The 72,089-nt window shown below is 33.7% G+C and overlaps 4 protein-coding genes and 1 pseudogene across 5 annotated transcripts; 3 read left to right on the top strand and 2 right to left on the bottom strand.

Moving 5' to 3' along the window:
• The first annotated feature begins 13,487 nt into the window (after positions 1-13,487).
• Positions 13,488-15,341, top strand: LOC143546541 (uncharacterized). The gene is made up of 3 exons (XM_077038194.1): positions 13,488-14,283; positions 14,510-14,645; positions 14,750-15,341. Exons 1-3 carry the CDS (start codon positions 13,488-13,490, stop codon positions 15,339-15,341), a joined length of 1,524 nt encoding a protein of 507 aa, XP_076894309.1.
• Positions 15,342-28,244: 12,903 nt separating this feature from the next.
• Positions 28,245-33,970, top strand: LOC143546546 (putative LRR receptor-like serine/threonine-protein kinase At5g48740). Its single transcript, XM_077038197.1, has 15 exons — positions 28,245-28,398; positions 28,484-29,030; positions 29,680-30,131; positions 30,511-30,628; positions 30,735-30,803; positions 30,884-30,952; positions 31,043-31,111; positions 31,205-31,276; positions 31,363-31,431; positions 32,110-32,563; positions 32,649-32,775; positions 32,862-32,930; positions 33,008-33,197; positions 33,277-33,409; positions 33,662-33,970. Exons 1-15 carry the CDS (start codon positions 28,323-28,325, stop codon positions 33,878-33,880), a joined length of 2,733 nt encoding a protein of 910 aa, XP_076894312.1. The 5' UTR covers positions 28,245-28,322; the 3' UTR covers positions 33,881-33,970.
• Positions 33,971-34,038: 68 nt separating this feature from the next.
• LOC143546532 (uncharacterized) lies at positions 34,039-37,186 on the bottom strand. The gene is made up of 10 exons (XM_077038186.1): positions 36,974-37,186; positions 35,644-35,979; positions 35,448-35,520; positions 35,252-35,364; positions 35,065-35,149; positions 34,898-34,970; positions 34,752-34,807; positions 34,559-34,624; positions 34,403-34,468; positions 34,039-34,325 (listed from the first exon to the last, which is right to left on the bottom strand). Exons 1-10 carry the CDS (start codon positions 37,147-37,149, stop codon positions 34,245-34,247), a joined length of 1,125 nt encoding a protein of 374 aa, XP_076894301.1. The 5' UTR covers positions 37,150-37,186; the 3' UTR covers positions 34,039-34,244.
• A 1,609-nt stretch (positions 37,187-38,795) lies between these two features.
• LOC143546540 (uncharacterized) lies at positions 38,796-40,439 on the top strand. The gene is made up of 2 exons (XM_077038193.1): positions 38,796-39,194; positions 39,255-40,439. The coding sequence occupies exons 1-2, from the start codon at positions 38,796-38,798 to the stop codon at positions 40,386-40,388; spliced, it is 1,533 nt and encodes a 510-aa protein (XP_076894308.1). The 3' UTR covers positions 40,389-40,439.
• A 1,315-nt stretch (positions 40,440-41,754) lies between these two features.
• On the bottom strand, positions 41,755-50,873 carry LOC143546545 (chromatin modification-related protein EAF1 A-like; annotated as a pseudogene). The gene is made up of 20 exons (XR_013137605.1): positions 50,655-50,873; positions 49,399-49,581; positions 49,265-49,319; positions 49,071-49,168; positions 48,017-48,962; positions 47,796-47,915; positions 47,560-47,715; positions 47,291-47,479; positions 46,908-46,988; positions 46,333-46,390; positions 45,737-46,254; positions 45,612-45,665; positions 45,462-45,519; positions 45,229-45,317; positions 45,110-45,163; positions 44,926-45,006; positions 44,694-44,831; positions 44,283-44,610; positions 43,660-44,191; positions 41,755-43,587 (listed from the first exon to the last, which is right to left on the bottom strand). The product of XR_013137605.1 is annotated as a chromatin modification-related protein EAF1 A-like (transcript).
• Between the last annotated feature and the right edge of the window lie 21,216 nt (positions 50,874-72,089).

The following is a 72,089-nucleotide window of genomic DNA, read 5'->3' as shown; positions in this document are numbered from 1 at the left end:
TACATTTATTTGAACACATTTATGTAAGCGGATCTTATAAAATGTGACGGCATTTATTCCAACGATGATCGAGCTTTTCTAACATGTTTCAAGACATGCTTTAAAGTTAGCCAAAAATAACATTAGACCTGTATTATGTGCCAAAACTGAATGCTTTACATACTTCCTTTTGCTTCTGCATAAAACTTCGTTGTTGGAATCCCGATGTGATTTTACACGTCTTTCTAAGGCAAATTTTTAATAGATAATCCAGAAAAATGAAAAACCAATTTCTTTAGTCCGAGAAAATTCGTTCGGTAAAGTGTTTGGGAACCACATGTTTGTCCGACAAAAGCTTACCGGACGAACCAATCTCTTTAGTATGTTTACTGCCCTATGCAGGGCCAAGGGTCGTTGGTTATACAGATGGCACACCGTCTAATTCTATTTGTAAATGACAATTGGGATATTTTACAGCATCATGTGTTGAAGCTTTAAACTCCCTGGAAGCTTGCTGAACAAGATCACGACTTGAACGAGATCTAACTCTGCGTTTATATACTTTTTTTGGGCAGTTCTAGAACAACAAAATCGCCTGATTCTTTCAACAATCTGCACTGTTTGGTCCACATACCTAAGGAGCCCCTAATCTACTACCACCACTTTCAACAAACAGAATCTTAATGAGGTAAATCAGTAATTGAAAATCATAATAAACACACAATAAAGATGGAAAATAAAAACCGTGATATTATTAGACCCAAACTTGTTACAAACTGATCAGGATGCATAATCTAAAACATTGAAACTATCAATTACAAATTATACAAGTTGATAATCAATCAATCAATCAATCATATCCAGTGAAGTCCCACCAATAGCATAACTATAAGTAGGGTCTGGGGAGGGTGGGATGTAGGCACACCGTACCTCTATCTACATGGATAAAGAGGTGACTTCCAGAGAGACCCTCAGCTCTAAAATACATATGTATTAAACAATACAAAGGAAATCAGAGTTCAACAGTAGTAGTAGTAGTAATAATAATAATAATAGTAATAATAATGATGATGATACTAATAGTAATAACAATAATAATATTATTAATACTATTTATGTAGAGAGGATATTATTATGGTGTGTGCCTAAAATAAGGTAAATAGAAGCCCTATGGTATTCCTTTCTCCCTAAAAATCCTTAACTTTAATTCCACTTCTCCAAGAATTCCTATCCTCAACCATGTCCTCGGAGAGGTTTAGGTCTATCAAATCCTGCTTAATCCTCTCATCCCAAGTCAATTTAGGTCGTCCTCTACCCCTTCTCCCCTCTATAGTAATGTTTTCTACTGATCTAACAGGATTCGTCGTTTGTCTTCTCTTCACATGTCCAAACCATCTCAATCTCCACTCTCTTATCTTGTCTGCTATGTTCGCTACCCCTAATCTCTCCCGAAACACGACGTTTCTTATACAAGTTGATAATATGATAATAATTAATAATGAAGTATTCATAATTTATATAATAGGCCAATATGGTTGCATTAAGTTAAACAGAATTTCAGAGGCAGATCGTGCATCGTTTCCACTTGGGAATTCAGTTTCGGTTTCACCTAATTAACAAGCGTAAGGGTCAAAGTGCGCCTACATGATTCGTCTTTATATATTATGTCTTAAATTCTGAGGTTTCTAAAAAAGACGTAAATGTTGAATGGTGTTTGAAACACATATATAAACGTTGTGATATGGCTAGGAAGGTATCAATTTAGGAACATCTGAAAGGTTACCATGGTATGATATAAACAAACAATTGTAATCCTTGTAAAAATTCAAAAATAATTACATTCCAAGAACTCTCATTTAAAACAATAAACAAATAAGCTAATGAAAAACAACCGACAATAGTAGCTAGCTTAGCTAGGTAGAATGAAGCATCAACATTCATGATGAGTACTTTTTCTTGCTAATTTGTTGTTGATGAACATCAAGCCGGTGATAAAGTGATATGCACTATCCAACCCAAAGGCCAGATATAACGTTGGATACAGAATCGAATTGACGTAGTCCATAGGGATGCTGGTCGAAAGGAAAACCAAGCAAAGCACGACAAAAGGTACCGATGGGTAGAAAGCATACGGTGTCTTGTCAAGTTGTTGATCATCAGGATAATACCAATCCAAATAGGAACATGCATGTAAGTATGATCCCAAGCATTAGACAGGCCACCAAATAGCCGATCCAGTTGAGCTCGGGGGGAAGAGCTAACACCATCAGAAGCGAGAAAGGAGCAAGGAATGTGGAGAAGCCATCGATAATTGTCAACATGGCGAAGAGGATCTCCGACGACGGTAGAGACAAGTACCGCTCCATCTTCCACAAAATAGCACAAAGGAGAGCAACGATAGTTGCTGCAACAAAGGCAATGGTTGCAAACACTATGTTATTTTCATAAGGAATCCGGAGGCCGCCAAATGCGCAAACCATGACAGTGCGAACTGCATATACAATGCGCCCTTGATAGTCCCTGAAACAAAAAGATATATCAATCAACAACATGCATGCAGTACGTACTTAGACGAAGAAGACGAAGTTAATTAACTTACGATAGCATCGCCGCCTCGCTGGAAAATAACGAAGATGGGGTGTCATCTCTCACGGTAATGGCAACCTCTTCTTCTTCATGATTCGGGATAGCCGAGTACTCCATGCCTTGATTAATTTCCAAACCTTTGCGTTCCTAATCGTTTGTAATTGAAGAGAATGAATACATGATATATATATCGAGGTTGATGGCCGATATTTATGGATGTGCAAATCCTTCTCCCTCTACAACTCAATTTTGGAATTTGACTTCATTAAGTAATTAAAGGATTGATGACATTTGGATGAATATTAATATATTCTTAACTAGTTTTTATCCTCATATTACGGGGGTTGTTTTATATTGTTTGTTCTTATAAATTGTTTTAAAAGCTATATAGTTTTGATGAGACCCAAGACCCGTTTATTTTTTTTACTATGAAATTTGTTTTTTTAATTATAAATAATATTTATGAAAGTTAATAATATACTTATGGTTTGATGAGACCCAAAACCCGTTTATTTTCTTACTATCAAATTGGTTTTTTAATTTAAATAATATATATATATATATATATATATATATGTTTAAGTTCAAGAAAGAAATAAAATTATTGCAAGAAATGAGAGAAATGAATATGAGCCACTAGTTTTATTTTAAGTTTTAAATATTTAAAAATAAATAAATAAGATGTAAATGCAACAATAAATGCACTCTCTCTCTCCAATTAATACAAATAATATAACCATAATAAATTTCTCTCTAATTAATATATCTAACTAATTTAACTATAATAATTAAAAAGATAAAAACACTACTTTAGTTTTATTTTTTATTTACACATTCTTCATTTTATTCAACATAAATACAATTTATTAATACAAATAATATAACCATAATAAATTTCTCTCTAATTAATATATCTAACTAATTTAACTATAATAATTAAAAAGATAAAAACACTACTTTAGTTTTATTTTTTATTTACACATTCTTCATTTTATTCAACATAAATACAATTTATTCATATAATACTATTCTTTATATTAAAAAAATAATTTCTACTCAATTTATTAGCATGTATCTTAACACTAAATATCAAAACATAATATATATATTTTTTTCAATTGGTATGCCTATAAAATTATTGTCATAAATAATAATAATAAAATATCATACAAATGTGTCCATTAAATGTAAACAATAAACATACAAGCTACACAAAGTTATATAACCTACATTTGTGTTGAGCGATAAAAACGTACAACATACAAAAAGCATACAACTTACATATGTAATTAGATATCAACAATTATATAAACTACACAAAGATACACATATCCTACACATGCGTAGGTTATATGTTTTTCGTATGTAGGTTATATGTTTTTTTATTCTTAGAACAAGTGTAAGTTATATGTTTTTGTGTAGGTTGTATATTTTATATTAAATTTAATGCAAACATTCTTAGAACATTTTTATTAAATTTAATACAAGTGTAAGTTATATGTTTTTCGTATGTAGGTTATATTTTTTGTATTATTCATCACAATGTAACTACGTGTTGATGGATATTTGATATGTTGAGTTTGAAGAAATTGGTTTTGTATAAAAAGAAATTAATGTATGAATAAATTGTATTTGTGTAAGATAAAATTTTCGTGTGTAGGTTATATGTTTTTCGTGTGTAGGTATGTTTTCGTGTGCATGTGTATTTCATTGATGATAAATTTTATGTGTAGGTTATATGTTTTTCGTGTGTAGGTTATATCTTCTCTTATTCTTAGAACAAGTGTAGATTATACGCTTTTGTGTAGGCTGTATGTTTCATTGTTGATTTTTAATGCAAACACATGTAAAATAGTTTTTTGTTATTATTCATTATAATGTATGTATGTTTTTATGGATATTAATATACTGAGTTGAAAGAAATTAGTTTTGGATAGAAAGAAATTTTAATGTATGAATAAATTATACTTGTGTAGGATAAAAATTCAAGACACAAAAATAAGTTATAAAAATAAATAAGTTCTTAATATTTTATAATTATAATAATTTAATTAGTTATATTAATTAAGTAGATAAGTATTATGGTTTATTAATTATATTAATTGAAGAAAGAGAATGATTAATACTTTCTTTATTTAGCTTTAAGCATGTAAAACTTAAAACAAAACTAGTGGTCCATATTCATTTCTTGTATTTCTTGCAATAATATCATTTCTCTCTTGAACGCCCTATATATATATATATATATATTTTTAAAATAAATAAGATATTATTTTTTTACATCCTATTTTTTAGGATTTTTACATAAATAATTTGGTAAGAATAATTTTTAATTTAATGAGATGTTATAACTCGTTTAAGGAATATCTAGGTTTGGAAGACCCATATCTATGAATTCGGGTCAAATGCATGAGAAACCTTCATTTAAAAATCAAGCAATTCTGGTGACTCCAAAAAAAGGGGGAACGACCACATCGCGACACGTAGGATTTTTATGTCTTCATTTTTATATATTATAGATTATTTAAATATTTTGGGTGTTCTTCACTCTTGAGTCGCCAATCTTTTTATGTTATAATTTGTTTGATTTAAATATATTTAGAATATATTAATTAATTGATAAAGATTGATATTTGAAATTTTATAACTTGATCATGTGGAGGTAAGGAAGGGCATCATAAGAATTGAAAAATCAAACTCAACTTTTCAAAATCGAAAAAATATTATAAAAGCTTCATCGTTACAGAACTACTATTACTATTACTATTACTATTACTATTACTACGCTGGTTTGAGATCGCAAACGGTAAGTTTTTTAATAGAACAAATACAGTATTATAATTCTTTTGATGTTATCACGAATGTGGTGCATAGCGTGACATGTTAGTTACTCACATATTATCAAACCGGGCTTTGACTTAATGAATTACAAGTTAGTGTTGACTATTTGACCAAGCCGATTGAGGTGTTCACAGAGATGCGTCGGGTCCTTAATCCAGATGGCAAGGCCATTTTTGAGTTGATAATTATTTTCATTTTAGTTGTTTAGTTATCATATTTTCAGCTAATAAGTAGCTTCAAATAAAAAAGTTCTAACAACAGCTTTTCTAATCAGTGTTTTTGGACAAAGGCGATATCAATATGGACATCAGAGTGATGAAAGTGGGGGCATATTTTCACTATGCTGGAGGATTTGAACCACCTAAGGTGAGTTATATTATGTAGAAAAGAAGTTGCAATTTTGACTTCGAAGGTCAATCCCACATTCCCACTGAATCTTGAATTTGACTTACAGTAATCATGCAGATTGTAGATATATCTCCTAATCCTGGTCGGTCGATCTGACCCGATGTAGATTAGGCATTCGAAAAAGCTGGCAACCGCATGAAACGGACACATATGGTTTACATCTTAACGTAATATTTGTAACATATTAAATGTAGTTATCTTTGATAGCATGGAATCAATAATCCAAAAATCAAAAGTAAAAAAATTTGCATATTCGTGTATTGTATTGTATATATGTATGCTCAAGTAAATTGCACAAAATAATACAAGAACTAATACTCTTGACATAATATATCATCTTGCTATGCCACTAATTTAACATAACCCCGTTACTTGTTTTGATGATTTTTTTATCAATTACGAGAATAATCACTTTTAGATATGTGTATGTGGCATATCAGATCAAATTTATCTTTACATTTTGTTAAGTGTGTGAACAAATGTCACGTATACATATTTTATATTCACCTGCCATCATAAATTATCACTGTGTTGTAATATACAAAATGACTCAAAGATTTACCTGCAAAGAGGAGATTCGGGTAGCAAAGAACTGAGGTGCAATGTACAGATCCCAAACCATTATCTAATTACAAACTGAAGACGGAGCCAAACGCGCCTTTATACTCTCCCAATTGTCAGGATCAGTAATGTGATCCCAAGACCCACAAACGGAACAATGCAGCCTCTAATTATGGTTGTCTCGTATAGCTTATTTGCTGAAACTTTAGGCTTTAAATTAGGAACTAGTTGTAGATTAGTGGTAGGCTTAAACTTTAGGTTTCTACACTCTAGTTATGGATTTGTGAGTTGGTCAATATGAGACTGGCAGTACAACACTCCTTCAAAGGAGCTTCAATTTCTCAACTGCAATTACGATGTATGAACCAAATAAACCAAACCAAACACTTGTTGGACTAGGCTCGATGCGGGTACATTCGATGATCATTTTATATATGGTTGCATTAATTTAAACAGAATCTTAGAGGCAGATCATGCATTGTTTCGGTTTCACCTAACAAGAATACGTATCAAAGCCTACATATTGATTTCGTCTTTATTCCGTCTTCATTTTAAGTTTTCTAAAAATAATGTATGTTCAACATTGAATGGTGTTTGAAACATAAACATAATATGAACAAACCATAATCCATGTAAAAAAAATCAAAAAAATATTACAATATTCCAAGAAGTCCCGTTTAAAACGCTAATAGTAACTGTTGAACAAATTATAAGCTAATGAAAAACGACAACATATCGTAGCTAGGCAGGTACAACGTTAAGCATCAAAATGTATGATCAAGTCCTAAACAGGTAGTAGCGCCTCGTGTGTGATGTCGAGTTGCTCGATGATCCGCGGTTTTCTTGCTAATTTCTTGTTGATGAACGTCAAGTAGGTGATCAAGTGATATGCATTTTCCAACCCAAAGGATAGATATAACACTGGATACAGAACCCAATCGTAGTTGTAAGGGATCATGCACACATAGACACTCGGGATACACACAGCAATAGGTAGGCGGTCGCGTTCGGAATTAGGATACCATCTCTTGTAATATTGTTGATCATCCAAATAGAAACACGTAAGTATGATCCCAAACATTAGGCAGGCCACCAAATAGCCGATCCAGTTGAGCTCGGGGGGAAGAGCTAACACCATCAGAAGCGAGAAAGGAGCGAGGAATGTGGAGAAGCAGTCGATGAATTTTGAAACGATGAAGCAGATATCCCACGATGGTATATTGAAGCACGGCTCCATAAGCACCCCAAGACAACCATTAAGGAAGAAAACGGCGAATATTGCAACAACGGCAATGTTTGTAAACACCGTGTTGTTTTCTAAAGGAATTTGGAGCATGGCACATCCACACATGATGACGGTGCGAACAGAAAACATAAAGTTTTCCATAACCCTGAAACAAAAAAGAAGGATGCATGTCAATTAATCAACAACAAACTACAGTAGTAAGTAAGTAAGTACCTAGACGAAAACAAACTTACGATTGCTGTGCCATGCTGGAATAGAATGGATCTACAAACTCTTCTTCATTCTGGATATTATGTCTCACGGTAATGGCAACCTCTTCTTCTTCTTCTTCTTCTTCTTCTTCTTCTTCTTCTTCTTCTTCTTCTTCTTCTTCTTCTTCTTCTTCTTCATTCTGGATATCATCTCTCACAGTAATGGCAACCTCTTCTTCTTCTTCTTCTTCATGATTCGGGATAGCCGAGTACTCCATGCCTTGATTAATTTCCAAACCTTTGTTTGTAATTGCAGAATGAATTTGTGAGAGAATGAATACACATACCACATACATATATATAGATGTTGATGGCCGATTTTTATGCAACTCAAAACTCAACTTTTGAATTTGACTTGAATGTTAAGCAATGTAAGGATTGATTACTTGTGGATGAATATTACTAATTGAGTAATCTTTATTTATTTATATATTTGAGTCGGTAATCTTTTTAGCTTGATGAGGCAATCTTTTTATGTTATAAAACTAGTTTTTATCCGGCGCAACGGAGGTCGGTAAAACTTAGACAGTGGTAAAACTCAAGCGTTGACCCAGTAAGTTGACACGAATTCGGTCGTTTTCGATGACGTGCGTTAATGTACCGGAATTAAAACCAAATATAAAACAAAAATATTATAAATTTGAGGTGGACCAATGTGGTGGTGTCTGTCGGTAAAACTCGATCCCTGATCAAACCCGACCGTTGTCGATCATGGGCATTGAGGCGGTGAGTCTACGAGTATTGGGTCGGTTTCCGTCAAGTTTTTATGATACCGGAACTAAAGAAAATTGACGTTTGGTAGGTTTCCGTTATATTCGTTATAGATAGTATATGGTAAAATAAATTAAACATTACACAATATTGAAATAAAAAGTTGTTGACAATTCGTAAATCTCTAAATATTTTTTTTGTATACAATATTTGTAATTTTATATGTAATTTTAACCTCAATATCAAAATTAGTAGTTTCACTTTGTTTCTTGTTTTCAACTTTAGATAATGAAACACATAACTTACCATGCATTAAAACATGTTGTCTCAAAAACAAATCAATCATCTATAGTGATTAACTTTGGCTTTTTATTAATCCCTATTGCAAAACAAACATCAAGTAACAATTTCCTTCTTTAAAATTAATTAATATACCTAAATCAACGTGAAAATCAATACTTATAAAGCTTAATATTAATAACTAATACAATATATTTATATAACACTAAATAATATATTTATGATGGTATTAATTTTTTTAAATAAAAATATAGTAACTATTAAAAAGAGAATAATAGATTAAAAAGAATAAAAATTAAATATAAAATTATTAATAATTATAAAGAAAAATGAATTTAATAAGAGAGATATGTGAGAACATTTTATAAGAATCTATTTTATGTGTTGTGATGGGGCATTGAGAAACATTTATTTATTATATAGTATAGATATAGATTATGTTTTTGTTGGTAAATTATAAAATTAATTTAGGATCTTGGTTTAAGGTGTGTATTTTGGGAATAAACGAATAACATTTATTTATAAAACGTGTGTAAAACTCAAACAAGCTTCTAAAATGTGTATTTTGAGAATTTTTCCTTTTTAGTTATTAAATTGGTGTGAACCTTTTTTTTTCTTTACTTTCAGTCTCGTATCCAGATAATGATCTAATTCGTGTCAGTTTAAAGTTGTATTTAGTTTCAACTTAATTGTCTACTGATATGATACAAGAGTAACAAAGACACCATTGTGACTTTTAGTTTTAGCATCTCCTTTGTTGTTACATATATACACCTTTGTGACTTTTAGTTTTCACATCTCTTTTGTTGTTAATTCTTGTTACATATAAATTACACCTTTGTGACTCTTTCCATGATCACTAAACACCTAATCGACAACTTTCTAAAACACACTTGATTCGTCAGTAGCCATCGAGAGAAAGATCACAACTTTTTGATCGTCACGTTTGGACAACTACAACGCTCAATATGTGCGACTAATCAGAATCAGTTCGTCACATTAAATCAACCAAACTGTTGCGAACCAATTCTTTCTATTTTACCTAAAACTCACCAAAGAAACACAAATTTGTTTCTGCAGCTTAAAAAACATTCCCAACATAGATAGATTGTATTAATGACTGTTAGTTGAATTTCTTAATATGTTTTATATAACACTTTAAACACTTAATTTTCGCCATACATAATGTATATATCATACAAATATCATATAATTTTATGAAACACTCGTTTTGTGGAGCGAAATCTACTTTAGATTGTTTTTATTGTTTTTTATAGGTGTGAAGTGGTTGAGAGACACAATGATAAATTGATAAGGGTCTAATTCTAAAGCTGATAGATGGAGATTTAATATTGGAGCAATTACATGTCATTTGTGAAGCTGTGAGTTTTGGTTAAAAAGAATAATGGGCTCATGAAATAAATATGTGGAATTAGCTTCTATAAATTACTTTGGGCTAGACGTACACCAGTAATTAAGCTATGGAATTATTATGGGTTCCAATTATATCTCTATCTCTACGGTATATAAAGAGGAAGTGAATGACCTCTTAAATTTTAAAAGGTCCAACTAATTATGCAAAATATACAACTTTGAATGCTTACGTTTTTAAAAATTTGAGGGCATTTATGTCTTTACTCAACACTTCACTAACCGTAGCTTTTCATTTTAATTCTATAGTTACACTAATTACCCTTCTATAGTTACAATAATTACCCTTAAACTTTAGATAACTTTTGTAATATTAATATATAAGAATAGTTCCAGATCTAACCCTTCATCTTTATCCAAGAACTTGACAAATTTATTTATTTTTTTTGTTTCTGTTTGTATATTTAAATATATTATGTTTTAAAAAAAAATTGAACATACCATGACGACGTGTTTATTTTTCCGACGTTTAGATATAAAAAAAAATTCAAACCGATGGGTAAATTATAATGTACAAGTCAATGAAGCATTAAAGTACAACATATATATGCAACTATAAACTTATAAATAAATTTTCATTCACATTCTATAGTTACAACAATTACCCTTAAATTTTGTAACTTTTGTAATATTTAGAAATTGTTACATATTTAACCCCTCATCTTTAACCAATAATTTGATAAATCTATATATTTATTTTTTCCTTCAATATCCTTAAATATATTATGTTTTTTAAAAAAACTAAAACCTATATTATGACGTGCATATTTTTGTCGACGCTTAGATATAAAAAATTTACAACATCAATGTGTAGATTATAATTTACAAGTCAATAAAGCATTAAAGTACAACTTAGATATGCATCATGAACCTATAAAATGTTTAAACGCATAAAGATGTCCTCAGTTTTACTTTTATCAAATCATAATTTATAAAACCAATCCTTCTATTTAAATAATTCAAATTACAAAATAAAACAAATAAAATTAACTCTAACTAATATTATTTTGGATATGAGTTGTAATTCTTTTGGTAAGATCTTATAGCTAAGTTCAAAATAATGAAAAAGCCAAAAACAAATAATAGAAAGGGTTCGAGCCATTTCGAGTGGACACGAGCTGACTCAATTTATGAATGAGCCAAGCTCAAGCTCCCTTGTACAACTCGCCTAAAGTTTTGAGCTCGAGCCGATTTAGCTCGACTTGTATTCGAGTCGAGCTCGAGCTTGGCCTAGCTCGGCTCGGCTCGTTGACAACCCTACATACATGTACCAACCAAACCAATTAAACAATTACCGCAATAAACTTTTGTAAAATATTACTCGATTAAGAAAACTAACATAAGTATAGGAAAAAAAGGTTAATATATAAATGAAGACAAAAATGAGAAGTGTGATTAGTATTTGTGACCTAAAAATAACCCTTAAAAAATTTGAAAAAAAAAATTAAAAAATCATAACTCATAATATAAATAAAAACAAAAAAAAACTAATATAACACAATGCCGAGCAAAATATAACACAATATTGGGTAGTATAACACAATATAAAAAAAAGACACAATAACAATAAAAAAATACACAATCAATGACGAAATAAATAAAAAAACACAATGATTTTTTTTCAGCAATTTTTTTAGAACGAGGAAAAGACAGGAGAAACAATTTTGTTTTCTTTTGTTTACTTTTTTTTATTTTTATTTAAATTTTGAATTATGAGTTTTTATTAATTTTTTGAGGGTTTTGTTTTATGGCGATAAATATGTTTCATTTTTCTCATTTTTATCTCTTTTTGTTGAATAACTTGACCATGTATGGATAAGTATTATACGCTATATCATGAGAGGATTGATAAACTAACATAAACAAGTATCCAGGGCCGGCCATTGACCAGGGCAGAGTGGTCGATAGACCTAGGCCCGACTCCGAGGTAGGCCCGAAAATTTTTTAAAAAATTGTATATATTTTATATATAAATTATATTTCAGTTTTCTTTTAACAAGACCCAATTACAATTTCCAATTGCCCAAAAATGAAAGACCATAAACCATTTATAATTTTCAGATTTTGTTACCTGGTGCTGGTTATGAATTAGGAGACCAAGAGGCACGATACGAACGACGATCATCAGAAACTAAGAAATTTAAAACCCTTACCGCCGTGACATCCGTCGGCGTCCACGGCCCACTCCGTCCAGTCACAGCGCCGCTACGCCGGCTTCTTTCAATCTTTGGTGTCACAGCGCCGCTCCGACTGTCCGTCTCCGAGGCTCTGACTGTTAGTGTTAGATTATGTTAGAATATTAATATATTATATATTGTACTAATATATATATATATAGAGAGAGTATATTATATATTTAGCAGACTAGTACAGTAGGTTTATTAGATTATATTATCAGATGATTATATATTTAACTAATATAATCTGTATATATTTTTCAGAAAAAATGCCTCCTAAATACAAGTGTCTATCGGTAGTCAAAAACTTAAAAAGAGGAAACGCGCGGAAGAATTAACAAAGTCTCAGGTTGGGGATATATTTAAATTTTTTTCAAAAGAACCTCAAACTTCAAAGGGTAAAGAAGAACAAGAATGCGTTTACGTTGATAAAGATAATGGGATTAATGTTGAAGCAAATGTTGATGGTAATGTCAATGTGGATGAAGATGATATTGATGCGGATGGTCATGTGAATGAAGACGATATTGATGTGGATGTTCAAGTGGATAAAGATGATGTTGATTTGGATGAAGATGATGTTGATGTTAATATGGAAGGTGTTAATTTGGATGAAGGTAATATGAATACAAATATTGATATTTTTGATCCTAGAAATTGGGATATCCTTAATCCGTACATGATCAATATCTTGGTTGAGAAAGGTCCAAAACGAGATTTGACTATTCATAAGGGTCCGGTGAATTCAATTGGAAGACGGTTTTCTTCAAGCATGTATACAAGACGTCTATCTAATGGGGAGACTTGTGAAAGAGTATGGCTAGTGTATTCGAAAGAGGTTGACAAGCTATTTTGTTTTTGTTGTAAACTTTTTAGAAAAGGGCAACCGAAACGTGGGTTGGATAGCGATGGTTTTGCGGATTGGTAACACTCTTCCATTAGACTTAAAGATCATGAATCTAGAATTGAACATTTGAAGAATATGAAACAATTGAAATGCGTAAAAGGTTGAAATGTAAGGAAACAATTGACAAAGTAGCATACGAGCAATTCAAGAAAGAAAGAGATTATTGGAGAGAAGTTATTTTTAGGATTCTTGCACTTGTGAAATTTCTTGCTAAAAATGGTTTAGCATTTCGGGGATCCTACGAGAAGTTGTATCAAAAAAGTAATGGAAACTTTTTGGGATTGATTGAGATGTTGGAAGAGTTTGACCCAATTATAAAAGAACATGTACGACGTATTATGAATGATGAACTAAATGTACATTATCTTGGGCACAACATCCAAAACGAGTTAATAGGTTTGCTAGCACATCGGATTAGATCAGAAATCATCGAGAAGATAAAGCAAGCAAAGTATTATTCTATAATCCTCAATTGCACTCCTGATATAAGTCACCAAGAACAAATGTCGATAATTGTGAGGTATGTCAATGTCAATTTAAACTCTAATACGGTTACTGTTGAGGAATCTTTTCTAGGTTTTCTAGTTGTTGATGATACCATCGGTAAGGGACTTTTTGATGTTACACTTGAAGCATTAAACTCTCTTGGTCTTGATGTCAATAATATGAGTGGCCAAGGCTATGATAATGGATCAAACATGAAAGGAAAACATCAAGGAGTTCAAAAGAGATTCTTAGATATAAATCCTAGAGCTTTTTATGCCGCGTGTGGTTATCATATTCTTAACTTGTATTATGTGACATGGATAATACTTGCACTAAATCTAGAGAATTCTTTTGTGTCATACAACGGATTTATTCCGTCTTTGCTAATTCTACTAAGAGGTGGGCGATTTTAAAAGACAATGTTAAAGTATTGAGTCTTAAGTCAATGTGTCCTACTCGTTGGGAAAGTCGTGTGGATAGTGTTAAACCGATTAGATTTCAACTTATTGATGTAAGAGAAGCTTTGCTTGAAGTTAGGGACCTCAATACCGATACCGATACTAAAACTCAAAGCGATGCTCGTTGCTATCAAAGAATGAAGCTTGTGAGTTTGAATTTTATTTAGCATCTGTCATATGGTATGAAATATTATCAACGGTGAATTTCGTGAGCAAAAGATTGCAATCCAAGAATATGATTCTCGATGTTGCTATTAAACAAGTGAAAAATTTGATTAAATTCTTCAAAAATTATAGAGAAGTGGGCTTCTCTAAGGCTATTGATGAAGCTACAAAAATTGCCATTGAAATGGGTGTAATCCGGTATTCTCTCAAAAGTGTCCGATTATTAGGAAAAAACAATTTGACGAGTCTCATGACCAAGAAGTCTTATTTTCACCAGAGGAGAACTTTAAAGTTAATTACTTTTTATGTATCGTCGACCAAGCGATTGCTTCTCTTGAAACAAGATTTGAACAATATGAAAAATATGAAAAACTATTTGGTTTTTTGTTTCCTAAAAACTTGAAGACGCTTGATGAAACAAAACTTAAGTCGTGTTGTTATACTCTTCAAGAATCATTAAAGCATGGAGACGAGTCCGATGTTGATGCCGATGAGCTTTATTTGGAGTTGAAGTTATTTGAGACATTTTTATCTAGTGATATTGTCACACCTTTGGATGCTTTAAACAATGTGGTGCAACATGGTTTTTTCCCTAATGTGGTAAATGTGTATCGAGTGTTATTGACTATTCCGGTAACCGTGACTTCGGCTGAAAGAAGTTTTTCAAAATTGAAGTTGTTGAAGACTTACATGCGGTACACAATGTCCCAAGAAAGACTTAACGGCTTGGCGTTGATATCTATTGAGAGCGATGTATTGGAAAACATAAATTATCAAGACTTAATCGAGAGTTTTGCTTCAAAAAATGCTAGGAGAGCATCACGTTCCGTTTAGGTATGTAAATTAGATTATTTTTGCTACAATATTTATGTTTTGTGTATTGAAATTACAATTATCATCGTATGATCTACTTTTATTTGAGTTATCGAATTTTATATTTTACTTAAGTCTTAAGGCCCGAATTTATACTAGCCTTCGGCTCAAATTTTTTTAACGGTTTTCGGAGCCGGGCCTGAAAGTATCGCATTGCAAATTGTTGCCGCCGCAGCATCACGCGGGTTTCATGCTAGTATATATTAAAACACAACTTGTAGTTATCTCACATTAATTCACTATTCATAATATTATCCAATAATGTTCCTCCATCTAGCAAGATTGATGCGAATTCCAATAATGACAGTTACAAGATATTTATTATAACATATACTAATTAATAAAATTAGTATCCTACCATTTTATTTCCTTTCTGACTTTCGTTTGATATTACTGTCACCACTTTCTTTGCAATTGAATCCAATTAATTTCTCCACTAATAGTAAGAGAGAGATACAATCTCCTATGGAAACCCTTGCCTGGCCTTGCTTATTTGCGATGATAGCGGCGACGGTGCTCGACGGATGCAAAGCTAGCCATGGTTCGACGAGGTGGATTTTTCGTCAACAAAGTCGAATCTGTGATATGCATAGTCTGCCAACAATAGTGTCCCATTGCGATTTTTGTATACTTTTAGCCTCTTTTTTTCGTTATTTTTGGTCAATTGTATATTCTCCTCTGACGGACAGTGGTATTTTAGGTTAGGGTTTGGTCGGTTGCGAACAACTATTCACAACATCCTGTCACACCCCGATCAAAGGCGAAACATGCTGGGGCGTAGCTTAAAAGACACTAATTAAAGCGACAATAATTATTTAATTTCATTAACATTAAAACAAGTACACAAATTCAATAAATAGAACAAGTATATCATACTTTTGTATTTTGAATAATATTCTAATGAGAAACTAACTTCTTCGATCTTGAACAATGTAAATTACTTTTACCTGTAGCATGTATAAAAATTGAGTTTTTCAACACGAATGTTGGTGACAATACATAATTTTAGTTGAGATATATATATAGATAAAAACCACAATTCATATGTTAATGTTGAGCATTACAATTCCTATGAAAATGTAAACAACTAAATAGACGTGGACCCGTTCCTATTGATACAAAATCAATGTACTTGGGTAATGTATGATCATACTAGATGAGAATGAGATACCAACCACCAAACATAAAATAAGCATTTAAGCACATAGAGCATAATCATAGAGCATGCAATAATCATACATAAACATATATTGAATTGCGTCTTGAATAGATGTGGTAATAAAACATGAGTAAAAGTGAATAAGGTATACATGTTACCCCCAAAAATATAAAAGATGAAAAAGGGGGGATATGTAAACTCACCTTAACGAGTGGAAATAAATGATTAGACGACGGTAAGAAAATAAGATAGAGTCATCGGAATACGTCGACAAAGGTTCGTAGTTAATATTGATATAATTAATTAAGATTAAAGAAATAATAATAAGGCATATATGACGGATATGGGATATGATAGGGTTTAGATACAACTTTTTAATATTATTAGTTTAATTATCATAAATTTGTAAATAATATAACTAAAGGGTAGAAATAGTTAAAAAAAACAATAATACGACACAACATAACGGTTACAAATCAGTTTAAAGAATTTTGGAGTCTTTTATAGTTTACGCTATTACTATTTTTATGATTAGTATTATTATTTTTATTGTTATAATAATTATTATTATTATTTACGTTAGATACTTAAATATATATATATATATATATATATATATTAGATTACTTACGAATCACAAGTTCAAAAATACAAATCATAGTTAAATCAATAAAAAAATTCAATAAAAGAATATACATATGTCTAATCGACGCGATAATTTTAGCATTGAACGTTCGAATAATTAATGAGACAAAAGAAAAAAATAATAATAAATGTGCCAGGTTTGAAAAATAACGAATGTTACACTTCCTGTCATGCTTCAAGTGACGGAAAACGGTGGTTCGAGTTTATAGCTAAGCTAATTTTCATGCCTTTTGGTTCAATTTTGCTAACTAAAGGTTTTTCCCACTATTATTGTCAGACCGGATTCAATTATTCGAGTAATTATTTTAAGCCCATCTTCAGACACTAACTTTATCAATCAATTTGTCTTAAGTTGTTAATAGATTTTCACACTTTCTTTAATAACATATAGATATTTCTTTCTGTAATTTTACAAAGAATATTAAACGAGTTTATGAGGAAGGATAGTATTTATGTTTATGCAGCTTTCTCTTGGTTAGTTTTATGTTCTTCTTATGTAATCGATTGCGTGCTTTTTATTTATTTGTTAAACATTATAATAAATTATGGGAAATTAAAGTCACAGGTGATTAATGCAAAATTATTTTTGTTCCTTTTCACTGTTAACCATCTAGGTTTTATCGACTCTTTTGAAATTTCTGCAAGTGAGGATCGAGAATTAGGTGAATTACAAATTGAGATCAAAATGCTACTGTTATATAAATGACTGAGAGAAAAAGCTGTTGAGGTGGTATTACTTAAAACTTTTTATATTCAGTATGTTTAGTTTGTTTTCTAAAGTTAGCAGTTTGTAAGGACTAACTAATTTCGTTTTCTTACTTTTAAGCAAGTAAAGGAGAATAGCAGGAAGAGTGAAACTGCATCTCCGAAAATGAATGTTTTTTACAAATGCCAAGCACGGTCATTCATCCATATAAAGGTGTTTTCTCGAGCATATTATTATATACGAACAAGTTCCATGTATTATATCTTACTTTCATACCAACAATTAAAATAGATGATGGAGATGGAAATGTATATCTGTATGTTTTCTTAATCTCTTAAAAGAAGTCATTTTCTAGGAGCTTGCCGCATCGCGCGGGTAATTTTACTAGTTAATTATTAAAAAATCTACACAAAAGAAAAGGAGGTCACGATAGTTGATATAAAAGAAATTATTCGGTAATTAAGGGGGGGAAACAATCTTGACGGCATCAAGGAGTTGACGGTGGAAAGCACGCAATTTGGATCTTGAGTTTTGGTTCTTGTTTAGTAAAATTTTAATGTTTTGTTTTGTGTGTTACTTCGATTGATTTATGTAAGGCCCCGAACCCGGTAGCCCTACTTTAGCGTCGGATTTACTCATAAACACGGTTCTACAAATCAGAGTTTATTAAAACTTTCACGGAAACGTTAACTTAAATCATTCATTACAAAACATTAAATCTTTTCTTTAAAACCATGATAATAAACATCATATTTAAAACACCATTTCTTTCATCTTCAGATGCCAGCCGTGCAATCCATGCCATGTGCCATCCTCATACATAACTCTTCAGTCTGATCACCTGCGTGCATACTAAAAATCAGCTATGCTGAGTGAGTTCTAGTTAATCAGACAACTTGTCATACAACCACTACACACAACATATGCGTATCCGAAGACACATAATTCACTGTCTAACCTGCTACTGCTTAACCACTTAATTACCCCTACATCTCAGCCTCTTAATTACCCCTACAACTTAGCCACTTATGCCACTTTATGCCACTTTAATAACGAATATCGTCATGCCACTTTGCCACTTTAATAACGAAGTCACACATAGGCTTACCCTACCACGTACTATCGTCATGCCGCTAACGCTCTTACTAGACCCTTGCCACTTCTATCACACCCTACTTCTACTTGTCCACAACACACTTTATATCATCACGTCATTCATATAATAATCAAGTGACATCACAACATTTATATACACACTAATAACCACTTGGGGATCATTCCCGAATGACGGTGCGCGCAATATCCGAAGATTGTTCACGCACCAACAAACATCCATTCATAACATACATAAATATTTCACATCAAACATTATAGTATACACTTACCACTTAAGGTAAGTGTATTCACACTTCATATCGAGTATGCACACAGCCCCGAAAACATAACAAGGAAAGGGGCTAGAAACTCACCTGAATTCAGTTACTTCTTCAGCTAATAGTTATTCCTTCTTGAGCTGTGCGCGTCTAACTGTTTAATAATTGGATATCAAATACCACTCTAGCCACTCTTATTGCTACTTAACTAGCCTTACGCGTCTAAGCCGGTTTTACTTCATTGAATCTTTACCCGGTTAGTTAATCTTTACTCGTTCACTCTTAAAGGTATCTTTCATAATTTATCAAAGTCTAAGGACTATTATGTAATTATCTCATTCTTTCTAAGTCCAACGACTTTTCTGTCATTCTGATAAAAGTCTGGTTCGTTACTTGATCCTTAACGAAATGGGATTCATTCGTTACTCCGGTCTCATGACGAATTGCTAGTTCGTTACTTCATAACGAATCGATCTTTATAACGAACTGAACCCTATAACGAATCGGACCTTATACCAAATTGAACCTTTCTAACGAACTAGTGTCCTTAGCGAACTGGACCCTTCTGTAACGAATTGAACCTTAACGAACTAGGGGTTCACTACTTAACGAATTGGCTTTAATTCGTTATCATTCCTTAACGAATCAGAGCTGGTTCGTCATACCCTTGTTAACGAATCGGTTCACGAATTAAGGCTAGTTCGTTGATCCTCCGTTAACGAATTACCTTTAATTCGTTAGCTTCTCATAGCGAATTAGGGTTAGGTTTTGTCAGAGAATGTTATAAACATTCTCTGACATCCTTAAATACCCGCGCTGCCTTTCCGACGCCGCCGTGCCGGAAAACCGTGCGGTGGCCGGAAAAACGTATTCCAGCACCGTTTTCACCGTTTTTCGTCCCGTTCGATCCAGATCTGAGCTAGGGTGAACCCTAAGCTCATCTTAGGTTCGGTTTATACCCGATTCCCCCCGGATCTCGTGACTTCAACGGTTTAACGGTGTCGGCTCGTTGTTTCGCGACTAGATCTAACGGTTTTGGACCTCTACATTATAATACTATCATTACCTCGGGTCGGAAACCGATTCTCCTTCTTCTTCTTGGTTTCGGCTTAGAGAGAGAGAGAGTAGGATGAGAGAGAGCTAAGTGTGTGTTTTGGGTGGTGTATGAATATGAGAAATGAAGGATTAAATGGTGATTTAAGGTTTATATAATTATGGATCATGGGCTTAGGGCCATGGTCCTTCCCTCTTTCCTTCATAACTCAAGTCCATAACCCATATCCATTACCCAACGCTAGCCCGTCTCATACCAACTCCTACTCTATTTAATTATTTCCCGTTAACCCGAGAAAACTTTCCTTCCAATATTAATTTTCGGGATGTTACAATTTAGCTACCATGCACGGCTAACACACTAGGGTATCTTTGATCTTATTCTAAACTTATGTGAAGCGGTTATGTGATTTGTTTGTTTGATTCTTGTGCTTAAACTCGATTCCACTCCGGTATATATTAGATTGTTAATAAACTTGATCACCTTATTATTTTTTCTGATAAAGTTCATCAATATTTAAAACCCAAAACAAATTTTAAGTTTTGATAAAAGGAACAAATAATATTTCTTGTTTGTCTATGAACTAGAGATTGATATAAAGTCACATGATCTAGTTAAGCATTCCAAACGACGTGAGTGTTTGATTATAATTGATACTTCTATCACGCAACCCGCACATTAAGATTCGAATTGCGTGAGCTTGGAGTAGCGGCTTGGCTCTAATTACCGAACGACGTGTGGTTAGACATCAGATAGAGTATATGTTCGAACGGTGTGACGTCTAGTATATATTGATACAAACCATTCAGATAAAAAAATTATTGTATCATAATTGTTAGTGATCATAAACTAGAATTGAATCAAGAAATTGTCTTAGTGTTGGAATTAGTTTTCAAATATTTGAATTCACGTTTTTATAATAATTTGATTTCATTAATTTTAACTTTAAATTACCCCCCCCCCCCTCTCTTTTAAAAACAAACGTATATGCACTTAAAACGTATTGGTATAACAGTAGTAAGAGTAGAGGTACAAAAAGAAACCCACTTATAGACTTCACAACATTATACCGCCATGAAAGATAAGCAGACGGTTACCATTTTTTCTAGTCCATATTTGATAACGTAGCTTTTGATCTGATCCCCTCACAAAATTACAAGCATTTAAAAATTAACACATCAAGTTATCTGATCATTCAATTTACCTAATTAGAAAGATCCAATTTACCTAATTAGAAAGATCCAAAAACGATAGGATTTGCATTATACTCATATTCTATACTAAAAGGGAAGTGTTAGTTTACTCACATAACTTAACTGTTCATAATTTTGTGGCTGTTATTAAGCCACGCTACCTACTTTTCCAAATTTAATATTTTAAGAGAAATGACAGTTATCTTGAAAAATGCACCATTCATCAAGGGTGTTGCTAAACATATTCAGTTTTACTAAACATACTCCCTCCCTAAAGTTTTACATTAATACGATTTAAATCTTTTTGTTTTTCATTTGTCATTTTGTTATCTTTTATAATCATTATTATTCAAAACTAGTTTTTTTATACTTTAAAGAGTTTTTTCTTTATTTATTATTATTATTATTATTATTATTATTATAAAACAGTTTTTTTAAGTTTTTAAAAATAACCAAAATAATTGTTTATGCAAAAAAAAACGTTTCTTTAATTAACAAGAATATTTTTTTATGTTTTAGTGTTTTTAAAAAATAGTTATTTCTTAAATAAAAATCACATTTTTTTAATCAATAAAAGAGATCAAACAGCATACGAATTGATCAACAAGTTGGTTCGTTTCTCATGTCATGTCACATTTATTTTATGCACCCAAACCTAACAAAAAAAAATATTCAAATGATTTTCTTTGTCCATGAAAGACATATGATAAGATAAAAATATACAAAACGTTTTATTGTTCTTATAAAGACGTTATATCATTATTCTTTAAATACGAAAGCATTTAATAATAAATATTATTATTATTATGATAATGAATAATAAACACAAAAACAGAGAAAATGAAAAAAAAAACAAGAATAATAAATTGTAAGGTTTTTTTATTTGATATTTTAAAGAGATACTTACAATAACATGCGACTCACGTGACAATATTTAACTGGTTTTTCTAACCCAGTTAGCGTAAAGGGCATAACGTGTAGAAAAAATGTTTAAAAGACAACGCCTATAAACAAACTAAAAAGGGGACACGATCCATAAATTGGCTTTGTTTAAAGGACAAAACTTGTAATTCTGTCTAAAGTTAAATTGAATTCAAAACCTCGAGTCGGTTCAAGAAGTTAGGTTTGGAATGTATGGAAGAAGAATGGATATTTTAACTTATATATATCAACATTTATAAAATTTAAACATTCAGATTACTGTAAAAAGTTATTGTAATTACAAAGTCTGATCATAATAATTCAGATTATTATAATTTTAAAATAATTCATCCAGATATTTAGTTTTAAATTTTTGAGTGATCACGTGGGTTAAGGATAGGCTAAATAAGTGAAACAAACCCTAGAGTCATTTAGTTTCACTATAAATATAAATCCCCATCAAAATATATTCACTAAGATCACAAATTCAATCATGGAGTACCAAAGTTTAAGTCTCATTCTCGTCTCTGCAAAGGCCTCAAGAAATCAAGATTCATTGGTAAAATGCACGTCTACGCCGTGGTTTTCATCTCTGGTACCATCAGCAAAGATCAAAAGCAAAGAACTAGCATGGACAAACACGATGATTCCAACCCACATAGAACTTTCCCATGCGGTTTCTTATCGATGAAGTCTCAGGGGTGACGCTGGTTGTGAAGATAAAGGTGGAGGGGATGTTCGGTGGGAAGATTTAGGAGAGGTTCATGTTCCAGTTAAGGAGATTCTTGAAGGGGTCAAGGGTAACGGAAAGGAGGTTTAGACTATTAGTTATCAAGTTAGAACGTCGTCCGATAAACCGAAAGGGGTTTTAAGTTTCAAGCAGTGTTGTAAAAGTCAGATTCCAAGGCCTTGGAATCGGCGATTCCAAGGTCCTCGGACATCAACCTTGTTGTCTTTACCCAACTCGGCCACCCTTACTCGCCAAGGTCCAACTCGGTCAAAAGTATGAGTACTCGGGATTACTTGGCCTCCAAGGTCAACTCGGCCACAATTTTGTTATTTTCATTAATTTTTTATTTTTAGTAAAAAAATTAAAAATAACAGCAAAACATGAATTTTTTGAATTATGTTTTTTTTTTCATATGAATTATGTTTATTTTGACATATATATATATATATATATATATATATATAATATCCAATAATTATTTTATGTTATATTTATCATGTCCGAGTACAAGCCGAGTACTCCCCGATTACTCCGAATACTCCCTACAAGGGGGTCGGTCGCCTAAGGACCGCCTAACGAGTTTTACAACATTGGTTTCAAGTATGAGTTTGGGGAGAAGTCTGCATATCCTCCTCATGGGATGGCGATGGGGATGGCTTCCGGGTATCCGACAACGGATGGCTCCAATGAAGAAACATGGAATGAATCCGGGTCGGATCCAAGTCAATGTTCTCCGGTCTTCGAGATGAACGAACCAACGCCTTGATCTTCTTCTCCGGTTCCTCGAGATCTGCCATGGAAAAATGGGGGAGTGGAGGTGACTGCTAACTGCTAAGAGTTTCCTCTTATTTACAGACACAAAAATATGTTGGAGGCCAAGGGTCTAAGAGAAGGTCTTTCAAATGAATGATGAAGGCTCCTTATATAGGAACCTCATGGCTACCACCATGAAACCCTAACCTTTATTAGGCCAGGCCTGGTTAAGGGTTACATCCACAAACCCCAGCCCAATTGGCCTAATAATAATAATAATAATAATGTAATAAACATAATAAATAAAAGGTCGTACCGGGTTTGAAGTACCCTACACCTACAGGGAGCAACCGGCTGGATATGGTTACCAGAACCAACACCCAGGGCACATTTATTATCCACACCACGGCCTGTTGTTCAACCTCGCAGATGCTCTAGTATGGGGTTTGGGTTCGGAACTTCTAGTATGGCTTTTGGGTTTGGAAGTGGCAGGTTTGCTTGGGGGGGGGGAGCACTCGGTGGGTTGTTGATCGGTGATTTGATGTCTGGCGGTGGCCGCGGTGGTGGTGTGCCGGCCGGGCAGTTGCATATAGAGGTTTTTGAGATTGATTTTAAGATTTGGTTGAGTACGTACTAACAAATGGTTTTGAATTTGTTGTTATTATGCTATTATCTTGATCTTCATCTGTTTGATATAATTTTGTTCTTAAGTAGTGTTTTGAGTACTAACAATTGTTTTTAAATGGGCAGTCAAAAAATTATCTCGATGTTCATGTGTTTTATATTTCTGTTTTATTCGGTCGAACAAGTTATTTAATACTTTGTTTAAACGGAACTCAAGCAACCCCCAAGATGCAAAGTAGTTGTTGCCATTGCATAAGTTTGAAGCTTTGTATATTTCCTTAATTAATACAAGCGGGCAACATATACTTTTTATTGAGATTTCTATCCTTTTATCAATTTTGTACTTAATTAATAACAAGTTTTTTTGACCCAAGCGTGCGGGCGTGCTTGTGTGTTTACATAATGTTAAATTTAGACCATGATGAAGAACAAAAATTGAAACTCCCAAATCCTTCGCTTTGACGGGACTACGTCACTTGGGTGCCACCACAGCCACCATGGCAATGGTTTCACCACCGAGTGCGAGTGCTTGTACCTATACAGCCCAGTTGTCTTCAACATGTAGAAGTAAATTCCAATTTTATTTACATGACATTAGAATGAAATATGCACTTTATTTCGAATTTTCCATATCATAATGTACTTCAATTTTTCTAAGCTATTAACAACGTGCTCGACTTTTGGTATAGTTATTTGTTGATACCTCGTTATATACAAAATAAAAATATTTAATTTGATAAATGTGATATATAAGAAGGGTAGTATCAATAAGGGCCCTCCTATATAGTTTACTCCTAACTCTTTTTTTATTTGCACCAAATGACACGACATTTGTTAAATTTGAAATTTTGTTTTTCTTTAAAAGGTTTTAACAAATTATGGTTCATAAAAAAATTAATATTACGTTACAATATAAATACTTTTTGCTACGTTTTAATATAAATTTTTTTAAAAACGAAGCCATGTCAACTATAAAGTTATATAACGAGTTATAAGACTTTATATTTATAATTTCAAAAAATAAATAAAAATAAACACATCATAACCTAATGTGTGTTTTTTTTATAAAACACAATATATCAAAACTTCTAAAAGGAAGCCAAAATATCTAAGTAAATTAGTATCACATCAATTGGTGCAAACAGCCAAAAAAAAGTTAGATGTAAACAAAATTACCCTATAAATAAGATATAAAATAACTTAAAGTGTCAATGAGCTTTAGCTTAATTAGTGTTATAGGGGAAATGAGGCTTTAGGCTTCTCTTAAGTTTGAATATGATCCCAAACGGGTTTTTATCGTAGTGGGCATTTGGTGACGTTTTCCGGAACAATAGATGATGGACTTGGATTATCCAGCGCTGTCTGCGATCGCGAATGTATGGGGCCGTTTTTTGCTATTAGGTTACCCCGGATAACCGTGCTTTATTCGTTGTCGTTGATCCTTAAAAGTAAATGAATATCTCAAAGTAGCTTTAGTAGCACTCTAATAATTAGTTATCCCCATGTTTTTTTGTGAATAATTTTAACGGATACATTGGACGCACTTATTTTGTATGATATGAGGGCATGATTGTAGCAAGTGATTGAGATGATAACATGTGGTTATATTATATGAGGTAAAGACATAATTATTGTATGGACCGAGTAATTATGAGAATGGAACAACCAAAAATGATTCAAGTTAATGAAAAGGTAAAATAACTTTTCGATTTTAAGAATTTAAGTTAACATAAAACATTAATATAAAGAGACTCATTATGATTTTTGAACTTTAAAATGCATTCATTGAATATTAGTCGACCTGTACCTATTGGTTCCGGCCTCATCTAGTGCAAACTCTGCACCCTATTATATTTTCGGTATTCCACAGTACACAATCTTAAAGTTTGTGAGTCACGCTTACGAAATAAGATATTGACTGCAATTCAAATGCGTTATTATAAGAAAAACAAACCTAACACCAAATTCACTTAAAAAAAATATTTGTTAATTTATCTAATGGGGCAATTAACTTATGTAATTGAGAATCCAATTGCAACTTTCATCCAAAAGGTAATGGTGGAAAAGTGAAACCACAATCATACACAAAGAAATTTGCTGGTGGTTTAAGCATCCCATCCCATTCATCAATGGTCAATCTTATCTGGATAGATCAATTTCAAAGATTACTCCCTAATCCAACTAAAGGTTATTAGTGAAAGTTATAACTTTATTAGCAATGATATACCATTTATTTTTTCAATTTTACATTTTAAATTACATTCTAAAAGAATAACTAAAACGACAACAGCAGCAAAATCAATGGATTTTAATACTTATTGCTTAATTAGGGTTTAAACTATTGTGATTTTCAATTTCAATATTTATTATGTAAACATTTATACATGTAGTTTTAAATTGGACTTATACAGTCCCAAGGCCCAAACCAAAGTGTACATCTAAAAGGCTAAAAGTGAAAGAATGTCAATGTGACTGTTCCCACTTTGGCGGGTGATAAGGTGGTTAAGGTGAAATAGGAGGTCTTGGATTCAAACCCTATAAAATACAAAATGTAGTCGTTCATAAAAAAGAAAGAATGTCAATACAAGATATAAAAAACGGACAAAATTAATGATTTCGAATGAAGGGAGCACAATCACATATAATCTGTTTGATTGCTAACAATATTTGCTGTTAATTATAGTAGATTATGTACACTATATATTCATGTTTCTAGGTCAATAGTAAAGAGAAGTAATGTTAATACTTGTGAATATTAATTAAATAAGTATGATGGTAGTATATTAGTAACAAGTTCATGTTGAAATCATTTTGCGGGTTATATAGGATCCACTACCGGAACTAGTGCAGAATGTGCAACTGTACATGGCTTATATATTGAGTCGGTTTTTTAATCGACGACTCACTAATTATCCTTCTCATATTTGTTTCAACCGCACCATTTCTTCAATACTTCTTCTCTAATTGTTGTTAGATTGCGTCTACATTGATTCTCAATATTGTTTAATAAACACTTTGTAGCTACTACAATGCTTTTTCTAACTCATCCTTTCTTTTCTTTCGTGTACATTACTAAACAAAAATCTATTGACGCCCTAAAAGTGTACGCGACTATATCTAGTTGTGGCTACAATGAGTATTTATTATTTACAATTCCGACTATTCTTTGTATCAGTATTTTATGGGATAAATTGAAAACTTTTTTTTGTAGATTATGTTGATTTTATTGTGTTAATTACACCAGATGTATTAAAAATTAAATATAGGTAAATCTAAAGTTTTAAGGTTAAAATGAAAATGAGCATACGAGACACCAAAATGATTCTTTTGTTGTGTCTAAACAATTTTTACTAGTCATACGAGACACCCGAAATCTCAGAGACGAGCCCAAGTGAACACTAATCAAATGCTAAAACTCGATTTTTTTTTCTAAAAAAAAAAAAAAAAAAAAAAGCGGAGCAGATGGCCTATTTTTATTTATTGATGATGAATTACATCATTCTTAATTTTTTATTAACATAAAGAAAAGGTGAGAGACGTTTCTTGTAATGATAAAGTGAACGTTAGATGATTGAAATAGTAAAATCACTAGCACGCTTTCATTATCACTCTCCCTTCTTTACTCTTCCAAAAAGAAAAATAAAACCAATAAAATATATATTTTTCTACCCAAAGTTATATGGTTATTCTATTTATTTGATAATAACATACACTAGTTTTTTAGCCCATTCATTTATTAACCTGTGTTGTTGTCTCCAACTCCTAAATCAAACCTTTGAATCTCATGGACCTCCATAGGTGTTTCTTCATTGCTTTCCTATTTCTAGTATACTCAAAACTCACTTCATGTGATCAAGAAGGTACACTAATGCTCACTTCATTTCAATTACACCTTATAATATTAACACTATTGTATATGTTCATAACCATGCAACTTTTAAACAGGTTTTTGGAGTTTATCATGCGGAGCAGCTACAAATTTTATTGATTCATCCAACATTTCGTGGGAACCCGACAACAATTACATCACCAAAGGCAACACAACAACGGTTAACCTCAACGACAGTGCCACCTCATCAACACCTCTTCGGTTTTTCCCTGATCAAGGAACCCGCAAGTGTTATAAGCTACCGATAAACTACAACTCCATATCGTCTTTGATCCTTATCCGGGTTAATTTCGTGTACAAAAACTATGATGGGCTTCAACAACCGCCAATGTTCTATGTTTCTTTAGGAACAGCCATTGGTGCTAATATTAACCTTGCGGTTAAAGATCCATGGGTTGAAGAGTTCATATGGCAACCTGACAACAAGGAGATTCTTTTGTTATGTCTAAACTCGGTCCCAAACGGTGGGTTTCCCGTCATTTCTTCCATTGAAATCCGGCCGGTCCCACAAGGAGGTTACTATAGTGGGATGGAGGGTTTTGAAAATAAGTTGCTTAGGAAACGCTACCGGCTTAATTGTGGTTGCACTAACGGCTCTATTCGGTATGATCTCTTTACTATGCTTATGATTAGAGGTGACAATATGAGCGGGTTGGACAGGTCATAACATGTTTGGGTTGAAACAGATCCACAAACAATTTTTGTTCAGTTTTTTGTATTTTAGATAACTTATATGTGATTACAGAAGTAAATAGTTGCACTAGTAGTTTAAATCTTTATATATAACAATTTAGGAGGTTTTATGTATTGAACATGGTTTTGGACAACTTGCACTCTATTTGAAGGGTACGACCGACCCATCTGGACCGCTCTTTTTGTAGTATTTTATTAGTATGGGTCAAAACAAGCCAAATTGCCAGATCAAATTGGGTAGTTTTGACCCACAAAAGAATTTGGTTCATTTTTAGTTTTTTACAGCAATTATAATGTTAAGCATGATTACAAAAACAAAATTATTAAAATGATGAGCTTTAAATATAAAAACTTAGAAGATTATATGTATCAAGAGAGTTAACATTTGGATTACTTTCACTTGATCTAAAGGGTTCAACCCATTTGATCTGTTCCTCTTTTAGCATATAATTTTTTTATATTTGGCCCATTTAATCCGGTCGTGATATTATACAACTGAATTGCCTTAATAACCAAATTTTCTTGATAATTTTCTAAAATGTGATCACCTTAATTTCAGGTACCCTTTGGATCAATATGACAGAATATGGGATGCTGATCAAGATTTTTCGCCTTTTCACACATCAACCGGATTTAAGAACATGGGTACTTTTAATACATGGGGTCTAAACGAGAGTCCTCCTCAACCCGTTCTTCAAACAGGCCGAGTTTTGGCTAGGAGAGAAGGGTTAAGTTACAACTTTGCCCTTGAGAATAATGGAGATTATTATCTAGTCCTATACTTTGCAGGGATTCTTCCGGTTTCTCCTACATTTGATGTGTTGATTAATGGGGAAGTTGTTGAATCAAACTATAGTGTAGAAAGCTGGCAAGTCAGGAGTTTGTATTTCTTAAAGAGAGGAATTGAGAACTTGAATATTACTTTCAAAGATATTAACTTCTACCCACTTGTAAATGCAATTGAGGTGTATGAAATTGTTAACATACCTCCAGAATCATCTACAACCGTAGGTTAGCCTCATCCTCCAATATTTTAAGTTTTTGAAAACCGTTGGTTTTGGATTCTTCAGTTTGGGTACGGTTCGGTTTTACCATTTGGGGTTCAAAATTTTGGGCCCAAGTTAATGGGTTGGGTCTAAATCTTTTTGTTAGTTAATGATCAGTTGATTATTATACATTTGGCCTAAAATATGTAGGTTGCACTATTTGTTAAATTCTTATTAAGTACTTAACACTTGAACCTAAAAATATTTTGGTTCAGTTTCTTCAGTTTTAATTACAACCGAGAATTCAGTTTTTACAAAAACAGAAAACCAGGCATTCGGTTATTGTTTGGTACAGCATTATGAAGCATGTCATAAAATTATTATAACATACTTTTATTTAACAGTTTCAGCTCTTCAAGTAATTCAACAGTCAACTAGGTTGGATCTAGAATGGGAAGATGACCCGTGTTCTCCAACGCCTTGGGAACACATACAATGTGAAGGAAGTTCAGTCACCTCATTGTATGAAATGATTGTGTTAAGATTAACATCAAAGTTAACTTTATTTAGATTTTCTTTTTCATTTTAATTTATAATTACCATTTTTTTTTCTTGACTTGTTTTGTAGGGAACTATTTGATATCAATTTGAGGTCAATCAGCCCTACATTTAGCGACCTATTCGATCTAAAAACACTGTGAGGAACTAGAAAACAGTGTACAAGTAAATAATTTGGTTTAGTTATATGTAAATTTTAACATTTCATTATATTGGCAGGGATCTGCATAATACGTCACTTACAGGAGAAATAGGAAACATTGGCAGCTTAAAGAGTCTTGAAAATCTGTAATGCTCGTAACTTAAGTTCTGATTCTTAATTGTTTCCTAAATCAAAGAACCATAATCAAGAAGTTTTTTTGCTAAAAAAAATTGCAGGAATCTGAGTTACAATAAGCTAACATCATTTGGCACTGATCTAGATGGCTTAATTAGCCTTCAAATTCTGTAAGTTTCATTATAAATTAACTAAAAGGATGGTTATAAAGCGTTCTTATATGATCATTTATTTAAAGTGTTAGTTTCACTATTTTTATGTAGGGATCTCAAAAATAACAGACTAGAAGGATTAGTTCCTGCAAGCCTTGGAGGCATGAAGAATCTCCACCTATTGTAAGTTAATCATTAGTATTGTTTTTTTTACTTAACTAACTGAGAGGCAACCTATCTTACTTCCACCAACTTTTATGGATTACTAGGGTTCTAGAAAACAACCAATTGCATGGCACGCTCCCGAAGGCATTAAATAAAGATAGTCTTGAAATAAGGTATGTCCTTTAATAGTAGAATCGGTTGATTCAGGTTATGTTTTAGCTTTAACGGGTTATTGTGTCAAACAAGTAAACATATTTTAGATAGAAACACTAAAAAGGTATGGAGCTTTAACACCTAAAACTAAGCTTGTTTAATAAGCGAGCCCAAGCTTGCGCTTCACCTATCGAGCTCAAGCCAACTCGTGAGCGTAAACGATGCTATTATTATATAATATTTAATTTGTTTAAATTATTATATATAAAATGATGATAAAAATGGCTAAATTATATATACTATGCTATAAATAAAATTATTTTAATAAATATATGTATATAAAATAATTATAAATGGATTTAATTCATTAGCAAATAACAAAAGAGCCAAGCTCGAGCTTTTGTAAATTAAACAGTGAGCCTAAGCATAGGCAAGCTCAGGCTCGACTCACTTATACCTCTAGTTAAACGGGTTGAAGGTCCCCCAAGATGCAAGTTTAATGGCTTAATGCATAAAACCTATCAAACTGTTTTATTCAAAAAAAAATTATATTTTGTATGTGTATGTCAGTAACCATTTATTACAGAAAGCTAAAACTTCTTAACAAGTTCAGGCCAACCTAAGCGACCCGTTAGACCCGGTTACACAATCCGCCTATTTTTTTTAGAAACTAGACCTAACACGAAGATATTGTGCAGAACCTCAGGGAATCTATGTCTTAGCTTCTCGATGTTAAAATGCCATAATGCTACAGCAAATTCTACAATTGATGCACCAAAAGTCTCTGTCTTTGACAAGAAGAAGCAAGATCTCCAGAGTCATTTAGTAGTTGTACTTAGTGCACTTGGAGGAGTACTTCTAGTTATTATTATTGTATTCATTTTAGTTTTCTTATACACAAGGAGGAATAAAAACAAAGCAGAATCAAAAAACAAAGAGAGTTTGCAAGCTGACCTGCAGATTATGACCTGTAATACAGCAAAAGTCTTCTCCTACAGAGAAATCAAAGTAGCCACTCGCAACTTTAAGCAGGCTTTAGGCCGTGGTAGCTTCGGGTCAGTTTACCTTGGAAAGCTTTCAGATGGCAAACTGATAGCTGTCAAAGTTAGATCTGATAAAACACAACTTGGCTCCGATTCTTTCATCAATGAGGTCTGTTAATTATCTAAACTTATTCAGGAATCTGTTAATTATCGACCTGTCCAGATTCTCACAAATTCTAGGACTGATGTTGTAGGTGTCCATATTGTCATCGATTCGTCACCAAAATCTTGTATCTTTGGAAGGTTATTGTAATGAATCAAAGCAGCAAATTCTGGTCTATGAATATCTACCTGGTGGATCCTTAACCGAGAATCTTTATGGTAAGCCATTCACTTATCAACTATTCAAGTTCTTCCTATAAAGTATAAGCCCTACACTCCTATCATTTATGTTGCTCTTTTTTCAGGAGCAAAAAGCAAAAGAGCAACATTAAGTTGGGCCCGTAGACTCAAGATTGCCATTGATGCTGCAAAAGGTACAAACTCGTTATCCATTATTACGACTGGTATGTCATGCAAAGTTCAAACTCATATTGTTGACTTCTATAAAAAGGTTTGGACTACCTGCACAATAGGAGTGAGCCACGGGTCATCCACCGTGATGTGAAGTCTAGCAATATATTGTTGGATGGAGATTTAAATGCTAAAGTTTGTGACTTTGGTCTATCGAAGCAAGTAACTCAGGCAGATGCAAGTCATGTGACCACTATGGTTAAAGGCACTACTGGCTATCTTGATCCCGAGTATGTTTTCTTTTTTGTTAAACTCCCTATCAACCAAGTCTATACGGTAACAAGAATATGACATTTTAAAGCTATGCAGATATTATTCAACCCAACAATTGACTGAGAAGAGTGACGTTTATAGTTTTGGAGTTGTTCTTTTGGAGCTCATTTGCGGTAGAGCACCATTAACACGAACCGGATCACCAGACTCATTCAACTTGGTTTTATGGGTATTCAAAATTCTTCTCAATACCTTCTACGGTTGGGTAGAAAAAAGAAAACAATAAAAATAATTAATGTGTAAACTATGGATCTGAAAACAATACCATTACAATAACAATCTAAGTTTTGAAGAATATGAATAGGACGTTGTATGCAATAAAAAATAAACATTTGAGAGACTATAGCCCCCTTGCTTGACCAGCTCACATTTTAGAAAACTTTTAATTTTGACCCGTTTGACTAAACTGAGAATTTGGCAGGCGAGGCCCTATCTGCAAGCGGGTGCATTTGAGATAGTAGACGAGAGCTTAAAAGGAACATATGATGAGGAAAGTATGAGAAAAACAGCTACTATTGCATCCAGGTCTGTAGATAGAGATGCATCACAGAGACCAAATATTTCTGAAGTAGTTGCTGTGCTTAAAGAATCCTACAGCATCCAGCTTTCATATCTTGCAACTGCTGGACTTCCCACTTGAGAGAGAATACTTTACGAGAAGCATTAACTTTGTAGAGAATCATGTGTATTATTTATTGGATATATATCTTACTAAGCATCGGCACAATATATAAAATAAAAACAGAGAAATTTAATCAGCGTTATAAAATAACAGTATTAAATCTATTACCATTTATATAAAATATGCAAAGAGTATAAAATTACAAAGAACCTACAGCTCCTGTAATATGAAAAATGAGCTATACATTGATTTTTACTTCTTTCCAGATTTCTTATCTACAGCATACTCTACATTCCTAATATTATGATGTTTTATATAACTTTAACGTTTTGTTATCTAATCCATGGTACCTCACATGAATTGAGATGGAATGATGATAGGGTTAACTAGAGTAGCGTTTTCGCAGGTACAAGAACAATGCTGCTGAAGCTGCTATAGCATACGGGAAAATTGTCCATATTCCCTGTTAAATTATATAAATTATCAGCTTACTTGGTACTAAAAAAACGCAATAATTCTAGGTGAAAGATAAACTCTTACCACTACTGTGGCAACAGTGGCTAGGGCGAATACAGGGCGTCCTCTCAGCAAGAAACCAATTGCAAGCTGAGATGAAGAAAAAATACAGAATATATTGTGTTATTATTGCTAACTGTTTAAAAGATGTCAATTATGTGAATAAAGAAGTTTAATAACCTGAATCGGAAGAGTAATCAAGCCACCACAGCAAACTCCAGCAAAGAAACACTCGGGGGATACATCCTGAAAATATACAAGAAGCTATGTTTACAAATTTCTGCTTTAAATAGCAATATACAATTATGAACAACTATGTTTTTATGATGTTGGAAAGTAAATTGTCATTGCATAAAAACAGATGTTCACTAACCAGTGCCCCAGCAATAAAAGCCGTTGGATTTCTCACTCCAAGTGAAAACCGCTCAACTGCACATTATAATGTGAAAAGAGTCACCAAAAAGGAGATCTAAATATAAACAACTATTGATATGTAAAATATGTGTGGACTGAGCTAACCAAAACCGATGAGATTCCCATATCTTTGAACAAGGCGGGTAAGGGCAACAGCTTTTTCTCTGCTAATTCCTAACTACAATCATTGTTAAGATTTAATTAACATAATTCATGATATACACAAAGCAAGATAAATGTGAAAATAGTAAAGGTACTAGGAAGAAATAAACCTTTGAATAAACATCATCAGATGCACCAGATTTCTTAAACAGCCTCCCAAGGTAAAACGGTATCATATCACTAATACAGACTCCCCTGAAATTTACATTTATAGTTATTATGCAATTTTCAATAAAAAATGTCATTTTGAGAACAATAAATTGTGAGACTTATGCTAAAATATACGCACTCACTAACCAGTATACCCACAAAACAGTGGATAATATGTGTGGGCCGCTTTTAGAAAATAATTCAACAAAAGCCTGCCTCGTCCCATCTAATGACAACATTCGTGCTAAGGAAATGCCAACCTACAAATTCAAGGTCAGATATTTATAAACAATAGAAATGGTTTAAAATGTCTGATTATATATATGGAAGAAAAATCACGCACCCATATATTCAAAGCCTCTTCACTGATGAAAAGTCCACATCCAGCAGCCATTAACAGCCAAAAATAGACCCATCTGCCACGCAAAATTTAGAAATTTATTATAAAACAATCTCTGATTGTGTTCTGAGGAATATAATCATCAACAAAGTGAAACTCGGTTATTTGAAAGATGAAATTTAAATAAATATTAATATACCCTGGAGTGTATTCTGGAAGTATGACTTTGTATCCAAAAGCATTGAAAGAAAAACCAACATCGGGTATAGAAGAGGTAGATGCACCCTTAGCCAGTATTTGAATTCCAGAAATGGGCCCCTGACTGGGCTGCTTGAGACATATAGACAACAGTGTAACTGTTACAGCTATACCTAGAAGTATTGCAAGTACTGCCAGAAATGAACTCCTTGTATCAGTGGTTTTAGTGTCTGTACTCCCAAGTATGACATCAGCGACTTCATCTCGTCTCTCAGAGTTATCTATGTCGCTTGAAGTGTCAGAATGTTCTTCATCCTCTTGCTTAAAGCTTCTAAAACTAAATATAATGAACAAAATGGTAAAATGTATACATAAATGGTTCATGAAGAAATAAATGCAATTGTGACTTTTTAAATTACATATATCGGTTTAACATATATGGTTACAGATGTGTTTCAATTAGGCCAGTAAACGAACGAAACGTTCATGAACCAAAAAAGATTTCCAATTATATGTTCGTATTCGGTTAAAGTTAAATGAACGAACATGCCATTGTTAGTGTTTGTTTGGTTCGTTTAGAGGTCTGGTTTCAATCAAGCATTAGCATTAAACAGTAGAGTGTAGACCTGTAATCGAACCGAGCCAACACGAGCAAGGGCATGTTTGTGTTTGTTCATTTAACTTTAAATGAACACGAACACTTAATCAAACAAATATTTGTGTTCATTTCGTTCGTTTAAAAAATGAGCATTTCCGTTTACGTTTGTTTAAAATCTAAACGAACAGTTCACTAGCATAACTGTACAAAGACAAATGAACATATATGAACAAACGTAAATGAACACAAACAAACATAAACTACATAAATGAACACACTTAGCACAAACGAACAGATAAAAAAACATCAAGTAGATGACTCATCTAGATAATATTTGATTATTTTCTTTTAATATGTAAACGCACATAAACGAACGGAACATGTGTTCATGTTCGTTCGCTTAATTAAACGAACACGATTTTTTGTTCATGTTCGCTCGTTTATTAAATAAACGAACTTCCCGCCGAACAGTTCATTGAACATTCAGTTCGTTTACACTATTAAACAGGATACGCTGCTGTTTTCTATCTATTATCAATTGTGTCTTAAATTCTGAATAAAGAAAATTAAGATCACCTGACTTAATTTCAGCATCTGCAGTCCTAATTAGCATAGCAACAAATCGCGTGACAAACGACTAACTAATAACAATGAGAATGCTGACAAAAGGTACTGTATAGAAATGTTATCATATACATACAAAATTATACAACAGAATAATAATAATAATTACCGAAACTTGGAACGTCTGAACAAAATTATTAGCGCACTGTTAAGGCCGAGTTTTGCATTTTGCAAGAGCAAATTAATATTACTGTTTGAGCGATAACTGAAGAAGGACTTGGCGGACGGTTGCGGACGGTTTCGGTGGTGAAATGATAAGTTTCCGACGGTAAGAACCACCGCCATTGACGAAGGCGTGTGGCGGACGTCAGCCAACAGGTTGGTGGTCACCAGTGCACAGGAAGTGTGTCTGAGATGATGAGTTTGGACTGACTCGTCTTTAGATGCTTCTGGAGTTATGGGCATTGAGTCCATCATACTTGGGCTTTATTTTATTGGTCGTAAGTTGTAAAATGTTTTCTTAAAGAAAAATTAAATTTTAATAATTCAAATTATTAATTTATTAAAAATTAAAACCTAAACACCGAAATGAAACCAAAATAATAAATATTTAATATTAAACTTTGATAACAAAGAAACTCATAAAGTAACACATGTATTAACAGTATATTAATATTAAAATATGTTGAATGTAATTAAGTTGAGTGTAATTTAGTCTAACTTTTTTATTAACAAGAAGTAATAAAAATGAATGTTATTTATATAAAGGGTTATTATTTTAATAATATAGTAGATTATATATAATAATTTAGAACTTTGTTGCCTTCAAAGTCTTTTATTGGATCACTTTGCGACCCCTTACCTGTGATATTCTATTTTTATTTTTTTTAGTTGAAGTTTGTAATGTACATAACAAAAATCAATTGAAATCAATTTTGTTTATGTTTTGTTTTAGCTATGGTAACGTAATAAATATGATTGAAACCGACCGAACTCGCACAAACTCACAACGTTTTGTTTTATTTATAGTACTGTACGAGCGTAACGAGAACCAACCGAATGCTAATTTTTTTTTAATAATGGTATCGTAACTAACGTGACGAAACCCGACTTAATTACCAACGATTAATTTTTACTAACCGACTCCACCCCACTAGTCCACCTTAAGATTTCTTTTTTTAATTCTAGTACAATGACACACGTAATTGAAATGACCGAATTTGTGTTTATTACACTTGGGACCGACAACGTTTTAGTTTATCATCACTAAAGTTTTAACGGCCTACCGTGATGCAACCCGTCGGGTAAATACTAGTTTAATAAATATTAAATATAACAACTTAGAAGTTTGGTGTCGCAAAGCTCCTATTGGGCCACTTGCGACATCGTATTGGTGGTATTTTGTTTTTCTTATGTTTTTTGGCCAATAATAAACATAACGAAAATCGTTTGAATGTCAATTTTGTTTTTGAATTTTATTATTTTGTTTTTGTTTCGGTACTATGATGAAAATTGACTGAAAACGCGGTGCGTTTTGTTTTAGTTCCAGTACCGTAACAAAACCAACCAAATGCTGATTTTGTTTTTTTTAGTTCTGGTACCGTAACGAACACGATAAAAACTAACATAATTCTCGTAGTCTCACCGCCTCAACATCCGGGATCAATAACGTCGTGCCGTTGCCCCCAATTTTATAATGTTTTGTCTTAGTTTCAGTATAATAACGCACGTAAACAAATTCGCATTGACTTACCACATCAGCGCTTGAGATTTACCACCGTTGGGCTTTACTGACATGAAACAGTAGTTTTTATATATTTTGATAGGACATCAATTTGAGGATGAGAAAATGTATATAGCGGGTCGGATCGAACAACCTACCACCACTACTACCTAGCGCACTTTAGAACCACCAATCACTTGTTTTTTTTTTTTTATCATCGACCACCACCAACCATCTAATTCACACGCAGCAGCTTTCCACCGTATGTATGGCGACCACCACTCCATCTCCACCACATGAACAAGTAGAAGAAAACCCCAACTACCAACCACCGATCACCAATTCACCGCCTCAGGAGTTTGTCCCGTCACCACCAATTGAATACTTAGACCACCAATTCACAACCTCAATTTCACCTTCTCTACCACCACAACAACCGGAAAACTCAGCTGACCTCTACCTATTTCCACCACCAGAAGACATTGAACACCAACACGAACCTCCGGTCCAGCCTCCATCTCCACCTGAACACAAGTTCTACCATCAACCACCACCACCGCCACCGACAGCTACCGAACTACCACCGGACAACTTTATCCAAAACCACGAATATCCACTTCCAACTCAACAGCCGTCACCATCACCGTCAACACCACCAACTGCACCTGTAGAAGAAGAAGAAGAAGAAGAAGAAAGCCCTAATTATCCCATTATTATAAAACCTGAGCCTACATCACAAACCGACCCTAACCCTAATTTAGATCACCAATCACCTGCAAAATCACCAATTCAATCAAACCCTAGCCCTAGCCCTAGCCCTAGCCCTAACCCTAACCCTAACCCTAATCAATCACCCAAAAACCCTTCTCCATCACCACCACCAACAACCCGATCACCACCGGGCGATGACACGCTAGAACCGATCACCACCGTAACACCACCACTAGGAATCCCACTCCTCCCCGCACCTTCGCCACTCAAACCACAAATCTCACCATGGACTCACCAGGAAACCGTAAACTTAATCCAAGCATACCAAGAAAAATGGTACTCGTTAAAGAAAGGACCGTTGAAGGCCGGACAGTGGGAGGAAGTGGCCATCACGGTGGCTGCGCGCTGCGGATATGACGAGCCGACAAAAACGTCGAAACAGTGTCGACACAAGCTTGAAAAGCTGCGTAAACGGTACCGTACAGAGCGGGGAAAACCGAGGTCCAAGGCGAATGCGTGGAATTTTTTTAAGCTTATGGATAATTTGGAGAAAGGGCCGTTGCCGATTTCGTCGTCGCAGTCTATGGCATTGGTTGAGTATCAGAAACCGAGCAGTTCGAATGGGAAGAAGAGGAAAGTTGTTTATCGTGAAGACGATGATATTGATGATGATGATGATAATGATGACGAGAACAATGATGATGGTGATGATGAATATGTTGTTAATAAGAGAACTAGTCGCAGCCGCAGCAGCAGCGGGTCTAAGAAGTATAGTCCTCATGTGCCTAATGGATATTTAGCTAGAAATCTGAGATACGCGGATAGTGGAAGTAGAGTGGTGCGGGGGTTGAGGACGCCAGTGGTCCATAAGCGTAAAGTGTTTAAACAAGAGGAAGAGGAGGAAGAAGAAGAGGGCGGTGGAGAAGAAGGGGTGGCGACGCAACTGGCGGCGGAAATAAAGGGTTTTGCAGAGAAGTTTGTAAAGATGGAGAATAAGAAGATAGAGATGATAAGAGATGTAGAGAGGTACAGATTGGAAATGGAGAATAAAAGGATGCAAATGGTACTTGAATCACAGCAGATGCTTGTGGAGACTGTTAACAAAGCTTTCAGTAGCTCTCTTAAAGCAAACAAGCTTTCTGCAAATTGACAGCAACTGGAGATTGCAAGGGTTAAAGTTTTAAGCTTTTTTTTTTCTTGTGTAGGCTATATATTGCTTTGAGTTAATAAGTTTATTGTTGAGACTTTGTAGATCTAAAACTACTTTGAAATCCTTAAGTCCTGTTATTACTTATATTGGACTGTTTAACATGTGACAAGAACATGATGGGATACACAAACTTTTATGTAACTTGAGTTTCAGCTGCTACATGTATAAAATGTTGTTTTCTGAATGTTGTAAATAATTTTGAAGGGTAAGCTATCGTATAGAGCCTCAGTTTCAAAATCAAAGACTATTAAGTTAGAAATTTTAAATCTATTTTCTTTGATAAAGAAACATGAATGTTTGGTTTAAATGGTTTACACATTTATTTAAGCAAATAATATAATATCTAGCCGGTTAATCTCAATTTTTTATAATTTGATTTGACCTGACAAAATTAGATTTGGCTTATAAAAATAACTTTATGAAGTAGTTTCGGTATTGTTGAGTTTTTTGTATTTATAGTTTGTGTTTCCACGCTACAAATCATGTAGTCTATTTAGTTAAAGAGAGTCGACTGGTTATGAACTAATGACTTATGGAATGAGTTTTACTTTTAAGTTTTGATGGTTTTGGGACTCGGGGCTCATGATCCGTCTAGTTACATGAAGCCATTTGCCCGCATATTATATGATCTTAAAAAGTATAACAAGTAGAATGTTATTGTTTTTATAAACTTGAAATTGACAAAAATGTAGAATTGTTACGAAAACATCGTATTCCAATTCTTTGGGTCAGATCACACAAAAGATAACATGTCAAAATGGATCACTGTTAAAACACTTGCTAACATAAGTGGGTCCAAACAGGTGAGTAACCGACGGTCATTGTTTATCATCAACATTTATTGGCTTTCGCTTCCAACACCTAATGGCCAACCCAAGAACTTTAGTTCACATCCGTTTTCATTCTATGTAAAGGAATACCTTTTATACAACAGCCCGTTTTGATCAAGCCCAATTTTACTCAACTTATAACAAACGAACCATTTTGCCAGAGTTATCGATAGAGTCTAACAGCAGCATATGCATACTCAAGGCTTTCTTAAGTCGTCCAGTAACCGTCATGATGAGAGGAGTCTCATAATTGTTTACCGTATCCAACCACCTAGTCGCTGAAAAATGATTTCTTATTGCTAGAAGTCCTATTTTACATAACATCAAATGATCATTCTTTTTATCTTTATTAACTTATAACTGTATATGTTCGTAGGATGCTTATACTCCCTAAAGGCCTAAACCACAATGACCAACTAAAGATGGGTTTAGTTCTTATTTAAATGAAAATAAAAGAGGTGGGTGATCTAAGTATTCACAAAATTTTTCCCAGCCAATAACAACAGCCACCTATTACAAAAGGGTACTAATAATAATAATAATAATAATAATAACAATAATACACAGACAGGGCTAGTCTAAACTAAAAAAAAGACTGGAGATGGAAGTCCTGTCTATTTGTCTGTCTGTACACATACCTCCTTTTCTTTCTTTATCTCCCCACCCACATGATTTTATACAAACAACCAAGAATAACCCCTGTCAACATTACTTTAACTTCTCTTCTCTTCCGTTCAGTTAACCTATGCTAACTAACATTTAGATAACAAATTGCAGCCTCTTCCCATCATGGAACTGACAATCTGCAAAATATTTAAAACCAAATGTTATTTGCAAACACCTCTTCCAATTTGGTACTTTTTTCTAAAACGACTTGTTTCAACCGGGCACATTTTGGTCGGAACTTGTTTGACCAGAGGCCACTTTGGTCAAAACCTGTTTCGACCCGACAATTTTGTCAGCCTTAGTTATAAGATGTTCAAAATACTCCAGATTGCGACAGATGAGTAGTGAACAGGAAGATATTAACGGATAATGATGAAGGGAAATCAAAAGCTGCAACTGCAATGACGTGATTGCAAGAATAAAGAAGGAAACTAACCTCTAGATTGATCCTCATGGGAATGACCGCTCAACCCAAAAGGTATGGCCCATAACCACTTTTCCATCTAAAGTTAGCAGGTAAAGGAGGAATAGTAGTTATGAAGGTGGTTGCTGCTGCTGCTATACACCCACATCATGCTCAACTGGATTAGCCAAATTGTGTGATGGAGACTGCTTATGAACCTTAACCTGGTTCATGGGTGGGGTCCAGACTGTTCACTATCTGTCCCTACGCTGCTCAGTTTAGGTGGAGACACCCGCACAGGGTTCTTAACTACAACTGCACCTGTGTTATCTGCAGGTGCAGACGAAGAAACAGGAATTTCAGTATCATTTGCATTATTACAAGGTGCATTGGGATTTACAACAGGTGCACTTGATTCAGTTTGCCTGCTCGTCTGGTCAGATGAGTTGACCTTCCGGTTAAGCAGCAACAGTTTTTGTGAAGCTGTTGCTTGTTTTTGATTAACCAACTTCTGGTTTAGCTGCGGTTGGTGGTTAGGTGAACCAGCAACAGCTGGCGAACCATGATTTTGATTCTTGATATTATCAGATAAATCAAAAGGGTTCGGGTTCTTTGACGAAGCAGCTTGTGTTTGACCAGAAAAGGTCTTCTGCTGGTGAGTTTGAGTTAAAGAGGAACTCGGTACAGACTGCTTGCCACTAGATGAACCAGGAAAACCGTTCTCAGTGGGAAGATTCTGATGAATCATCAAATTTCCCCTTCCACCTTTCATAAGCTTAGCCTGCTGCTGCTGATGTGGCAGATACTGCTGAGGTGGGCGCGGTCTCGGCTGCTTCACTAGCTGGTTTCCACTCATTTGAGGGTTCCTCACAAGCCCAGGATGTTTTGAGCCCATGGATGGTGAATTGGGCACTGGTGGAGATGAAGAATGTGCAGCAGCAGTACTTTGTGGAGATGAAACAACAGGAAGTTGAGTCTCTTGTGGTTTTACATGTGGCGTCACAGGATTGGATGCAGAAAATTGCTGTTGCTGCTGTTGTTGCAGTAAACGCTGTTGATGAAGTTGTTGTCTCTCTTTAGCCAGTCTCATTGCAAAAGCTGGATTTGGAGGTCCTTGGAAATGATGTGGATGATTAAGCATATGTGGCGACTGTTGTGGGGAAACTATATTAGTACCAAACGGAGGTACTCCTTGAGCAGTCCCACTTTGTGATACTTTCTGGTCTGTGTTCTGATTAGCCTGCAACAATAAATATTAAATAAGCACACAACGTTACTACTTGCAAGTTACAAGAAACAATAAAGAACTCACCCGACTCAGATGCATAGGATCACGCGGCCTCAACATCGAGTTTCCAGGGCCGGGCCCAGGGTGCATGCCAGAAGGACTTGGAGTTGGTGGATGAGCACCTGGAAAGCCTGGTCTAGTCATCTTCATGCTTCTATTAACCCCACACATAACACCCATACCACTTCCAGCAGGTAATAAGCGGACCCCACGATCGGTTGCCGATTGGGACCCAGGTGACAAATTGGCCTGCTGGGCTTTCCTTGCAGCCAACATTCGATTATATTGTTGCATTCGTTGCTGGTCATCTACCGATAACGACCCTGTTCTAGAGATACCATGCCTTCCCTCCCTAACGGATGCATTAAGTGAAGCAGATGCATGAACCGAATTGGATGAACCAGGTGCTGATGGGGTGGACCCAGAACCAGAACCAGGAAGCATGGATGCTGTGGGACTGTGGTTCGGAGCGGGTAACCCACCATTATTTGGACCTTGATAGCCAGCTGGAAGACCATCTGAGATAGATGAGATTGCTTCTGACAGTTCAAGAGGCCTAAAGACAAAATAAGCAAAAAAGAAATGTATCAGGGGTTCAGGAAGAAAGTAAAAGTGATAACTGAATCAGAATAAAACAGATAACTCACGTAAGGACGGGACCACCATTGAGGTTATTTGGGCAGACTTGAGAAAGAGCAAGTGCATGAGAACTATGAGGCGGCTGCGATTGTTTTGGATGCTGATGATCATTGTTTCAGGGGGAACAAAAAAGATTATGTGAGTCAACATAGAAATAGCAGTCATATCCATTCAGATTTCAAAAAAGATTAAAACCTATACCAACTGAATACAACTCACATGTGACCACCTGTAATGCTGTTTTTGTCCAATCGTAATAATTTTCTCAAAATGAGATTTGAGAGTCTCCTCCTCCATTGGTCCCTGCAACCGCTGAAATAACTGTCTTGCACTACCCTGCATGAGAGAAGCCATTATTTAGTTCAACTATGGACGTTAATAGATTTTAAAATACAGAAAATAAAATAAATGAATATTGCCTCGGGAATTCCAGGTAAGGTAGATTGATAAGGCTGAGAAGATCCAGAATCCTCGGCACTATCAGCTCCATCACCAGTATTCATATCCATTAACATTTTGTGGCGTTCTTTGCATTCGTTAGCCTTTCGAAAGACGCACTACACATGTTGCATTTTAAAACAGTTATTTATATATTACACTAATAAAACATTAACGTGTTTGATGTAGTCAATCAAGCTAGGTGAATAATACCTTAAACTGCAAACTGCTGTTCATGGCATCACTTATGAGCTCCCAATTTGGACCCATATCATGTACCAGAACAACAAGGGCCTGTGGAGGAGAGAATTCTATATGATACCTTACAAAAACTATTTCTTAAAAAAAACATATTAAATAAAATGACAACCAAAAGATGAAAGTAAAAAAGTTTAACCTGATCTTCAAATAATGACCATGGACTTCCCGAACCTGGCTGCCCAACAATGGTCTGCAAAAACGTATTTGCATCAATCCATCATGCAAAAAGAATCCTATTATTTTAATATACAATACCTTATGTGCTTTGACTTTTCTACTGTGATCGCGAACCAATAATTTCATGAACTTATTTGGGTTGGACATATTACTCATTTGAGAAGCAACTGGAAAAGAAAGTAGACCAGTCAAGGGAGTTACTCATTAGTGTATACATCTTTACATAAATATTGTCAAATGTAATTAGGTCGATTAGGAAAACTTTTTTTTTTTGAAAGTTAATTAGTTTTCAAGAAGTAAAAGAGCCATACCACTACTTCCATTAGAGTCAAATTGATGTCCATCCAGTCTCCTTCTTATGTGATCCTTCTGCATACTCATGATCGTGGAATCTATTAGACTTCTTTTTATATTTTTTTATATTTTCAAACCTTGTATTAAAATAAATGTTGAAACTTCACCTGGTCATTCTGAAAATTAGAATCATGTTGCCAACGATGATCAAAAGCGGATCCCTGCAACACCATAACAAACATTAGTCAAAATAAGTAAAACACATAAATGACTAGAGTAAATGTTTACATACAGGATGTTTTTCTTTCTTTTTCTTTCTAGGTCTATTTGAAACTTCCATGGAGTCAAACTGTAAATGCTTTTCATAGTCTCCAGCAGACTCAGCTTCCATATTGTTTGGTATTTGGGGGCCGGGTCCACCATGTAGAGTACTTTGTTCATCCTGAAAGGAATTGGTATCAGCGCTTGAAGCATCTGTTCTATTCAGTGCCTGAATGTGGCTAGAAGTCCCTGCATTGAATGAACTTATAACCCTCTGTCTAGAAGAAGCCGTGCGCACACGTTTTGTTGGAAATGTAACGTTTAAACTACTTCCAGGCCGTTTTCCACTTAGCACAGACGGTTGATTTCCAACAGTTCTTTCAGCAGATGGCATGAATGACCTATCAGCTCCGGTTTCATATGACCTTGGGCCGTATAACTTGAAGTTTTTCCTTCTTTTCTGAGCGACTTTTGTTGATTTGCTACCCTCAAATACACCTGGAAAGTAATATGTGTTTGTTTCTCCTTCATCCTCATCAAATGCATTATCTTGAAAGATTTGATGTACACACAGTTAGACTTATAATTTAATTTGTATAACAGGGTCTGAGAATAACAGATTAGTACCTGCAACAGCATCATAGCAAGATGTATCCACTTCCTCTTGCATGCTAGTGCCAGTTCTCTAAAGAGAGTAAAAAACACCATTAGTCAACCAAAGTCAACGAGAAAAGCATGGGAGAACAAGGAAGAATAATATATGGTTTCTTTTAGTTAGCTGGTAGTGAAAGAAAATGTTTCAATGATTAATATAGCGTGTAGTCGTCAAATTTGTTCAAACGAACAAAATTTTTATGGTATCTAGATATCTTGAATTTCATAGATACAGGCTTACAGATACCCTTATAGCATATCGTTTAAATGATAATCCGGTATTTAATGAAGATTTGCATGATCTATCAGGCATGAATGCATAAGATATAGTCAGCATAAATATCTAAATTGCCACAATTTTTATATACATGTAATAATGTTGACTATTGTTCAAAAAAGGTGAAGATAATATAAGAATGCTTCATATTTCTCATCTTTATAAATAATACCTCAATTCACATAAAAAGCAAACTAAGAGGGTGACAAAGCAGGAAAAGTTTTACAATGCTAACAAAAATAACATAGTATAATCGTTTGCATGATTTTACCTCAATCTGTTGCAAGTGAGAATCAATAGCTTTCCTGTAGGCTTCAATTGCACCAGGTGGTACTGTATAAAAGAGATTCTCCTGCATTCAAGAAAACCAAAATTTAAACAGAGATACCAATCCAAGTAAATATATCAAACATTGTTATATCCATTAGCTTTGTGTTGAAGTATCCGAGTGTTTTTGTTAACATGGAAAAATGGGTTGAGAGGTAAAGTAACTCGTAAAAACAGGTTGACAACACATAACCCGAATTGACGCATTCATTATTCATAGATCAAAACTGACATCTATAGCTATAGTATTAAATATAAAAAAGGAAGTTAAATGTGGTGTGATAGTGATTAAACTTATGTGTGAAGATACACGTCGTCAGTCCATACCTCTGTTAAGTTATCCTCCCATGAATGATCCATGACAGCTAGATCAGATATAACATGAGTCATAGGTGCTTGAACTGCATTGTACTGAGCTTGAGAGCTATTATACTCCATAAATCTCATTGCGTATCCCTGAATCCCAACTGCATGCTCCTTTTCAGTGGATTGCGACTCAGGTCTCTTGCATTTTACCTGTCAAATGTAACACGAACATTTGTAAAATATAAAATTACTCACATATAAGAACATTTGAAAATTGCAGAGTGAAAGACCTGTATTATGTGCCAAAACTGCATGACAGCTTCTGCTAAAGTGTGACATACTTCCTTTTGCTTCTGCATAAAACTTTGTTGTTGGAGTCTTAACCGTGAAGCAAAAGCAACTCTTCTAGAAACTTGAGAAGCTGCGGTTATTTTCCATAGGCGCTCCTGTGTAATTATATGTTTTATTAACAAGGAAGAACAATACAAAACAGTATTGACTCTGACTTGTATCAACAAAAACAAACCTGAGCAAAATCATTAGCCAACCATGACATTTCCTCAAGAACGAAATCCCAATGTGATTTTGCACCTCTCTCCAAAGGCAAGTTTCTAACAGATAATCCAGCTATTCTCTTGCGTTTTGCCTGTTCATAACAAATTTCAAATTAGCTATTGAGGACACTTTCATATTGCTACAATCAAATGCAGCTAAGTTTAAATTAATACATGAAAATGAAAAACCAACCTCTATAATTCGAGCCTCTTCTAAAATTGAGTCTTCATGCTCTTTGGTTGCCAACTTTAAGTTGTCAGCGGAACATGTACTTTGATCTGCACCATCAGTAGAATGCTTAACAGCCAATGTAGACTCCTGTAATGAGGCATCATTAGCATTTCCATCTTGAGATATAAAATTGGGTCCCACTGCATCAGTGCAGCCATCCAAACCAACTCCTTTGACAGATTTGGATTCTTTGAAGCTTTCCTCTTCCTTAACGGCAGGGCCATCCTCATTGCATATTGGGTCAATATTTAATATCTTATCAGTCTTTTCTGCACCTAATCTATCACTTTCCAAATTCTGTTCCATCGGAAGACCATTCCCATTATAGTCTTCAAAATGTTGACCAGTTTGGGTGCATGATGACTCAGAGTCCAAGACCTTTGCGGGGCCAGGTATGCTTTTTATCTCTTCTGTATTTCCATTGGTGGGACCCTTGGAATCTGTCAAATGAACCTGATCTGTACCCTCTAAAGATTCAGGTTCCTTTATAGATGTTATAAATGGAGCTTCCCCACCATCAGATTTTGTGGGCAAACCATGGTGATTCTCATTAGCCTCTGAAACAATAGAATACGGACCATGTTCAGGGCCAAGGGTTGATTGTACAGCTGGCACACCATCTAATTCTTTTTCTAAATGACTGATGGGATATTTTACGGCATCATGTGCTAAAACTTTAAAATCCCTGGAAGCTTGTCGAATAAGATCACGACTTGGACGGGATCTAACTCTGCGTTTATATGACTTTTTGGGCAGTTCTAGACCAGCAGAATCGCCTGATTCTTTCAGCAGCATAAGATTATCTGCACTGTTTGGTTCACAGACTGAAGGAGCCCCTAATCTACCACTACTTTCAACAGAATCTCCATGAGGTGAAGCAGTAATTGCAAAACTACCTTTTGCTTCACTACAGCACCGTAAGAAAATCATAATAAACAAAGAAAAGATTAGTTTAATAAAGATAATATTAAGAAATAATAATAACCAATGATATTATTAGACACTAGATACAGACCTTGTTACAAACTGCTCAGGATGTCGATCTTTTAACGATGTGGACTGGAAGCTGCCTGATGCTGCATTCCCAGGTTTTAAGTCTAATGGATCTCCACCCTGCAAATAGCAAACAATTGATCACATATTTATTCTCAAAATCCTTTGTAAAATAAAGATGGTGATGATGACAAAAAAAGTTTCGCATTGGCTTACTTTTTGTAGAAATTCTAATTCTCTTTTAAACTTCTCAGCAGCAGTGAATGATTGCCTGAATCAAAATTATCCATTATTGCGGCGATGATAGTTATATTAACATTTTGCAGTATACAAAAGAGAACCAAAGTTACCTAAGTTCGGCTTGAGTTTTCTCAAGATCGGATGATTGCAAAAGAGACGTTGTTGAAGGAATCCCAACTCCTCCCATGGAATCAAGTTCAGCATCGACTACAAGCATATATCCTGAAGTACATCCAAGCATAACTAATTAAGCACCTATAAGTCTGTTCCTGTCATTGATTCAAAAACTAAATCTGATGACAGAGGAAAAAGGATAAAAAGGCATGATTAGCGGACAGACCAAAAATTTTTTAGTATAAGACAGCAAAAAATATGAATCTTTATATAATATATATACCAAATAAAAGAAGTAGCATGGTGATCTAATAACTGATAAAAGTTGTTGGTGCTCAAGCAATTGTAATTTAATTCAAGATTTCCTTAAAAGAGCAAAATATTTAATGACAGGTATAAACTAAAGCTGAGAAGTCAACTGGTTAATAAAAACAACAATGCACAGACTAAAATCTGAGAAGAGCTTAAAAACGTAGTAGAGTGAGATCACATGGAAAATAACTAGCTCTTGATAACAAGCAAATATATCCTAACTATCAAGATAATAGCAGATCACAAGAACTATGTAAGGTAGCACATAAACATCAAACATCTGACCAACACTTACCACAAGAAACTACAACACATAATTAATACCAGGAAGGTATAAAGAAGCCTTTGACTATTTTTCAAGGACACATTTCATTTGTACCAACTAGTTACTTACGTCTGTGACTTGTAAGTGAATAAACGATAGGATGGGCGTCTATAAGGATGAAAAAAGGAAAATATTTACGGTATGCACACGCGCAACCTTGATATGAATATACGAATAAATCGTACAAGGAAACAATCTATATACAGATAATAACTGTTTACCATAACCGTAAATACGTTTCGTATCACGAATCCAACCAACACTAGTTTCCTGTTTATCACAATTAATCTAGGGTTCAAGTTCAGTCAAAGAAGTCTACGTGCACAACAGAGTAGAACAAACCAGTTCAATTCACATAAGCAATCACCATCATAAACATTTATAATCTCAATAAAAATGATCCATCAAACAAAACAAAAAACCCTACTGTTTGCTATTACTCAAGACTTACTTAGTTACCAGCATGCATTCAAGCAAAATGCATCAATTCAGCACTTCAATTACACAATCACGCATTCATAAACCAATAACCAACTCAAATTAAAAAAATTCAAATTCTAGGGTTTACATAGCAAAAACCATTTCATGAAATTCTAGGGTTTGGTTGAGATATACCTGAATTGCAGAGAGCAGAGGAACAATCAGGAGCTTAGAACCGTTTGCCCTATCGTATTGGATCGTTGTTGAATGTGTAATGGATGAATTTTGAAAGCAATAGCGAAATTTGCCCTAGAAAATACAGGACACGAGAGTTTGCCCTAGAAATAAATTAAATTAGCATGTGTATGTGTATAGATGATATGAATGTGAGGATTGGATTGGTGTGTGTGTGTGTGTATAATGTTGTAGTTCTGATTCTTGTGTGTTTCTCTCTCTATGATTTGCAAAAACTATTTCGTCGTCTGTCTGTCTGTCTGTCTGTGTCTGTGAGTAGTGGGCTGAACATGCAGACGTCGACGACGAGGGTGTATTTGGGCTTCTTTATATTATTATTATTATTATTATTATTATTATTATTATTAAGTAAATAATAAACTTTTTTGAGTGAAATGTGAATGTATTTCGTTCTTATTAAGTGTGTGATATGATTAGACATATATTCAAAAAGATTTGTAATTAATACACGATTCTAACATGTGTTACGTGATAAATTATGAGTTAAGTATACCTTTAGATTTAAACGGGTTTTCACTGGCTTCATCCTACAATGCATCCCTCACGAATTAGGTTCTTCGTCTAGTTTAAGAAGCCCAAATGGTGTAAGAAGAATTAAATTTGTGTGTTGTGATTGGTTAGAGCACATGGGCTTCATACTTTATAGTCATGCCATTAATAAATTTTCATAATCTTTATGGAATTTTATAAATATGAAGTGGCAATTTCTCATTGGTTGGTGGCATTCTTTATAAGTTTCATAAACTCAGCACGTCACTAATATCCTTATAAACTCGAGATAAACAAAAATTAATGTACTATAGTTGGTTTTTTTTTTGAACGACCAACTAATTAAATACAATAAGTTGATTTTCAAAACCTAAAAAGGTTCTCCGTGTACAACTATAGTACATTAATAAATTGGATGTGGCTCAATGGTAGAGCACTCACTTTACTAGTGAGAGGTATGGAGTTCAAACCTTACTATCATCAATTTATATGGGAGATATAAGGGATGACCTTAGCTTGCCAGGGTTCGAGTCCTGATCTCACCCAGTTTTACCGGCTCCTCGTTGTCGTGCCATTTGGCGGGCGTTGGGTTGGGTTTTATCCGGTGAATCCCTCAATAGGTGGACCGCTAGAGGCTCCGTCCGTCCAGACTAGTGGCCGGCTCGGGCTACCTTTAGCCATTGGTTAGAGCACATGGGCTTCATACTTTATAGTACGCGGCCCCCATTGGCTAAAGGTAGCCCGAGCCGGCCACTAGTCTGGACGGACGGAGCCTCTAGCGGTCCACCTATTGAGGGATTCACCGGATAAAACCCAACCCAACGCCCGCCAAATGGCACGACAACGAGGAGCCGGTAAAACTGGGTGAGATCAGGACTCGAACCCTGGCAAGCTAAGGTCATCCCTTATATCTCCCATATAAATTGATGATAGTAAGGTTTGAACTCCATACCTCTCACTAGTAAAGTGAGTGCTCTACCATTGAGCCACATCCAATTTATTAATGTACTATAGTTGTACACGGAGAACCTTTTTAGGTTTTGAAAATCAACTTATTGTATTTAATTAGGTGTAACATACTGAAAAATAAACTGAAGTGAGAAAATAAGTCTTATTAATTAATCATGATCGACAAATTTATAAGCTAAAAAGATGCAAATAGAAGTGCAATCGTTCTCTCGCGTAATATATCCGCTCTCCTATTTTTATTTATTTATTTTAATATTAACACTAATCTACCGCGTCCTCTACCCACACTTGTTTCCTCTTTTTTCATTGAAGGTCTTGGGCAACGGATGTCGGCAGTTGAATACAGAGTCATCCTTAAATATCGGCTTATGATTCCCCTTTTCCCTCCAGATGAATTATGCCCCATTTGTAAAAAAGCTTGTTTGGATAGATTCGGTGAGCATGCCCTCCACTGTAAGGAATTGCTGGGATTCAAGTATCGTCATGACTGGGTTAGAGATGTGTTATGGGATGTGCTTAGACGTGCCGGAATCTCAGCCAAGAAAGAGGCACCTGTTAACTTTTTGACTGATCCGCGTGAGGGAAGATCTACCCCTGCGTCCTGCGGATGTTCTTGTGTTTGGCTGGGCAGGGGGTAAGCATGCGTGTGTTGACCTCACTGGGGTGTCCCCGTTGGTGGGGCTGAGAGACAGTGGCTTCGTACCGGGACAAACGGTTTTGAGAGCGGAGTCTAGAAAGGTTATTAAGCATGAGACATTGTGTTTGGAGAATCAGCACGTGTTCATTCCATTTGCCTTCGACACTTTTGGATCTCTAGCTCCCGAGGCGGTTCGCTTCTTGGAGCGGGTGCAGAAGGTGGTCCACAGTGACTCGCAGAGCCCGAGGAACCAAGGATTTATATTTAGTAGAATAGGCTTTGTGATTCAAAAGGGGATAGCGGCGCAGCTTGTTGCTCGCTTACCCATTATCCAGATGTAGTTCGGTTTGTGTTATATAAAATGATATTAAAATAAAAAAAAATGGTGATAATGAAAAAATCACACAACATGGACATGTATCAAAGAAGTTGCAAAGTTACTAGCCACAAAGGTTGTTAGTGTCTGAGAGACTAAGACGTTGTTAACCAACGTTGCCAGATGATACGAAAGCTTCAATGACCATAGAAGAGATGTAAGAACATTGATTTTTTACTTGTGGTTTCTTGTTTTGGCGTGTGCCTTTTATTTTGTTGTATCTAAGCTACCGATATGATTCTCGACTCATTTGATTCTTCTACATTTAAATTAATATGTGCAAAACAAATTATATCTCCATTGAGGAGAAAACGAGGACGTATGCATAGCAAAGTTAAAAGGATGTAAATATAATATAACGTGTTTGGTAAAATTCTAACTGTGCTTAAGATATGTCCAATTAAAGATTGACTGTTAATAATTTTTAATACGAGGAAGATATGAAAGCGAGAATACACAAAATTACAAAAAAATATTAAGGTATAATAAGGTATGATAGTTTCGACTTGTTAGGTTATTATACAAGATGTCTACAATAAGGCATGATATATGTATAGTAGTGTTGTCAATAATTTGCAAAATTTAGTAAGTTAATACGCAAGTTATCCACATTCAAGTTTAAACACAAGTTGTTTAAGATAAGCAAACACAAAGTTTTTTAGAAATAAACAAAGTACAATGTGTCTGCTTTAAACACAAAGTATTTAAAAATTAAATACAAGTAAATCATACGGTTTGGTTCGGTTTTATGCGGTTGGTTATCAGCACAAACCATAGACCATGCCGTTGATTAAGGTTTGAAATTTTTTAAACCGATCGACTAAAGGTTACGATAAAGACAAGTCAACCGTCAAATCAAACCAGTGACCAGTTTCGGCACTTTTACGGTTTCGAACCAAATCATCAACACCCCTAGTAATGATGTAATGATCCAACTGATACTTCTAATTGTGATTCTGGAGTAGGGACATTGTTGTGATAAAGAAAATATCGTCATACTAAGTGTATAAGACCATATGAACTTTATCAAATATGTGGTAATGTGACGACTTGATTGACAAGAAAACTGAGATGGTAGGATTAGAGAGTAAAAAACACCGTCATTGTGTAAACTAGATCATTCTATTAGCCTTATTGCAAACGTTTAGTACATATATATTCATACATGTCACATATACATGCATTATACTTACAATGGTCTTGGAGGAGACCGTCCCCTGTCGCTATCCAGGAGATATTTGTTGGTACGATTTCAATGGTCCACTCATAATGGTTGTCACATGTCATTTTCAGGACCACTTTTTGTCTTTTTTTAACTCACTTCCCTTGTTTCTTTAACTCTCATCACCAAAGAATTTGCACAACTCTATTATGATTTAATTCTTTTGACTTCCCGTCTAATATGACGATTCGTCATTTTCGTGCTAGTACGACACAACACTTATAACCATTAGTAGGTTGTAACCCGTATTCCTTCTTCCCATATTTATGCTTATTTCTTCCCCCTTTTTTTGTTTATTTACTTACAACGGTTTTTGATGCAACCAAAACATTGGTTTAATTTGAAAGCCATATATTCTAAAATGTGAACAAGACTTGTAACCCTGACCTCACTAGCCGACAACTATTTTTGTTTAAAAGACAATGAAATATACAAACACAACTCTAGCCTCGGGAGGGCCACTCCCAGTAAAGTAGCAATCGTCAAACGCTGGACTTTATTTTAATTTACGTATTTGAATGATTACCCTATAAACAATTACACAATTCCAAACCGGTCATGTCCAATCCTTTACCCCGAAAGAATGAGTTGCACACCAAACCTTTTTTTACTTGCTTTGATCCAACCACCTGGTTTCAACCCGAACAAGTTTGGACCAAAACCCTCCACCAACCTCACATGCCCTCATACATGGAAACTCTCTTATCTCCTCCGAAGACAGTAGTCCATAGGCAATAACTTTTGTCTTGAAATATGGCATTGTCCTTGAACATGGATAGAGTGGAACACCATGGTTTGCATACCATAACTTGATAAGAAAGATTAACTTCTCAAACAAAAGAACAAATAAATGTTAAAATACAAAAATCATACATTTTCTTTATAAAACGTGTGACTCGTACTCTCTAACATATATGTTAAGAATACTTTAAAGTTACCAATTTATCATATTAATAAACTATATTAATCATCTCCGGATTAAATATTTTTATATTTCCCAATAGCAAAAGGGACAAATTCACTAATTATTTATAAATCATTAAACTTATAAAATATAAGTAAAACTAATACATGATACAGAGAGCAGGTCTTACCCAAGAAAGATGTACCATAACTTATTAACTTTAGTATATAATGAATATATAACCGATCATATACACAACTCTTAGCACATTATTAATAAGATCTTGTACAACAAATTATTACAATATCATTGGTAGATGAAGCTTCCTAAATCTATATCAATTCATCTCAGTAACCTTAAATTGGTCAACAACTCATGTGTCACTCCTTCCTCTACAAAAAATCAAAGACAGAAAACCTTTATCGTTCCAATCATAAAAACTCATGTACCTAACAAAAATCAATTTCCGAGGCAAGGAAAGTTTACATTCACAACATGAACCTAATGAGCATGCTACTAAAGAGAAAAATACTCTCATATTCAACCGTCTTTGTCTTTTCTCATGTAATTTTTTCAACTTATGCTAGATTTTATGTTGGGAATTGACTATAACAAGTTACTAACTATTGTATCGACAGATATTCAATGTGTTCAATGCAAGGAAGCCTTATAAAATGAATTTTTCGAAAGAAATTACTAAAAACCGTCTGCTTCTAGAGATTTTAGGCTTCATCATGGTTCTTCAGGTCATAATCGTCATGTTTATTGGAAACATTACTTCAACTGTGAGGCTGAGTTGGCAATTGTGGTCGGTGTCTCTTGCAATCGGGCTATTCACGTTAGTTGTATTTTGAAATCATTCTAGCATTGGGTTATTCAGGTTAGTTGTATTTTGAAATCACTCCAGCTGACACCATAATAATATAGGCATGCTTTCTTATTTTCATGAAAAAGACCTTCAAAATAACACAAACAATTTTAGGGTTTCAGCGATAATATTCTTAACATATCAATCCAAACATAACCTATGCAGTCATTTCATCGTATATTTGAAATACTGATTAACCAACAAAGCCGATTAATTGTGTCCCCAGAGCAGCAGATGATGAGAATGTGTGTTAATAAATCTTGATAAGGAACATCTTATGTACTCGGTACTCGGTAGCGTGTTTTTATGCAAGATGTCTATAATAAAGTATGATATATTTATAGAAGTGTTGTCAATAATTTGCAAAATTTAGTAAGTTAATACACAAGTTGTTCACATTCAAGTTTAAACGAAAGTGTATAAGGTAAGCAAGCACAAAGTTTTTTAGAAACAAAGTACACACTCTGGTTTAAACACAAAGTATTTAAAAATTAAATACAATTAAATCATGCGGTCTTGTCAGGTTTTATGCGGTTGGTTTTCGGCACAAATCATAACCATACCGTTGGTCAGTGGTGGATCTTCAATGTCTAGTATGGATGAGCCGAATGTCACAAGACCCAACAAAAAATTTTCCTACTTCTAAGTTTTCGGTGGGCCATCCGGTTTGGATCGAGTCAAGTCAAACAATAAAAACTCTATATTCAATTATTCAACTAAAACACTAATTACCGTTCCTACATATAAAAATCATTTTTTTAAATAAACAAAGACAATATACAAGGGAAAGATGAGTATTTGAAAAAGACAAGATGCGAGAAGAGATATTGGTACCTCAAATTCACATTCAAATACCAAATTCACTTAATCAAAACACGCATATTCCAGATTCATGAAAGGAGACCAAGTTCAACACTAATTCGTCCAATAATTCCAAACCCTAACATACCAAATTGTAAAAAAGAAGAGAGAGGACAAAAATAAACATGTTACTTACCTAATGTATGAATTGTTTTTCGTGAGCACTCATAAGTCGACCTCCTGGTCTAGAAGTCTGAGTCTTATTCGAAATATCTACTTCCACTTCTGTTCGATTTCAATTTCACACCTTAGCATCCAGACAAAAACTCTTATGCTTCAATTGTTCGATCAGGGTTGGCAGTGTGGACTTATTGTTGTTTTTTTTCTTTAAAAATCAATTTTTAAATGGGCTTATGGGGTTTTCTTTACATTTATTAGGTAAACAGTTTCCCGTTCTTCGGGTTTAAGGAATTTATTTAAAAAATGTTCAAGTGTGGTCGAACACAAATAATATAGATGGGCCAGACACAAATAAGATGGATGGGTCGGACTCAATAAATATAATTTTTTTTGACTTTTTTGGAAAAAATTACCTTACTAAGCGAAAAAGTTGGATGAGCCGAGGTCCGCTTTGGCCCCTTAGATGATCCATCCCTGCCGTTGGTTATAGTTTGAAATTTTTGGAAACCGGCTGACTAAAAGTTAAGATAAAAAAAAACCAACCGCCAAACCAAACCAGTGACCACTTTGGGCGGTTTCAAACCAAATCACGAACACACCTAATGATGATCCAAATGATACTTCTATTTGCGGTTCTGGATTAGGGCCATTGTTATCGAAAACAAATATCGCCATACTAAGTGTAAGAGACCATACCATATGAACTTTATCACATACGTGGTAATGTAACGAGAATACATAGATGTTAGGATTGGAGAGTAAAAAACATAGTTATGGTGTAAAGTAGATCATTCTCTAAGCCTTGCTACAAACGTTGAATATATATATATATATATATATATATATATATATATATATATATATATATATATATATATAGTCGTGCATGTCACATCTATATGCATTATACTAACAATGGTCCCCGGAGGGGACTATTCCTGTCGCTATCCAGGATATATGTTTTGGTATAACTTGAAGGGTCCATTCTATAATGGTTGTTACATGTCCTTTTTGGGACTACCTTTTGTCTTTTTTTTACTCGCCTCCGTTGTCTCTTTTAACTTTTCTCACCAAACATATTTGCCCAAATTTATTATAATTTAGTTCTTCTAACTTCCCGCCTAATCTGGTGATCCATCATTTCCCTACTAGTACGAAGCGACACTTATAGCCTTTAATAGGCTATAACCCGTATTTTTTCTTCCCGTATTTACCCTTATTTTCTCCTTTTTTGTTTATTTACTTACGGCGGTTTTTGTTATGACCAAAATATCGGTTTAATTTGAAAGCTACTTGTTCTAAAATGTGAACAAGACCTGTAACCCTACCACACGAGCCGACAACTATTTTTGTTTAAAAGACACTGAGATATACAAACACAATCCAGCCTCGGGAGGGTCACTCTCAATAAAAGTAGCAATCATCAAACGTTGGCTTTATTTTAATTTACTTAATTTGAATGATAGTCCTATAACAACTCCAAATCGGTAATGCCCGATCCTTTTCCCCTAAAAAAAGGTTGGGCACCAAACCTGTTTTGACTTGATTTGACCAACCAGCCTGGTTTCAACCCGAACATGTTTGGACCAAAACCGTCCATAGACCTCAACTCTCTTATCTCCTTCGAAGACAGTAGTTCATAGGAAATAACTTTTGTCTTGAAATCTGGCAATGTCCTTGAACGTCAATGGAGTGAAACACCATGGTTTGCAATTTTGCATATGGTCTAAATAGCATCTATACCATAACTTGACAAGAAGGATTAACTTCTCAAACAAAGTGACAAATAAATGTTAAAAATACAAAAATCATACCTTTCTTTTATAAAACTTGCGACTCGTACTCACTAAACCATATGTTAAAAATACTTTAAAATTACCAATTTATCAATTAATAAGTATTAATCATCTCTTGGTTATTTTTTTTATATGTTCAAATAGTAAAAGAGCCAAATTCAGTAATCTACCTATACTATTAAAGAATTGCATTTTATGCCCACGTGGCATCTTCCTATTGGATAATTTACTATCTTTCATAAATAACAAGGCATCATAAAATTTCTTACCAATAGAATAATTCAAAAAATAAAATGATTGTCAAGTTTTGTAACCGATGTTTCAATTGTAACCCAATCTTTATCCCTTTTTCTTGATACAAATTTATTTATGCATTTGTGAAATCGTATTGATATAACTAAATTATCGATAATGAGCTTTTCTATATCTAAAACACAAATATAAGTTCTATGATAATTCGATTTCAAAACACAACATTTTTTTTCTATTGTCTTTATTAGTGCTATTTTATCATTCGAAAGTATATATATATATATTTTATTATAATTACAATTAATTATGTTTATTTTGTCTCACCATTTTATAACCTTAGTCCTCACAGTTTTATGTCATTTTAATCATGTTCTAAACTTTAAAACTTTAAAGTGTAACTCAAAGGTAATTTTTGTAAATCAATGGTCACACATTTCATAACGTGTAACATAACTATGATTGAAACTTATTATTTTTAAAACGATTTTCAGTTTTATATTTTAAACTTTTAAATTTAACTTGCCAAACATTTCATAATGTCTGAATGTACCATGATTAAAAATTCATTGTTTCCAAAATGATTTTAAATTTTAAATTTTAAATTTTAAAATTTACAATAACTTAAATATTTTTAAAATCTGGTAAACCATTCCATAATTAACCTCTTCAAAATTAAAATAACTTGTTTTAACTTCACAGTACTCACAATTTTACGCCATTTTTATCAGAGTTTTTTACTAAAATAGGTGGAGAGGAAAAACTATTTACCAAAATGAGTGATTTGAAACCTATTTACCAAAATAGGTATTTTTTTGAAAACTCCATCTTTCACTCCTATTCTTATTAAATTAAAAAAGTTCTATATTTAAAAAAATATATTATTTGAAAGAAGCTAAGAAAACATTTTCAAATAAAATATAATAAAAATAATTAGTTGGATCATAATATTAAATCAAAGATAATTTTATATATTTAATAACTCTGTTACAAACGTACTATAACTTTTTAAATACATTTTATTTTTAAAAAAAATATTTTTATAAACATCTATGTTTTTAATTTTTTTATACATTCTATATGTGAAGTTTTTTTCTTGGGTTGTTCAACAAACTATAAAAAGCATAAGACGAATAAAAATATAATTCTATAGACATAAGATTGATGATCAACGATTGGAGAGATTAATACATAGTTAAAAAAAATGCATTGCATTTATATTTTATATACATATTATAGTGAAAAGAATTATGATAATTAAAAATTCCCTTTTTAATATTATGTATTTTCAAAATAACTCTTTTTTTATAACGGCATTTACAAAATAACTAGCCAAATATAGCCGGCGGGAAATTTGGTAGTTGATTAAGATCTTTACGTTACTAACACTTGCTATATCAATCGAAAGAAAAATCCAAAAGTGCTATGACCAAAACGAATACTGTTATTGTTGTTTGGCCAGAATCAGTTCGGTTCGTACCTCACTAGGGGTGAGCATAAAACCGAATTAACCGAATCGAAACCGAATAACCGAATAACCGAAAAAAACCGAACCGAAGGATTAACCGACGGTTAATTTTTTAGTTTTTCGAAAAAACGATTTTTGGGTTATGGTTAGGTTATCCATTTTAAAAAACCGAAAAAAAAACGATTAATCGAACCTATGTTCTCTACGTGTTTTTTAAGATGTTATGACCAAAAACAAAACACCAAAAGAATCTACCATTGATGGTGATGAAGATTATGAAGATGATCAAGATTGGGTCTAACATTTGAAGATGAATAAGGCAATGAATAAAGATTCTGAAAACCTTTAGTTTTTTTTATTAAGAACGTCGTTGAATTTTAAACTCTACTACTTAAACAACTTTGTATTTGTTTGGTTCCACATAACACGTGCCTATTTTTGTATTTTGAATTCAATATGTATGAGGTACTCTATTTTTTTATAATTCTTTTTTTTTTGTAATGTCTACTCACAATAAAAAAAACCGAAAATAACCTAAACTGAAACCGAAAATAACCGAAAACCAAATAACAGAATAATCGAATAACTGAAAACCGATTGGTTGGTATTCTAAAAAAAACCAATAGCCTAGGTTTAGGTTTGGGTTTCACCCAATAACCGAACCGAACCGAACCGAACCGAACCGTGCGGACCTCACTGACACAACAACACCCATATAGTTTACTATATATAAAAAAACATTTTTTCACCCATATAGTTTACTATATATAAAAAAACATTTTTTCACAATCAACTCAGTTTGTTATGTTATATAAAATTCATCTTCACAAAAACGATGTTTTGAAATATAATAAAGTCTATATTCATATTTTTTTTATGCATAGTCAAAACATATGGTATTAATAACGTAAGTTGTTTTACACAAAATAATATAAAGAAATTAAGAGACGAAAAAAAATAATAAAGTAGCAATAACTTAGTTTACAGAAACGTGAGTTGAAAATATTTAAAATAATAACTTTTGATAAAAAATATCGATACAATAAAATGCTAAAAATTTATTAGAAGTTATTTTTTTTAACTTTTATTAATTATAAAACTTTGTTTATCCAATGACCCAATAAGAATAGGAGTGAAAGATGGAGTTTTCAAAAAACTATCTATTTTGGTAAATAAGTTTCAAATCACCCATTTTGGTAAATAGTGTTTCCTCTCCATCTATTTTGATAAAAAAACTCTTTTTATCAAGTTATAAACTTTAAAACTTTAAAGTGTAACTCAAAGATAAATTTTGTAAATCAGTGGTCAAACATTTCATAATGTGTAACATTACTATGATTGAAACTTATTATTTTTAAAATGATTTTCAGCTTTAAATTTAACTAGTCAAGTACATTTCATAATGTCTAAATGTACCATGATTGAAAATTCATTATTTTAAAAAAAATAATTTTAAATTTTAAATTTACAATAATTTAAATATTTTTAAAATCTGGTCAAATATTACATAATTAACCTCTTCAAATTTAAAATAACTTGAATAGTTTTAACTTTAATATTTTTAAAATCTATTCCATATCCTATGATATTATCATAATTAACTATTAGTTCTCATAATGAATGTTTATATTTCTAAAATCAAAAACTTTTAAAATAGATTCTATATTTAATCAACTTACTAAAGATCTTTATAATTTTACCTCCATATATATCATTGCATTAATACACAAGTCTTTTCACCGCATACTTTTTTGATCTATTTCAGAAGCAACTTCGACGTCAATGTACGTGTCATTTCTGTTATTTAAGTTGTATTTGCATATCTGAACATAAATATCAACATTTTGCTAATTGTTTGCGTACAAATTTTTTATTTCAAAAACACCCCCATGTTGAATGACCTGGACGTTCATAAGAATGATTGTGTTCTGAATGTTCATATTTTTGAGTTATGGTGTTTAAAAGACAACAACAAATCAAATGAGACTTGTCTGAGATGATGTTACAAGATGAGATGGTAAATTAATAGTTATTAAATACATTTTAATTTAACCATACATAATAATATGTGAATATTTTCCATTTATGCTTATTTCATATGATGCTTATACATCTTATTGTTGTTACATTATGTTTAAAACAGAATAACCGAATCCAAGCCTATGCCACGAAGGCTTATAATATATCTTTTATCTTATTTTTTTGTTACATTATGCTTATACATATTTTTACTAGGCAACTTCTAATGCTTATGATATATATTAATGTGTATTATATTATTTTTTATCTTATTTATAGGATAAGATGTTCATGTGATGTTCCATTCATCGATGAAAAACTTTAATTTGTGCACGTTGAAGACGCAAAGCTCAAAATAAAATTAGTTGATATAATGTTGACGCCGATACAAGTATGTCGGCTAAAAAACAAAGTGTGAAATAGTATAGACCAAGTTTTATGTTGACGAAGTGGTGACTCTTCTTACCCTAAAGGTTGAGAAATGATAATAAATGTTGATAATGAGAAGTGATAATAAATGGATATTTTTTAAGACAACAATTGTTTTAAGTTTATGTTGTGTTTTTTCATTTTTTCTTGACATTATGTTCCTCATTTTCAGGTTGTTCAACACTATTGCATCCGTTTCATATGCATTTTCTATTATTTTTAATTTTAATTCATCTTCTAATCACTTGCTTTAATGGAGAATAGAAAATTAGTTTTGATTCATAATGGTTGCAAGGCCAAGGATTTGGTCGCGCAACTATTGCCAAGATGTATGTGAGAATCATGACCAATGTCTTCTTCATTGTGTTACACCAAAACATATTAACACAGTTTTTTTATTTTGTTTATTTTTCATTATGTGAGTTTGTTAAATTTTAATTGTGAACATTTATATTTTATGTTGGTAGGTCAAAATTACTCTTGAAGTATTGAGTAATAACATTGGGTTTGATTGTGATATTTGTGGGGTTGAATGAAATAGTGTTGGAACAACTGGAAAACATCTTCCTGATAGAAAACATTTGTCAACGACTATGCCAAACCAAGCTAATAGCAAGGTTGATGATTATGCGGAAGCTAGTTGTGTTAGCCGTAGAAAATATGGTTTATAAGGAAATATTTAGTAGTTTATGAGCATTGTGATTTTAAGTTAAAAACTATGTTTGTAAACATTCTACTATGATGTCTTTCATTCCAAGGCCTAACTTGTATCAATGCGCTTCATATTCGTCCGAAGTTCGGTCCCAAAAATATAGCCATCCCTCCCCCCTTACATCAATCCCACGAGACTATTATCCATTCTCATTCAGTTACGACGGGGGTATCCAATCAAGATAAAAAAATTCACAATTGGGTTTAGGGATAGTCAAGCTCGAACTGATGACATCCGCCACGTCAAGGTGACACTTTACTGCTGAGTTAAGTAGGTCATTTATTTTCACAAACAAAACCAAAAGGGCCTCCTCCCGTCAATGGATTGTAAATATCATATTACTAAGAAGCAATACAGATCAATATGATCTTGGATCATGGTTTCATTTTTTTAATTATATGTCTTTCAATATCATCAGGGTCGTCTCAACGTTCGTAGAGGCCTAAACGAATTAAAATGTTAGGCTTTTTTCACAAATCTATTTGATGAAACCCCTCTTCCTTTTTCTGGGCTTGGGACCGGCAATAATAAACTAATAAGTTTATAGTTTGCGGAGTTATAATTTTTTTTGTTTCTTTAACCTTTTAAAATAACCAGATTCAAACTTTCAAATTCTATTTGACATTATAAAAAACCTAACTATAAATAATCTAAGATTCTAACTATTGACCGCCATTAGCTTATGTTCTTATTTTTATTTTAATTTTTGTAGCATGTATTATGATGAATCATTAAGGACATTGGCATCATTCTTAACTTGTGGCTCATCAGCAAGTTTTTATAAAAAAAACTATTTATAAAAGACATAGTACATAACCCATATAAAATTGAAGGCCTAGAAATAATGAAGCCCCAAAGCTGCTGCCTTATTTGCCTGGGCCATGGGACGTGCCTGAATATCATGTTTCTGTTTGGTTTACACTCGCAATTATAAATCATGTTCCCGTCTCAACTAATATATTAAAAAGTATCTTGTCGTTTAACACTACGTGTATTTAGTTAATGATTTATTTTTTTCGTCCGTGTAGTACACGGGTCAATAACCTAACCTTGTTATTTATAAACTGCAAGAACTGAATCATTATTAAACTTATCAAACATAAGTAAAATCAATGCATGATACAGAAAGTAGGCCTTACCCAAGAAAGGTGTACCATAACTTATTTAACTTTAGTAGAAACTGAATATATAACGGGTCATATACACAACTCTTAACACATCACTAATTAGATCTTGTACAACAAAACATTATAACATCATTGATAAATTAAGTTTCCTAAACCTATATCCATAAACCTCACTACCCTTAATTTGATCAACAACTAATGTGTCACTCCTTCCTCTACAAAGAATCAAATACAAAAACCTTTATTATTTCAATAATAACATAAATTTTACACTATAATATTTACCTTAAACTTACCGTCTGGATTCCGGTTTTCCAACCGAAGAAAGTGCAAGCCAAAGCTCCTTCACGTGATTACTCATTCCGCTCATATTATAAGCTTTAATCATGGTTCTATATGTAATCTTATCAGGTTGACACCCTTTACTTTCCATCATTGTTAACATTCGGTTGAATTCCCGTACTGAGAAACTTCTCATAGCATTTTTCCATTGTTTCTCTTTGCCCACTGCCACCAAACGCTCTTAGTGTTGAATTCATGGTCCATACATCAGGCTTGCATTCCCTTTGTCTCAGCATTTTCACAAGTGTTGATTCCATGTCGACAACTCCGTTTGCAAAAAGTTCATAACAAGAATAATGATATGTTAGTTTCACATAATAGTGTTCAGTGAGTTGTTAGTTTCAAATATTTTTTAAAATATTGCATGTAACGTTTGAACTTTCATCTACTTAAGAAGCCAAACTACAAGTTGCAACTTCATTTTCGGTTCAAATTTCCTATTCAAAGTTGGCACTCAAACAAACATGAAAGGGGCATGCTCGTTCACTTTAACCGGGCAAACAATTAAACGAGCAGGTGGTGTTCGTTTATGTTCACTTGTTAATAGTGCAAACAACGGTTCACGAATGTAAACGAGCGGACATAACTGAACAAAAACCAATTAAAAGTAAATGTGAACATCAATCTATTGGGCCTAAAAAGGTAATAAAACTAGACTACAACGTAATGAGCCTAAAAAATTAAATAGATATATGAACGTAAACTCACAAACTTAAACAAACAAACATAAATGAATGTAAACGAACTAACATAATAAATGAACATTTATGAACGAACAAGACATGTTCATGTTCGTTCATTTAACTAAATGAGCAAAAAACTTTTGTTTGTGTTCATTCATCTATTGAATAAACGAACCTCCCGCCAAACGGTTCACGAGCGATTCACTAAACGTTAACATGGATCAACCAACTTATAAGAAAATAGATTACCTTTTTGCTTTCCCGTATGCATCAATAAGGGTATTATAAGTAACAGTATTGGGCTTGATTCCTTGTGAGGCCATGGGCGGATCTACGTGCTTCGGTGCGGGTTCACGAGAACCCACTGAGTTTCGAAATTTATATAGAATATCTATATAATATATGATAGTGAACCCACATATATTTTTAGAGTGAACTCATATACAATGTTGAACTATGGTGTAGTGGTAATCATCCCCCCTTTATTTTGTGTCAACCTGAGTTCGAATCCCCTCATCAGCATATATTTTATTGTTTTATAGAATATGTTAAGACTCTCAGTTTCTTTTCCGTTGTAGTTTTTTGGTGATTGGTTTTTGATTTTTGAGTTTTTTTTTGCCGTCCTTTAAAGGTCCTGAACTTTGGAAATTTTTTGTTCAGCTAGCTGCTTGATAGTTGCATGATTTTTCGGTGCTTAATAAAGTGGTTTCATTTGCCTTTCAATAAAATTAATGTTATGCTGTTAGTTTATTGTGTTATATTGTTACTTTGTTATTGTTATTTTGTTTAAACTTGAATTGGATGTTAATATGTTGAAACTTAACATTACCCGACTTGAGCCATTGAACCATATAGAACAACTATATTGTATTGTATTTTATTATGTATTGAACCTTACCCAACCCGGCTTGAACCATGCTCGGTTGTATAAAATTAGAGCGCCTAACAATAGTGAACCCACTGGAAAAAATTCATGGATCCGTCACTGTGTGAGGCCATGTCAGAAAGCAAAGATTGCACTTTGTCAAACTCATGAAAATGAAGACATGATATTATGAGGATTGAATATGCGTATACATCAGGGTGACAGTAAGAGTTTCCCCAATTTCTTCCTGTATTGAAAATGCTTTTCTAAATAGACCACTTCGACTGTAAGCAAAAAGAAGAGCAGTGTAGGATTCTTGGTTCACGACACAACCTTCATTAATCATATCTTAAAATAAGGAATGTGCTTTATCAGGTTGCTTGCATTTTCCAAGCATCACAATTAGCTTCACATATATTGCAGGATAAGGCTTGTACCAAGCCTACTCACACAGTAGTTTTAAAAACCAGTAAACAACAAGTAAATACATTAAATTATAAAACAGTTATTAACTATAAGAACTGTTATGGGTGAGCAATAACTGAAATGATAACCATAAACAGAAACTAACCGAAAATCAGTTACAGTTAATTTTGTGTACCCTAAGTTAACTGAACTAACCAAAACCAAACCATTCATACTTTTATATATTTCTAACTTTTATACATCCATTTTTATATATTTCTAGTTTCTATACCTCCATTTCATGTATTTATACTTTAATTTCATGTATTTACAAGCAAAAGGTTGGCTGGCTTATTATGTAATGTTTAAAATTTTAGCCCAAGTTTTGTTTTGGTTATTAACTAAACTAAACCAAAAATCAACATACCACTTGCTAACTGAAATAACCAAACTAATGATTTTCAAAAACCAAATATCAGTTTTCGCTTCATGATCAGTTATAAAAACCGAACCGTGATTGCACATCCCTAAGAACTGTATTTATTTCATCAGGTTTCACAATCTTATTATACTTAATTAATTATTTTGAAACCATTTAGAATGTGAATGAAATTGGTGACTAATACTCACACTTTCTTCTTTCTTAAATCAAATGAGTTTTTTTTACTTCCAACTTTGACCAGTAATCATCGAGTAAATTGACTTCTTCAGATATTTCAAATTTTCATTATTATCTTGATATCAAATTTGAAGAACATTGAAGAACAAATGTTATCCAAAATATGAAAATACTACCAAAATTAGAGAAGTGAATGCTCGTGTAAGATTATGGAGGGTGCAAATGAGTCAAGCCACTCGCGAGTTACTCGAACTCGAATCGAAAAAAAGCTCAAAATGTGCCGAGTTTTGTAGAGCTCGAGACGAGCTTAAGCCTCAAATAAAGCTCGTTTAATTATCTAGCCCGAGCTCGAGCCTTGTATTGGAAGCTCATTTAAGCTATTTGAGATTTAAGGAGCCTATTGCATTTTTAAATTTGAACTCTATGTATTAATTTTACACTGCCTAGCCAGGCTCGAGCTGAGCATTGGTACATTTAAGGTCCTGCATACGAGCTCAAGCCTATACTCGTTAAGATTTTTCTCAAAATATATAATAATGTACGTACATTATTTAATAAATAATAAATGATCCGAGCTCAGAAAACAACTCACAAGCCGAGCTCGAGCTTTAGAAAAGGAGCTCGAAATGAGTCTACCTTGTAAGTCAAACGAAGCGAGCCGAGCTTGGCTAACTTACATCCTGAATTTATTGTTTTGAAATTAAACCAGGGCCGGCCATGGCATGGGGCTGAGTGGTCGACGACCATAGGCCCGACTTCCCGCTAGGCCTGGAATTTAAAAAAAAAATTTATTTGTATTTTTATGAAAAACGATATGTATATTTAATGTTTAAACTTAATTATATAACAAGTAACTTGGTCTAGTGGCAAAGGGGCGTAACTACCAACCAAAAGGTTGTGTGTTCTAGTCTCTGAGACATGCTAAAGACTATTTTTATACATTAGTTTTTACACAACCCAAATCATAACCAAGAAAGCAAATTTAAAAAATTAAATTGTTTAAACCAAACAAAATACTTTTTTAACTCAAGGCCCAAAATATTTTCGCTTTCGGCCCAAATATTTTTTCAAGCCATGAATTAAACTAGAGTCACAAATGTTATCCAACCTACAAAAATACTAAGAAAATTAAAGAAATGGATGTTTGTGTAAGCTCTAGGAAGCAATTTAAACTTGATGAATTCAATTGAGAATAAAAATGAATCAAACCTTGATACATGTTAAACTCGTGTAAATTCGTGTCGTGTATTCGTGTATCGTGTCAAAATTGTGAGCCTTAATGAAAGATCACACAACATAAAGAGTAATGAAAATGACAATAATCTGACATTGACATAGATCACAAATGTTGACAAAGTTACTAGCGACAAAGGTTGTCAGTGTCTGAGACGTTGTTAAGCAATGTCGCTAGTTGATACGAAGGCTTCAATGACCATAGATGAGACGTAAGAACATTGACTTTTTACTTGTGGTTTCTTGTTTTGACGTGTGCCTTTTATTTTGTTGTATGTAAGCTACTAATATGATTCTCAACTCATTTGATTTTTCTACATTTAAATTAACGTTTCATTGGCAAAAGAATAAAATAAAATTCTCTCTCGATTGAGGAGAAAATGAGGACATATGTACAGCAAAGCAAAAAGGATGTAAATTTAATATAACGTGTTTGGTAAAATTCTAATTGTGCTTAAGATATATCCAATTAAAAAAACGCATCGTTAATAATTTTTAATACGAGGAAGACATGTAAGCGAGACTACACAAAAAAACTTTAAAAAAATAATAAGATTCGGAAAATCCTAATAACGATAAATCTTGAGCAGTCGTAAATTACATAAACTTTCATATGGGTTATGATTCCTGAATATCAAGGATAAATTTCATATGATTCAAAGTTAATTATTCTTAAACTTGCAGGTAGAATATTTTAAAAAAGTGATTGAAGATATGGCTGCTAGAAGTTTGAGGTGTCATGCTATCGCCTACCGACCACTAAAAGGAGAAAATGTACCAACATATGAAGAAGAGCTGTCAATTTGGGATGTGCGTGAGGGCGATCTTGCTTTGCTTGCAATTATTGGTTTGAAGGTGTGTAATCTTTTGATCAGGTAATTAATGTATGGGTAAAGTTATTTATACAAAATCAAGTTTTAATTAGTGGTTTGCATTGTAGGATCCTTGCCGGCCAGGTGTGAAAGATGTTGTCCAACCCTGTGTAATGGCTAGTGTGAAGGTAGTCAATTGGTTAACTCCATCAAAATATATTCTTTCCCATTGTTCAAGTTTATTCTTCTTAATTGGTTCTAACCTTATCAAAAAGAGGATCGTGAGCTTTTACTGTGGATCTTTAGGTCATAATCGTCATGTTTCTTTGACAGTTTACTTCAACTGTGAGGCTGAGTTGACAATTGTGTCTGGTGTCTCTTGCAATCGGGTTTTTCAGGTTAGTTGTATTTTGAAATCACTCCGCTGACACCATAATAACATGGGTATGCTTTCTTATTTTCATGAAAAAAATACCTTCAAAATAACACAAAGACACCTAATAGAAAGTTGGTTTCATTAGTCTCCTATACGTAAGCCATTGAAACAATTATTGTCGCCCAACCCTGCTTTAGCGACGTTGAAGCTTCTTTCCATTTGAGTTTAAGGTTGGGTTTGGGATCCATTTGTGATGTAAGACTATCTCCAATGTTAAGTCAGCTTCCACATAACATCTTTACAAATTCTTAAAATCATATAACTTTTAAACCGAACCAAACCAAACTATAGAAGTTTCACAATTTCAACTTGTTGGGTTTTTATACAAGATGTCTAAAATAAGGTATGATATATTTACAGTAGTTTTGTCAATAATTTGCAAAATTCCAATGTGTCTAGTTTAAACACAAAGTATTAAAAAATTAAATACAATTAAATCATACGGTCTGGTCAGGTTTTATGCAGTTGGTTTTCGGCACAAATCATAAACCATACCGTTGATTACAGTTTGAAATTATTGAAATCGACCGACTAAAACTTACGATAAAAAACCAACCGCGAAACCAAACCAGTGACCGGTTTGGGCGGTTTTGCGGTTTCAAACCAAATCATGAACACACCTAGTGATGATCCAAATGATACTTCTATTTGCGGTTTTCGAGTAGGGACATTGTTGTCGAAAGCAAATATCGTCATACTAAGTGTATCAGACCATAAGAACTTTATCAGATACATGGTAATGTGACGAGAATACTGAGATGGTAGGATTGGAGAGTAAAAAAACACAGTTATGGTGTATATTGGATCATTCTATAAGCCTTGCTACAAGCGTTCAATACATATATAGTCATGCATGTCACATCCACATGCATTATACTGAGAAGGGGACCATTCCCTGTTGCTATCCAAGAGATATGTGTCGCCGTCCACTCGATAATAGTTGTTACATGTCCTTTTCAGGACCACTTTTGTCTTTTTTACTCGCCTCCCTTGTCTTTTCCTTACCAAAGATATTTCCACAACTTTATTATGATTTAATTCTTCTAATTTCCCGCCTAATATGGCGATCCATAATTTCCCTATGGATAAGGCGCAACACTTATAGACATTAATAGGCTATAACCTGTATTTACCCTTATTTCAACCTCTCTGTTTTTATGTTTACAAACGACGGTTTTTGTTATGACCAGAACATCGGTTTAATTTGAAAGCTACTTGTTTTAAGGTATATTGGTTTTTTTAATCCCAACTATTATCTATTAGTCGTTGCCGGTCCCCACTAACGAACTGGCTCCTGACGGTCCCAGCGTTTAACGTATTTGTTCCCAACGGTCCGTGGCTAATATAATCCTAACGACGTTAGTTGCAGGTCGCCGAAAAAACATTTTTGGCCAGAAAAGTCACATTTTTTCCCGGAAAACTCATCATTTTCGTCCCAAACATCTTTGTAACTTTGTATCGGACCTTTAAAAATATTTTTCTAGTAAAAGCCCGAATTATTTTCACCGGAACCCTAGATACATCGTCGGAATCAGTTGGTGGTGCTCAAGTGGTGGTGGTTGGTTGGTAGTGAGTCAATTGGTGGTGGTGGCAGTGTTCAGGTGGTGTTTTCTGGAAAAAAAATGTGACTTTTTGACAAAAAAAAAACCTTTTTTTTGCGACCTCCAACTAACGATGTTAGGATTTTGTTAGTTGTGGACCGTTGGAAACAAACACATTAAAAGTTGGGATTGT

The sequence above is a fragment of the Bidens hawaiensis genome, unplaced genomic scaffold, assembly GCF_021521415.1.
Source record: "Bidens hawaiensis isolate Kalapana, Puna unplaced genomic scaffold, B.hawaiensis_p1.1 tig00014401_1, whole genome shotgun sequence".
Classification (NCBI taxonomy): Eukaryota; Viridiplantae; Streptophyta; class Magnoliopsida; order Asterales; family Asteraceae; genus Bidens; species Bidens hawaiensis.
This window is presented reverse-complemented; position numbering and strand designations above follow the sequence as displayed.

Bases quoted from the DNA above. Each gene is read 5' to 3' on its own strand.
- LOC143546541 (XM_077038194.1), top strand. From the start codon at position 13,488: ATGCGTAAAAGGTTGAAATGTAAGGAAACAATTGACAAAGTAGCATAC. The intron at 14,284-14,509 runs GTGGGCGATTTT...AATTTTATTTAG, and splicing joins TTTGCTAATTCTACTAAGAG to CATCTGTCATATGGTATGAA. The intron at 14,646-14,749 runs GGGCTTCTCTAA...AAAACAATTTGA, and splicing joins TTCAAAAATTATAGAGAAGT to CGAGTCTCATGACCAAGAAG.
- LOC143546546 (XM_077038197.1), top strand. From the start codon at position 28,323: ATGGACCTCCATAGGTGTTTCTTCATTGCTTTCCTATTTCTAGTATAC. The intron at 30,953-31,042 runs GTAATGCTCGTA...AAAAAATTGCAG, and splicing joins TTAAAGAGTCTTGAAAATCT to GAATCTGAGTTACAATAAGC. The intron at 31,432-32,109 runs GTATGTCCTTTA...GATATTGTGCAG, and splicing joins AAAGATAGTCTTGAAATAAG to AACCTCAGGGAATCTATGTC.
- LOC143546532 (XM_077038186.1), bottom strand. From the start codon at position 37,149: ATGGCGGTGGTTCTTACCGTCGGAAACTTATCATTTCACCACCGAAAC. The intron at 34,971-35,064 runs GTTTATTTCTTC...CAATGATTGTAG, and splicing joins CTGATGATGTTTATTCAAAG to TTAGGAATTAGCAGAGAAAA. The intron at 34,326-34,402 runs GTAAGAGTTTAT...ATAATTTAACAG, and splicing joins CCACTGTTGCCACAGTAGTG to GGAATATGGACAATTTTCCC.
- LOC143546540 (XM_077038193.1), top strand. From the start codon at position 38,796: ATGGCGACCACCACTCCATCTCCACCACATGAACAAGTAGAAGAAAAC. The intron at 39,195-39,254 runs GTAGAAGAAGAA...ATAAAACCTGAG, and splicing joins CAACACCACCAACTGCACCT to CCTACATCACAAACCGACCC.